The sequence below is a fragment of the Triturus cristatus genome, chromosome 2_2 (genome assembly GCF_964204655.1).
Source record: "Triturus cristatus chromosome 2_2, aTriCri1.1, whole genome shotgun sequence".
Lineage (NCBI taxonomy): Eukaryota > Metazoa > Chordata > Amphibia > Caudata > Salamandridae > Triturus > Triturus cristatus.
Window position 1 is genome coordinate 265,543,824 of NC_140582.1, and position 72,089 is coordinate 265,615,912.

A 72,089-nucleotide genomic window follows, 5' to 3' on the forward strand; every position below is an offset into this window, starting at 1 on the left:
AGGCAATATACCCCCTAACCCGTTTCCCCACCTTCAATAATACCATCTCAAAGGAATCTTAAAGTTTTTAGTCCAATGAGCCAGGTATTTTTTAATTCACTCTGTCATTCACTCCTGACCCTTCCACTCACACTCCTACATGACACAAAGTCTTGTTTTTTCAAAAACAGTACTCCCACGTAGTCGTAGGTCGTAGCACGCCCCGTCCCGCAGCGGGGCAGGAAGACCCTATGATGAAGCATGACACCAAGGGCCTTTTTGGTGTGTGAGGGGTATTTTAACAAAACTGTGTGTTTTCCCACCACTGTAGGAAACACGCGTAGTCTGGGAGGGCACGACTTTACATCTATTTAGAGAGTGGAACTCTTTGTTTTGTGCCTTACTAGACCACTCTGGAGAAATCAGGCATTTTGATTTATGGAATATTGAGGACTTCACATATATGTGTGATAATGAGAAACTTATATATATATTACCTACTGGCGGTCGCCAGTAGGTAGTTATAGTTAGGACCTAGGTTCCATAGGAAAAGCGTTTTTTCTTTTCCCAATAACTTTGGTGCCGGATGAGGAATCTTTGCAAAATTTTCAAAACTCATGGGGCGCTCCAGTCAGCTCCTGTCTTGAAAATCTGGGGGTGATTCGGCAAGCGGGAGCCGAGAAAAAGGGGGGTCCCAAAATGTGTTTTCTTCATGTTATTTTCCATAGGAAACTTTAGACACGGCTACAGCTCGAACTGTTGTACGGAATAGCACCAAATTTGGCAAAAAGGTTGCCCTTGGTTCAGAAAGAGACCTTTTTGTTAAATGGTGTAAATCCGTTCAGTAGTTCCTGGGAAGTTAAAAAAAAAGAGGTCGGAAAATCAATTTCCCATAGGGAACTTTAGATACGGCTACAATTCGTACTGCTGAACGGAATTACACCAAATTTTGCAAAAAGATAGCCATTGGTTCAGAAACAGACCTTTTTTAAATGTTGTAAATCCATTCAGTAGTTGCTGAGAAAATCAAAAAATAAAAGTTTAGATATCTAGAGGCGTGGTGGATCCGCGGACCCTCCCGACCACAAGCTTTATTCTAATTGGCTGTCAACACTCCAAACCAGGAAGTGTTGGCAGCCATCTTGTGACTCTGTAGAACCGAGTCACAAGAAAACAGAAAAACAAACGCGAAAAACAAGAAAAGGGGGCAGGGTAGAAACACCCTGACCCCCTTGGCCTGCTTAGGGGGTCCCACAAGGACCCCTAGGCCCAAAAAAAGCATTATTTTTAAAGAAGAAGTCAGCGAGATTCGCGCACCCAGCACGGGCTTTTATTAAATATTGGTGGGGGGGCACACAGCCCCCCCTGCAGCCCCAGGGACAGCCACCCTCTGGGGCTTGTTTTTTTTAATGTGTGGGGGGGGCCTCCAATGCCTCCCCAAGCCCCGGGGACCACCACACACCGGGGCTTTTTTAAATATTTGCGGGGGGCACATAGCCGCCCCACAGCCTCAGGGACCGCCACCCCGGGGCTTGTTTTTAGGTCTCGCCTGACCCAGCGCATGCGCTGGACTGGCGAGACTTATTGAGAGGGCTCCAAAAAGTGCTACCAGGCCAGCCTAGAGCTACAGTGCATGTGCGTGGGCGCGCGCGCCGCGCTTTACCGCGATTACTTTCACTTTCGCGGCCGCAAGGCCGCTTGGCATAGCCAATAGGTCTCGCTTTTGGGACCTTATAAGTATTTAGTTATGCAACTGCTGCATGGCTAAACACTTATAAGGTCCCAAAGGCGAGACCTATTGGCTATGCCAATGCTTGTTTTTAATGTAGTTGCGCAAACAGGGAAGCAGCATGGTGTGCCTCCAGGTGCGCAACAACCATTGGACTCACAGGGCTTCAGCCCCCCCCCCCCCCCCCACCCCTCGTGTGTGGCAGCCAGGGATGAGACAGCTTCCCAAGCAAACACAGCTGCACCCGAGCACTTCACAGGTCTTTAAAAGACCATTTGCATGTTAATGAGGCCTCGCTGGTGTTTCACCCCTTCTAAGAGCCCCTGCAGCTCCACTCTGCCTATGGCTTAAAAGATTCAGCCCCCCCCCGAAATTTTTTCTTAGCCCCCCCGAAATTTGGCTCTAGTTGCGCCTCTGTGGGCCTCCAAAACCCATACAAGGTGGTAGAACGGGTCCTGTATCTATCGTTCACCGCGATTAGGACCAGTTTTTAATTGCAGTAACCTATTTTCAGAAAAATAAAAGCACACAACAGCAATTGACATACTACGTGGCCTATCGCGTCAAAGGTTTCTATTTCGGGCGATGTAAGCTAAAAACATTGATAGGGAAAGATTTCAAGCATTTAAAATGCTTTCTGAAACAGTCCCTTGGACGCATGTGTTGTTCACATAGCAGAACGTTTACGGGGCAATGAATGAGGTTAAAAGAAACGGCTCGGCCAAACTGCACGGAATTACAAAAAAAATGTCTTGAAGCGAGCCATTAGCTGGGAAATTGTTTGCATACGAAGCAGTGCTTGCGGGTGTAGTAAATCGCGTTTTCAGCTTCCCGGTTGGTTAGTGGGAAGGAAGGACGGCCGTCATGTAGAGGGCCGCCTATGATTAAACAGGAAGTTGGATTACTGTATCTTCCCAGAAAAGCCCCGGGGGCTCGCAGCCCTGCAGGCAGGGTGGACTCGATGCGCAGCCGCGTCCCACGCCCTGCTGCAGGGGCTTCCCTTGATGTGCCTGCCGGTCTACACACACTGGGAGCGAGGAGACACGCCTGCCACGGGTCCGCAAGCAGCTGGCGCACCCCTGTCCCTCTATTTACCTGTCCTAGAAGCTCCTCAGGCACTCGGAATATCTACACCTGCACATGTGTGACACATGTCCGGCAAAGCTTGTGTGCTAAAGAACTTCTGAACACGTGTATACATTCAGAACGAAGGAACACACGCAAAGCATAACACACGTAACCTATGCGTTCTTAAACTCTACCATGAAGATTGTGCCTTTGAATATCTGAATACACATGTATGACAGATGACCGGCAAAGCATGTGTGCTGATGAGCTTCTCGACACATATGAGCATTCAGAAAGTCGGAACACGCTCAAAGCATAACACATGTTAGCTATGCGTCCTTAAACTCTACCATGAACATTGTGCCTTCGAATATTGAACAAACATGCATGGCACATGACGAGTAAAACGGATGCCCTGTGAATCTCCTGGACACGTGTGCCTTCGGAACGGCAGAACATTTAAGTGGAACATATCTCCTATAAATTGTGTGTCCTTAGGGTCTACCCAAAACATAGTGCGTCCGGATGTCTGAACAAACATGCTTGACACATGACTAGCGAGGCACGTGTCTTGAAGATATACCCAAAAACATACCTTCAGGAGGGCTGAGAATGCACGTGGATCCCACATGATCTGTAAAGGATGTGTTCATAGGATCTGTTCAAGACACTAGTATCTGAAGATGGCTGCACGTGTATGTATGTCACAGTCATCATGAAATCTTGTGACCAGAACAACTCCTGGAAATATATATACCTTGAAAATGGGCGCACGCACATACACAAACAGGATCTGTAAAGTATGGGTCCATAGACTCTGACAGACAAAAATATCTTCAAAACGATTGAGCACTCATGTATGACACATCAACTTTTAAATATGTGTTTTAGGTCCCTCTCAAAATGGTTGGGTACACATGCATGGCACAAGGCCGTTAGAGTATGTGCCCTAAAGATTTCCTAAAAACCCATCCACTTTCATGCATCACGTATGGTCTGTAAAATATTTGTTCATGGGTCGCCTTAAAGCAAAATTACCTTCAGTTGGGTTGAGCACACATGCTTGACACATGATGGCATGTAAATGACGTGATCATCAGATCTCGCAGAGACACAGATGCCCAGAGTGGCTGAACAGACGTGTGTGACACTTCCCCTGTATGGAATGTGTCTAGAATCACTTGAAAACCCTGGAAGCTTCCAGAATTGTTGAACACACTTGCATGACACATGACCGGTAAAATACAGATGCCCTGAAATCATTTAAAGCTGTGTAATATCACAATGCACATGCGCATGAACCATGGGCTCTAAAACGTGTGATAGGATCTGATAAAACACCACGGCCTTCAGAATGACTGAACATATGGATGAAGCCTGACTCGTAAATCAAGAGGCTAAGCCTTCAATACCCCTTTACCCCAGACTTGCAAAGCAGTGTCCTGGAACCTTAAAGGTTCATGCTTCTGGAAGGACTGGTCGCTAAGTATATCAAACCTGTGGTCCCAACAAAGCCCCAAGTGGCCTCAATATAAGGCCGAAGACGCGTGCAACGTCCCTGCATGGTAAGACATGAGCCCTTCCTTTGTGGCAGTGCAAAAAAAATACTCTGGTGTCTCAACAAGCCCCTTAACTCACCCAAGTATACATCTGAAGACGCACGCAACGTTCCTGCCTTTTAATAGGAGGCACGGCGTGTAATCCCTTCCTCCTTATGTTATCAGAATAGCTGAACTCTCCCGCTCTGGTCCCGCCTTGCAATGCACGTTCCCTGTGTCATGCATGCCCCAAGAAAAGCTGGGCAGGAAATGACTGAAAAGTAAGGTAGTTGAAGTGGGAAGGTGCGAGTACTCACATATAATTGCGATTCTCCTATTAACATGACTAGAGAATCTGGATTTCATTAAAGACACGGAGGCTATCATTATGCATTAATCCTTTAATGCAGTCACAGACAGCCACACTACATCACAAAGAAGAAACAGTTCTAGAATGTAGTGAACAGGATACAAATGGCATGAGGCACAAACAGACTGCCTCTTTTAAATGCAATGAAGTAAATAAAGTTCAGAAGTAAGGTCCAACTTGATCTTGAAACTGAAGTTTGTGAGAAGTCCGAAGAGAGGTAAGATGAAGGTTAGATGATCATGTAGAATTATCTGAAAGGAAAAGGCGAGTGATAATATGATAATATAAAAGGTAATATAATAGTAAAGTCATGACTTGATAAACAATGCAAATACACATCATAAAAGCGCATAGTTCAAGAATTAAACCAACCAAGGGTGTGGAGGAAAAAAAGGGGGGGATAATGATAGCCTCCGTGTCTTTAATGAAATCCAGATTCTCTAGTCATGTTAATAGGAGAATCGCAATTTCATTACAAGACCGGAGGCTACATTATGCATGTTGGTAGCCATGAAGTACTACATCCGACATGTGTTCAATAGGTTTACAGTAATGGTGAGCGAAGGTTGAAGCATTAGACCAATCGGCCGCTTTAAGAATATCATCTAACTTACCTCCAGACCAGAAGGATTTGCTTGCCATAGCACCTCTGAGAGAATGAGCTTGGAATTTAGAAAGATCAATTCCAGCTAGATTCATTACAGACTTGACCCATCTAGAGATGGAGGAGGAGGCAACTGGTTTAAAGGGTTTAACAAATGAGATAAGGAGTTGTTTGGCATCTAGAGGACGAAGGTCCTTCATTCTCAAGCCATATTCTCTCATACAGTCTATGACGCACAATTTCTTGCAAAGGTCAAAACGAGGATAAAAAATAGAATCCGACATGGTTTTAGTTCTTCTAAATATATCAAATTTAACTCCAAACATATCGTAGGATCTATAAGAAATATCCAGACATTTCACATCTGAAACTCTACGACAAGAGATTAGGCATAAAAGAGTAGCAAGTTTAAACGAAAGGTATTTTCTATTGAGGTAGGCGTTATCTGGCCAAGAACAGAAAAGGTCTAGGATAGCTTTAACATCCCACATGGATTGGTATTTGGGTCTAGGAGGTCTTTTTAGTCTGATACATTTCATCACTCTACAAATAATATTGTTCTTACCTACCGTCTTACCATTGATTAGTGAGTGTCCAGCGGAGATTGCTGATCTGTAGCAATTAATAGATCTATAAGATAAACCTCTGTCAAATTGTTCGACGAGGAAATTAACTATAGTGACGATAGGAGCTTCCAAGGGATCCAAGTTCCTCTCCATGCACCAACAAACCCATTTTTTCCAAATGTTATTGTATCTATAGTGTGTTCCGGGTGCCCATGATTCTCCGAGGAGGGAAAGAGCTGATGACGAAAGGCCAGACAGTTCGTTGGATTGCCTGACACTTTCCAAGCAAGAAGGTTCAAATTCCCTGAAGTGATTAGGTGGTGATCTTCTCCGTCTGCGTTGGTGACCAGACCCTTGGTCGCTGGAATGAGGAAGGGGATGTCGCAAGAAAGTTCGAGTGTGGTGGGGAACCATGCCTGAGAGGTGCCAGAATGGGGTTATCAGGACCAAGGAGCATTGGTCTATTCTGACCCTTTGTATCATAGCAAAGGGAGGGAAGGCGTACCCTTGAAGGTTTGACCAGGATTGAAGAAAGGCATTCACCGCTAGAGCTCCCGGGTCTGGCATCCAGCTGAAGTATTTTGGGAGTTGGAAAGACAATCTGCTTGCAAACAAATCCACTTCTAGTGGACCCCAAAAGAGAGAGTATTGAAAATGTTCACATTGAGTTTCCAATCCGTACGGTCTGAGAGGAATCTTGAGTTCCAATCTGCAGAGAGATTTGACTTTCCTGGAAGGTATTCCGCCTTCAGAGAAATCTTGTGTTCCAGACAGAACATCCAGAGTTTTTTTGCTAAAGCAGGTAAGTCTGCTGATTTGGTACCGCCAAGGCGGTTGATATACGATACTGCAGAGATGTTGTCCATCTTGAGAAGAACAGATCTGCCTTGAAGAGAGTGTCTGAAGCTCATTAGGGCATATAAACCGGCTGTAAGTTCTAAGAAGTTTATGTGGTGGGAAGATTCCGCAAGAGACCATGCGCCACCAGTGTTTTGATCGAGGAAGCGAGCGCCCCAACCGTGGAGGCTCGCGTCTGATTCCAGGACATATTCCGGGACAGGCCCGAAAATTGCTTTGCCATTCCAGGTATCCAGGTTCTCTAGCCATCAGGAAAGTTCCAGTTTCCCTTCTTGGTCGAGAGTCACAGAGTCCTCGTACCAGAGACCAGATTTGAGAGCTTTCCCCTTTAATCTCTGAAGGGCACGGTAGTTCAGTGGTCCGGGAAAGATAGCCTGGATGCTGGAGGAGAGAAGACCTATAAGACGGGCTAATTCTCGTAGGGTTATAGAGTCTTGTTTTAGAACATACCTGATTTCTTTCCGAATTTTTGCGATTTTCTTGGTAGGGAGAAGGAGGAGACAGCTCGAGGTGTCTACAGTGAATCCGAGAGATTCTATGGATTTGGAAGGTGTAAGGATAGATTTCTCTCTGTTTATAATGAAACCGAGACTTTCGATAAGGTGGATGGTGGTATTGAGGTCTTTCTGAATTTGGGAGTAGACTTGAGACATGATCAGAATGTCGTCTAGGTAAATAATGAGGCAGATACACCTCTCTCTCAGAATAGAGACAATAGTCCTCATGATCTTGGTAAAGCACCAGGGGGCGGAGGAAAGACCGAAGGGGAGAGCTTTGAATTGGTACAGACGTTCTTTCCAGGTGAACTGGAGAAAGCTCTGATGTTCTTGTGCCATCGGAATGGTAAAGTAGGCGTCCTTGAGGTCAAATTTTACCAACCAATCTCCTTTCAGAAGAAGGTCCCTCAGAAGGTGAATACCTTCCATTTTGAAGTGTCTGTAAACTAAGTATTTGTTCACCTCTCGAAGGTTTATCACTGGTCTCCATCCTTTGTCCTTTTTTTGTACTAAGAAAAGGGTGCTGATAAATGTTTTTAAGGACCAGGGAACCTGTATGATAGCTCCTTTTTTGAGCATTGAAGAGATTTCCTCTTCGACGATCTTCTGATGATCGACTGAAAGAGTTAAAGGATTTGGGGGATGAGATTGAAAGGGGATTTCTATAAAGTATATTTTGAAACACTGGACGGTCTCTAGAACCCAAGGGTCTTGAGTTAGGGACTCCCATATATGGTAGAATAGTTTTAGTCTGCCCCCTACTTGGGAAGAAGAGGAAGGAGGAGGAAGACTTACTTGCAGGGTTGGAGATGTTTGGATTTCCGTGGGATCTGTAGCCTCTATTACGAGGTCCTCTGGCTCGATGGGTGTAGAATTGTTGATTTGAGGGGTAGAAGCCTCTACCAGAACCTCTGAAGGATGAGAAGGGCTGCTGGGTATTGCGGCCGGAAGAACGGCCCCTTCTTCCAGCCTGTCCAAAAAGGTTTGTGTTGAAGACACGCTTCATATTTGATTGAGCCCTGTCAAGGGCGGTAAAGGTGGCGACATATTAGCCGATTGATTTGATCATGTCTTCTCCGAAGAGAAGACCCTTAGGGTTGTCAGATGGTTCTTTTTCTGCCAGGTCGCTGAGTTTGGGGTTGATCTTTGTCAGGATAGTTCTCATTCTTTCGATGTTTAGACTCAAATTCGCATTACCAAGGAGGACAATAGCTCTTTGGCTCCATCTGCGAATGAGGTTGGTATCGAGAGGCGTATTCGAAATGTGTGACTCCTCTGCTAGGTCTATGATCCTGGTGAGGGGGCCGAGGACATCAAGGAGGCGGTCCTGGCAGCCCTTGAGTGCTCTCTCCAGACCTCTTCTAGGGTCTTTACCTAATTTAAATAAGAATTTTATTAGGTCGGGGTCGAGGTTAGGAGTTTGAGAGACCTTGTCATGAATGGTGGGTCTCGGGCACTCTGATTTGAGAGTATTTCTAGTTTCTCTTTCCAGAGAGGTCCTTAGCCATCTCCTAATGAATTTAGAAACATGTTCTTGAGGGAACCACTTTGAGCTGTTAGGGTGGGAAATACTTAGGGGGGAGAACATTTCTTCTCCTAAAGGATTGAGTATAATGTTATCGGAAGAGGAGGGGGATTCTCCTTCGTCAGGATTAAGGTCTAGGTCTTAGTTTGGGTCGTCGAGGTCCAAGAAGAATTCATCATAAGGGTTGTGGAAATTTTCTTCCTCTGAATCAGAGTCTGCGTCATCCTTCCCGTCATAACCGGTTGTACCGTGAAGGGCACCAGTCAAGTTTGTGCCACTAGGGACACCCATCAAATTTATGCCGCGACGGGCACCGTTCTCGTTTGAGGCGCGAGGGCCTCCCAACATAGATGAGGTGCTAGGACCTCCTAGGTCAACTGAGGTACTACGACCTCTTGTAATGTAATCAGAAGGATGTTCGCAGTATTTCAATTTTTTATTCTTTTTGCCGTGGGTTGTGGTTTCGTAGGTAGGGTCATCCTGACCAGAGGGGAGAGATCTTTTGCAAGATATAACTTCTTTAAAAGTAGATAACATGCAGGATCGCATTTCTTTCTGTAAAAATTGTTTAAAGGATTCATTGTTGTGGAGGGGGGAACTAGCAGTAGCATCATCCGAGTCAAGGTCTGACATTTGGGTGAAGGTAAGATAAGTTTATTATTAACTAAGTTAAATACTAATAATTTTATATATATATATATTTTTTATATATAAATATTTTGTTTCTTTTAAATAATTAATTAGGTTAATATTAATTCTCCCCTCTTCCTCTTTTTTTTTTTTCATGAGATGGCAAGGAAAGAGAAATAATCAGGTAATAAATAGCTAGAATTTTGATTTTTTGCTTATTTCCTAGCTATTAAGATGTGTTTTCCTTTTAGATCTCTTGAGGAGCGGTTTCTGGCAGCTGCTGATCCGAGCGGAGTAACTGAACCTCTCGCTCGAGATCAGCTGCTGCCAGGGAGCCGCCGGTGTTAGAGGAAAGAGCCTTTGATGGAGGCTTGCGAGCGTGCACCGTTCTTAAGGTGCATTCCTCTAAGGTTGTGACGCGCTCGCTTGGTTGTACGCGAGCGCGTCGAGCTCCGAAAAATAATTACGAAGAAGCAATAAAATTGTGCCCCTCAGGTATACGCGACCGCGTCGTAAAGGGTAAAGAAAAGGAAAGGTTGATACGCGACCGCGTCTGTAAAGAGGTAACAGGTATGAAAGTCTATAGTTGTTTTTTAAAATATAATGAAATAGGTGTAGGAACGACAACCTTAATAGGATGTCGATGGGGGGGGATAGGGGAAGGGGGGGGGGGGTAGAGCCCCTAATCGATCACACATATAGCGGGGCTGTTGGGGTAAACACGATATATGTGAGAAATTGGCATAACATTAAATCAGCATCAAAATCAATAAGGTAATCAAGATAATAGATCCTTTTTTTAAGTTTAAACAAAATCTTAAGACAATTGTAATAAGAGATAGGAATGTTACTTATCTGCCTGTGAGCCGCATTTAAAAGAGGCAGTCTGTTTGTGCCTCATGTCATTTGTATCCTGTTCACTACATTCTAGAACTGTTTCTTCTTTGTGATGTAGTACGGCTGTCTGTGACTGCATTAAAGGATTAATGCATAATGTAGCCTCCGGTCTTGTAATGAAATACAGTATTTGCTGCCCATTGACATGGGTTGGCACTGTCCCTTTAAGAAGTATTGCAAATCAGCTGAAAAGCGAAAGTTCTCTACCTTTAAAGCTAGAAAGATGCCTTTGCTCTCTACTTCAAAAGAAGGAAGTGCAGCAGAGCTCCCGCGTACAGAATGGAAGGTAATCGGAGCCTGACGGCACATGCCCACGTGCAGCGCTTCTGCACCTGTCCCGCGAGCGCCTGCACACCCAAATGTCCACAGAATGGCTGCACACCCCACACCACATATTACAATTCTCAGGGGAGGGGGTGACATTCAACGTCCTGAGCACTGGACCCTCTGGCTTGCTGTGGTGCAAATAAGTAAAACATTGGAAACAACAGGGGCTGGGGTCTGGTACAAAGGGGCATATTATCAAGACAGGCGATAAAATGTGAAGGGCATCTAACCTGAGCTTCAATTGGAATTCCATAGAGCATACTATCAAGTCCATTATCATCATTTGAGATGTCATCAGTGATGTCATCAGTGATGTCACTGACCATATCATGAGTGATGTAATATGTGACATCATCAGCAGTGCATTGCGGGGGCGTGAGTTATAGTTAGCTGAACTAACTATAACGGGGGAATTTCACTGGTTTTGTATGAGTGAAATGTCCAACTAACTATAATGCCCCTGAAACCTATGTTTTTGTCAGTGAATATATATATATATATATATATATATATATATATATATATATATATATATATATTCACTGACAAAAACATAGGTTTCACACAGGTTATAGTTAGGAATTAGCATTTAAAAAACCTTGCAAATTCACTTAAAAAACCATAGGTTTCACACATGTTATAGTTAGCTGGACATTTCACTCGGGAAAAACCATTGAAATTCCCCCGTTATAGTTAGTGCAGGCAACTATAACTCACGCGACCGCAATCCTCTGCTGATGACGTCAGATATTACATCACTGTATTTAGACACTTATTTACCCATGTCTTCTTCCATTAATTTGTAGCTATACATATATTACAAATATTTTTTTTTCAATAGACACATATGTCATCAGTGATGTAATATCTGACGTCATCAGCAGAGGATTGCGGTCGCGTGAGTTATAGTTGCCTGCCAAGTTATTCCAAATAGAATGTTGCGGATTTCCTATGGAAACACGATCCTAACTATAACTATCTACTGGCGACCGCCAGTAGATAATATATATATATATATATATATATATATGGAAAACCACAGTCCTGCAACGATCGAAGTCCCAAGGTCAACAAAACAGGTACGGACCTCCAACGTGGTGAAAAAATCTTTTTCTTTTATTTGTGCAGCTTAAAAGGTGCTAGTGCAAAATAATTCAATAGCAAGAGCCCAGCCTGACGCGTTTCGACTGCCCAACGGCAGTCTTGATCACATGACGCGCTGGACCAATGGCCATGTATATATAGTTACAACTAATGAATCACATGATACATACATTCCAATCAATTGTAGACTCAAGCATAGACCGTGAAAACAGACCAATACATTCGTAAAGTATACTAGCTTGACCATAATACATCATGTTTGAAATAATAAATACATAAATAAATATATATGCAGGTTGTCAAAAATCATGGCATAGTGCTCCACATTTACATGACATTAACCTAGCCATATTATATTATTTTGATTCTTAGATTCCAATACAGCAAAAAACAATTAAAACAAGAAAGGTTTACTATTAAAAAACGCTTGTGCTAATTAGAACCATCAATGTCAGGAAAACAACTAATATCTTTTTTCCTTAAATAGTATTCACTTACAAATGCTAATTCAAATCAGTCTTTTCAATCATTGAAATGGAATGTAATAATGTGCAAAAAATATGCAAACAAGTGCTAATGTGCTTAGTGCAAAAAACATATATATACAAAGAGATAAAGCAGCATATATGCAGACGTTACTAGAGTCTACTTCTTATTATCATTTCCTTAAGTTTCTTCTTTCTGTCTTTCTTTCCTTTTTTCCGTTTTCTTTTTATCACTCCCTCTCCTGCGAATTTTTTCAACACAGTTTTGAGATCTTATTTTCCAAATGTATCAGCTTTCTTCAACCTATTAAGAACATACAAGAGTAATACACAAAATTTCAATGAATTGATTCCTAAAAGAATAAATATCAAGAAAAATACATTCACAATAAACCTGTGGTCTAAAAGAACAAAAGTTTAAACTGTCAGATGTTAAGACAGACATATTTGACCACAACCAATTAAATAATTCAGATAAAATTTCACAGAACTTAAAAATCGGCAACCTATCTCTCTATATATATTACCTACTGGCGGTCGCCAGTAGGTAGATATAGTTAGGACCTATTTTCCATAGGAAATCCGCACCATTCTATTTGGAATAACATTGGCGCCGATTGACGAATCTTCACGAAATTTTCCAAACTTCTGGCCAGCTCCGGTCCGCTCCTATCCTGATTCGTCAAGCGGGGGCCGAGATAAGAGGGGATCACAAAACGCATTTTCCCCATGCATTTTCCCATAGGACCTGTTGACGCAGCTACAGCTCGAACTGCTGAACGGAATTAAACCAAATTTGGCAAAGAGGTAGTCCTCAGTTCAGACTCGTGCCTTTTGCTTAAATGGTGTAACTCCGTTCAGTAGTTCCTGAGAAAATTAGAGTTAAAAAGATAGATATATCTATGGCCTCGGAGGATCTGCGCACCCTCCCCGCACCCAGCACGCACCCTGCCGTGCACAAGCTGTATTCTAATTGGCTGTCAACACTCCAGATCAGGAAGTGTTGGCAGCCATCTATACCTATAAAACAAACGCGAAAAACGCGACAAGGGGGCAGGGTAGAAACACCCTGACCCCCTAGGCCTGCTCAGGGGGTCCCACAAGGACGCCCAAGGCCAAAAAAAGGCGAAAATAAAAAAAAAGAAGCGCTGGCCTCCCCGGGGATCGCCACCCCCGTGGCAACTTGTCAGTGTGGGAGGGGGGCCATGCGGCCCCCCCTCCTGGAGCCTTGAATAGGCCCTGGGGACCGCCACCCCCCAGGGCTGGCTCCTGCAGTGTCCCGGGGTGCCCACACCCGGGACACTGTAGTTTGCAATGACAGGGCGGGAGCCTCGCGGCTCCCGCCCTATCATTGCAAATTGCTTTGCTTCATTGAAGCGAGAGGCGAGAGCAGGGAAACCTGCTCTCGCTTCAATGAAGCAAAGCTGATTGCTTTTCCACATGGGGATGGGGTCCCCAGGGCCCAACAAATGGAAAATGAAGGGGGGCTACACAGCCCCCCTTCTAAAAAAAAAGAAAAAAAAAAAGATCGGGATCGGGCCGGAGGCCACGCCCCCTCCTTACACCACTCTGCAAACGCTCCCCCTGGCACGTTTGCAAAGGGGGAACTAATCCCCCTTGAATACTGAGGGCCCCTGGGGGCCAACTAGCCCACCAGGAACGTCCAGTATGTGCCAGGGGGCTGCGTTGCAGAGAGGTGTAATGAGGCCACACCCCTTTTTACACATCTCTGCAACGCAGCTCCGTGGCGCTAACTGGAGGTACCTGGTGGCCTAGTTGGCCACTAGGGGACCTCAGGATTCAAGGGGACTTAATCCCCCAACTTTAAACGCGCCACGGGGCGCGTTTGCACAGTGGTGAAGGTAGGGGGTGGGGCCTGAGATGATACTGTGCAAACATGCCCTGTGGCGCGTTTTAAGTTGGGGAATTAATTCCTCTTCAATCCAGAGGTCCCCTAGGGGCCAACTAGCCCACCAGGTACCTCCAGTAAGCACCACAGAGCTGCGTTGCAGAGTGTTGTAAAAAGGGGCGTGGCCTCTGAACACCTCTTTGCAACGCAGCTCCCTGGCGCATACTGGAGGTAGCTGGTGGGCAAGTTGGCCGCCAGGGGACCTCAGGATTCAAGGGGACTTAATCCCCCAACTTAAAACATGCTACGGGGCGCATTTGCACAGTGGTGAAGGTAGGGGGCGGGGCCTGAGGTGATATGTGTGCAAACACGCCCTGTCACGCGTTTTAAGTTGGGGAATTAATTCCTCTTCAATCCAGAGGTCCCCTAGGGGCCAACTAGCCCACCAGGTACCTCCAGGAAGCGCCACGGAGCTGCGTTGCAGAGTGTTGTAAAAAGAGGCGTGGCCTCTGAACACCACTCTGTAACGCAGCTCCCTGACGCATACTGGAGGTACCTGGTGGGCTAGTTGGCCCCCAGGGGACCGCAGGATTGAAGAGGAATTAATTCCCCAACTTAAAACATGCTACAGGGCGTGTTTGCACACGTCACCTCAGGCCCCGCCCCCTCATTTACCATTGTCAAAATATTCCTCTAAAATCAGCCGAACTACGAATTCCGATTTACTCACCTGTTATCAGGAGAGAACCCAGGGCTGCAACTTTTAGCCCAGCACTGACCCTGAAAAATAATTCTAAGCGTACTTACCAGTAACTTGTATTTCCTTCCATAAAAATCCATTGTGTGGTTTTCAGCAGAAAAGTTTCTAAGTGTCCATTTTTGAAACGTACAAATATTCCTCTAAAATCAGCCGAACTACGAATTCCGATTTACTCATCTGTTCTCAATTGAGAACCCAGGGCTGCATCTTTTAGCCCAGCACTGACCCTGAAAAATAATTCTAAGCGTACTTACCAGTAACTTGTATTTCCTTCCATAGGAATCCATTGTGTGGTTTTCAGCAGAAAAGTTCCTGTGTCCATTTTTGAAATGTACAAATATTCCTCTAAGATCAGCCGACCTACGAATTCCAATTTACTCACCTGTTATCAGGAGAGAGCCCAGGGCTGCATCTTTTAGCCCAGCACTGACCCTGAAAAGTAATTCTAAGAGTACTTACCAGTAACTTGTATTTCCTTCCATAGGAATCCATTGTGTGGTTTTAAGTAGAAAAGTTTCTAAGTGTCTTATTTTCACAAACTAAAAATATTCCTAAAAAATCGTCTGTATGACTTAAACACATTCTTTCAACTGTTTACAGGAGATTCACCTGTGCTGGATCCAGGATCCACCACTGAGTAAGAAAAAGTAACGATAACAGTACTTACCTGCTAAGTGAATTTTCTGCCATAGGATAACATTGGTGATTCTATGTGAACATTTTTCGAAGTGTCAACTTTTAAAATACAATAATAATCCTTAAAAATCACTACTGTAACCAAAACGCTTTTACTCAACTGTTTACAGGAGATGTCCAAGGACTGAATCTAGCATCCAGTCCTGTGGTTAGAAAAGTAATCCATAAAGTAACTAATTGCATTTGACTAGAAATTCACAGTGAGCTCAATGTTGCTTTGTGTTTGAAATTGTGTTGCCCATTGCAACAACTGTAACTACTGTACTTAAAAGTCTATTGCCTATTTGCAAAGTATTTAAACTAAAGTAATTCATTCTGAGAAAGTACATTTTGTATTGTAATGTATAATGTAAATAAAAACAATAACATATCTAAAAATAAACAGTTTAAACAATGTAGTAAATCAGTATAAAAAAACATCAGTATGACAATTAATACATTAAAAATTGTCATTTACAAACCCTTTGAAATTCACTGAAAAAATCGTAGGTTTCAGGCCTGATACAGTTAGGAATTAGCATTTAAAAAACCTTTGAAATTCACTGAAAAAAACATAGGTTTCAGGCCTGATATAGTTAGGAATTAGCATTTAAAAAACCTTTGAAATTCACTGAAAAAACCATAGGTTTCAGGCCTGATATAGTTAGGAATTAGCATTTAAAAAACCTTAGAAATTCACTGAAAAAACGATAGGTTTTAGGGGTGTTATAGTTAGCTGGACATTTCACTCGAACGAAACCATTAAAATTCCTCCGATATAGTTAGTTGTACTAACTACATCTCGCGCGCCCGCAATCCACTGCTGATGATGTCACATATTACATCATTCATTACATGGTCAGTGACATCACATGGTCAGTTACAAAACCTTTCCACTTGTCGCCGGATAATCCAAAAGCTTGCAAAGGGGTGAGTGGGTCATGCCCCCCTCGTAAATCACTCCAAAACTCCACTGTCGTCGGGGGCCACCAACCCTGCAGGGCTGCGGTAGCTGCGGGAGACAGCACTTCCCGTTATTAAATTATCAAAGAAAGATGTGCCACAGCCAGGGTCCGGGAAACAGCATTTATTTGCAATGGCGCGCACAGGAGGAAACGTGATGCACCTGACGCGTTTCAGCAAACTGCCTTTTTCAAAGGTATAACATCACTTTGTGCAGTGTCCCAGGTGCTATTCATAACATTCAAGTCACGTGCCTACAAGCCAAACTACAAGTCCCATAACACACCTTCAGTAGCAGTGTACTAGCTGTAATGTCTCGATGATGTTACATAGCACTGCAACCTTGCACATGATGTTTAAGCGGTAAGTATGGCTTCTTGACAAAGACTGGTGCACAAAGAACTCTCCTTACTGTGTTTGCAATGTCCAATAACGCAGTACAGGGAACCTGCCAAGCGGAGGTATCGACCTCCCACTGCTCCCTTTCTCTCCTCCTTTCCACTTGTCGCCGGATAATCCAAAAGCTTGCAAAGGGGTGAGTGGGTTATGCCCCCCTCGTAAATCACTCCAAAACTCCACTGTCGTCGGGGGCCACCAACCCTGCAGGGCTGCGGTAGCTGCGGGAGACAGCACTTCCCGTTATTAAATTATCAAAGAAAGATGTGCCACAGCCAGGGTCCGGGAAACAGCATTTATTTGCAATGGCGCGCACAGGAGGAAACGTGATGCACCTGACGCATTTCAGCAAACTGCCTTTTTCAAAGGTATAACATCACTTTGTGCAGTGTCCCAGGTGCTATTCATAACATTCAAGTCACGTGCCTACAAGCCAAACTACAAGTCCCATAACACACCTTCAGTAGCAGTGTACTAGCTGTAATGTCTCGATGATGTTACATACCACTGCAACCTTGCACATGATGTTTAAGCGGTAAGTATGGCTTCTTGACAAAGACTGGTGCACAAAGAACTCTCCTTACTGTGTTTGCAATGTCCAATAACGCAGTACAGGGAACCTGCCAAGCGGAGGTATGGACCTCCCACGGCTCCCTTTCTCTCCTCCTTTCCACTTGTCGCCGGATAATCCAAAAGCTTGCAAAGGGGTGAGTGGGTCATGCCCCCCTCGTAAATCACTCCAAAACTCTACTGTCGTCGGGGGCCACCAACCCTGCAGGGCTGCGGTAGCTGCGGGAGACAGCACTTCCCATTATTAAATTATCAAAGAAAGATGTGCCACAGCCAGGGTCCGGGAAACAGCATTTATTTGCAATGGCGCGCACAGGAGGAAACGTGATGCACCTGACGCATTTCAGCAAACTGCCTTTTTCAAAGGTATAACATCACGTTGTGCAGTGTCCCAGGTGCTATTCATAACATTCAAGTCACGTGCCTACAAGCCAAACTACAAGTCCCATAACACACCTTCAGTAGCAGTGTACTAGCTGTAATGTCTCGATGATGTTACATACCACTGCAACCTTGCACATGATGTTTAAGCGGTAAGTATGGCTTCTTGACAAAGACTGGTGCACAAAGAACTCTCCTTACTGTGTTTGCAATGTCCAATAACGCAGTACCGGGAACCTGCCAAGCGGAGGTATCGACCTCCCTCGGCTCCCTTTCTCTCCTCCTTTCCACTTGTCCCCGGATAATCCAAAAGCTTGCAAAGGGGTGAGCGGGTCATGCCCCCCTTGTAAATCACTCCAAAACTCCACTGTTGTCGGGGGCCACCAACCCTGCAGGGCGGCCGTAGCTGCGGGAGACAGCACTTTCCGTTATTAAATTATCAAAGAAAGATGTGCCACAGCCAGGGTCCGGGAAACAGCATTTATTTGCAATGGCGCGCACAGGAGGAAATGTGATGCACCTGACGCGTTTCAGCAAACTGCCTTTTTCAAAGGTATAACATCACTTTGTGCAGTGTCCCAGGTGCTATTCATAACATTCAAGTCACGTGCCTACAAGCCAAACTACAAGTCCCATAACACACCTTCAGTAGCAGTGTACCAGCTGTAATGTCTCGATGATGTTACATACCACTGCAACCTTGCACATGATGTTTAAGCGGTAAGTATGGCTTCTTGACAAAGACTGGTGCACAAAGAACTCTCCTTACTGTGTTTGCAATGTCCAATAATGCAGTACCGGGAACCTGCCAAGCGGAGGTATCGACCTCCCTCGGCTCCCTTTCTCTCCTCCTTTCCACTTGTCGCCAGATAATCCAAAAGCTTGCAAAGGGGTGAGCGGGTCATGCCCCCCTCGTAAATCACTCCAAAACTCCACTGTCGTCGGGGGCCACCAACCCTGCAGGGCGGCCGTAGCTGTGGGAGACAGCACTTCCCGTTATTAAATTATCAAAGAAAGATGTGCCACAGCCAGGGTCCGGGAAACAGCATTTATTTGCAATGGCGCGCACAGGAGGAAACGTGATGCACCTGACACGTTTCAGCAAACTGCCTTTTTCAAAGGTATAACATCACTTTGTGCAGTGTCCCAGGTGCTATTCATAACATTCAAGTCACGTGCCTACAAGCCAAACTACAAGTCCCATAACACACCTTCAGTAGCAGTGTACTAGCTGTAATGTCTCGATGATGTTACATAGCACTGCAACCTTGCACATGATGTTTAAGCGGTAAGTATGGCTTCTTGACAAAGACTGGTGCACAAAGAACTCTCCTTACTGTGTTTGCAATGTCCAATAACGCAGTACAGGGAACCTGCCAAGCGGAGGTATCGACCTCCCACGGCTCCCTTTCTCTCCTCCTTTCCACTTGTCGCCGGATAATCCAAAAGCTTGCAAAGGGGTGAGTGGGTCATGCCCCCCTCGTAAATCACTCCAAAACTCCACTGTCGTCGGGGGCCACCAACCCTGCAGGGCTGCGGTAGCTGCGGGAGACAGCACTTCCCGTTATTAAATTATCAAAGAAAGATGTGCCACAGCCAGGGTCCGGGAAACAGCATTTATTTGCAATGGCGCGCACAGGAGGAAACGTGATGCACCTGACGCATTTCAGCAAACTGCCTTTTTCAAAGGTATAACATCACTTTGTGCAGTGTCCCAGGTGCTATTCATAACATTCAAGTCACGTGCCTACAAGCCAAACTACAAGTCCCATAACACACCTTCAGTAGCAGTGTACTAGCTGTAATGTCTCGATGATGTTACATACCACTGCAACCTTGCACATGATGTTTAAGCGGTAAGTATGGCTTCTTGACAATGACTGGTGCACAAAGAACTCTCCTTACTGTGTTTGCAATGTCCAATAATGCAGTACCGGGAACCTGCCAAGCGGAGGTATCGACCTCCCTCGGCTCCCTTTCTCTCCTCCTTTCCACTTGTCCCCGGATAATCCAAAAGCTTGCAAAGGGGTGAGCGGGTCATGCCCCTCTTGTAAATCACTCCAAAACTCCACTGTCGTCGGGGGCCACCAACCCTGCAGGGCGGCCGTAGCTGCGGGAGACAGCACTTTCCGTTATTAAATTATCAAAGAAAGATGTGCCACAGCCAGGGTCCGGGAAACAGCATTTATTTGCAATGGCGCGCACAGGAGGAAATGTGATGCACCTGACGCGTTTCAGCAAACTGCCTTTTTCAAAGGTATAACATCACTTTGTGCAGTGTCCCAGGTGCTATTCATAACATTCAAGTCACGTGCCTACAAGCCAAACTACAAGTCCCATAACACACCTTCAGTAGCAGTGTACCAGCTGTAATGTCTCGATGATGTTACATACCACTGCAACCTTGCACATGATGTTTAAGCGGTAAGTATGGCTTCTTGACAAAGACTGGTGCACAAAGAACTCTCCTTACTGTGTTTGCAATGTCCAATAATGCAGTACCGGGAACCTGCCAAGCGGAGGTATCGACCTCCCTCGGCTCCCTTTCTCTCCTCCTTTCCACTTGTCGCCAGATAATCCAAAAGCTTGCAAAGGGGTGAGCGGGTCATGCCCCCCTCATAAATCACTCCAAAACTCCACTGTCGTCGGGGGCCACCAACCCTGCAGGGCGGCCGTAGCTGCGGGAGACAGCACTTCCCGTTATTAAATTATCAAAGAAAGATGTGCCACAGCCAGGGTCCGGGAAACAGCATTTATTTGCAATGGCGCGCACAGGAGGAAACGTGATGCACCTGACGCATTTCAGCAAACTGTCTTTTTCAAAGGTATAACATCACTTTGTGCAGTGTCCCAGGTGCTATTCATAACATTCAAGTCACGTGCCTACAAGCCAAACTACAAGTCCCATAACACACCTTCAGTAGCAGTGTACTAGCTGTAATGTCTCGATGATGTTACATACCACTGCAACCTTGCACATGATGTTTAAGCGGTAAGTATGGCTTCTTGACAAAGACTGGTGCACAAAGAACTCTCCTTACTGTGTTTGCAATGTCCAATAACGCAGTACCGGGAACCTGCCAAGCGGAGGTATCGACCTCCCTCGGCTCCCTTTCTCTCCTCCTTTCCACTTGTCGCCGGATAATCCAAAAGCTTGCAAAGGGGTGAGCGGGTCATGCCCCCCTCGTAAATCACTCCAAAACTCCACTGTCGTCGGGGGCCACCAACCCTGCAGGGTGGCCGTAGCTGCGGGAGACAGCACTTCCCGTTATTAAATTATGAAAGAAAGATGTGCCACAGCCAGGGTCCGGGAAACAGCATTTATTTGCAATGGCGCGCACAGGAGGAAACGTGATGCACCTGACGCGTTTCAGCAAACTGCCTTTTTCAAAGGTATAACATCACTTTGTGCAGTGTCCCAGGTGCTATTCATAACATTCAAGTCATGTGCCTACAAGCCAAACTACAAGTCCCATAACACACCTTCAGTAGCAGTGTACTAGCTGTAATGTCTCGATGATGTTACATACCACTGCAACCTTGCACATGATGGTTAAGCGGTAAGTATGGCTTCTTGACAAAGACTGGTGCACAAAGAACTCTCCTTCCTGTGTTTTCAATGTCCAATAACGCAGTACCAGGTCCCTGCCAAGCGGAGATATCGACCTCCCTCGGCTCCCTTTCTCTCCTCCTTTCCACTTGTTGCCGGATAATCCAAAAGCTTGCAAAGGGGTGAGCGGGTCATGCCCCCCTCGTAAATCACTCCAAAACTCCACTGTCGTCAGGGGCCACCAACCCTGCAGGGCGGCCGTAGCTGCGGGAGACAGCACTTTCCGTTATTAAATTATCAAAGAAAGATGTGCCACAGCCAGGGTCCGGGAAACAGCATTTATTTGCAATGGCGCTCACAGGAGGAAACGTGATGCACCTGACGCGTTTCAGCAAACTGCCTCTTTCAAAGGTATAACATCACTTTGTGCAGTGTCCCAGGTGCTATTCATAACATTCAAGTCACGTGCCTACAAGCCAAACTACAAGTCCCATAACTCACCTTCAGTAGCAGTGTACTAGCTGTAATGTCTCGATGATGTTACATACCACTGCAACCTTGCACATGATGTTTAAGCGGTAAGTATGGCTTCTTGACAAAGACTGGTGCACAAAGAACTCTCCTTACTGTGTTTGCAATGTCCAATAACGCAGTACCGGGAACCTGCCAAATGGAGGTATCGACCTCCCTCGGCTCCCTTTCTCTCCTCCTTTCCACTTGTCGCCGGATAATCCAAAAGCTTGCAAAGGGGTGAGCGGGTCATGCCCCCCTCATAAATCACTCAAAAACTCCACTGTCGTCGGGGGCCACCAACCCTGCAGGGCGGCCAGAGCTGCGGGAGACAGCACTTCCCGTTATTAAATTATCAAAGAAAGATGTGCCACAGCCAGGGTCCGGGAAACAGCATTTATTTGCAGTGGCGCGCACAGGAGGAAACGTGATGCACCTGACGCGTTTCAGCAAACTGCCTTTTTCAAAGGTATAACATCACTTTGTGCAGTGTCCCAGGTGCTATTCATAACATTCAAGTCACGTGCCTACAAGCCAAACTACAAGTCCCATAACACACCTTCAGTAGCAGTGTACTAGCTGTAATGTCTCGATGATGTTACATACCACTGCAACCTTGCACATGATGTTTAAGCGGTAAGTATGGCTTCTTGACAAAGACTGGTGCACAAAGAACTCTCCTTACTGTGTTTGCAATGTCCAATAACGCAGTACCGGGAACCTGCCAAGCGGAGGTATCGACCTCCCTCGGCTCCCTTTCTCTCCTCCTTTCCACTTGTTGCCGGATAATCCAAAAGCTTGCAAAGGGGTGAGCGGCTCATGCGCCCCTCGTAAATCACTCCAAAACTCCACTGTCGTCGGGGGCCACCAACCCTGCAGGGTGGCCGTAGCTGCGGGAGACAGCACTTCCCGTTATTAAATTATCAAAGAAAGATGTGCCACAGCCAGGGTCCGGGAAACAGCATTTATTTGCAATGGCGCGCACAGGAGGAAACGTGATGCACCTGACGCGTTTCAGCAAACTGCCTTTTTCAAAGGTATAACATCACTTTGTGCAGTGTCCCAGGTGCTATTCATAACATTCAAGTCATGTGCCTACAAGCCAAACTACAAGTCCCATAACACACCTTCAGTAGCAGTGTACTAGCTGTAATGTCTTGATGATGTTACATACCACTGCAACCTTGCAGATGATGTTTAAGCGGTAAGTATGGCTTCTTGACAAAGACTGTTGCACAAAGAACTCTCCTTACTGTGTTTGCAATGTCCAATAACGCAGTACCGGGAACCTGCCAAATGGAGGTATCGACCTCCCTCGGCTCCCTTTCTCTCCTCCTTTCCACTTGTCGCCGGATAATCCAAAAGCTTGCAAAGGGGTGAGCGGGTAATGCCCCCCTCGTAAATCACTCCAAAACTCCACTGTCGTCGGGGGCCACCAACCCTGCAGGGCGGGCGTAGCTGTGGGAGACAGCACTTCCCGTTATTAAATTATCAAAGAAAGATGTGCCACAGCCAGGGTCCGGGAAACAGCATTTATTTGCAATGGCGCGCACAGGAGGAAACGTGATGCACCTGACGCGTTTCAGCAAACTGCCTTTTTCAAAGGTATAACATCACTTTGTGCAGTGTCCCAGGTGCTATTCATAACATTCAAGTCACGTGCCTACAAGCCAAACTACAAGTCCCATAACACACCTTCAGTAGCAGTGTACTAGCTGTAATGTCTCGATGATGTTACATAGCACTGCAACCTTGCACATGATGTTTAAGCGGTAAGTATGGCTTCTTGACAAAGACTGGTGCACAAAGAACTCTCCTTACTGTGTTTGCAATGTCCAATAACGCAGTACAGGGAACCTGCCAAGCGGAGGTATCGACCTCCCACGGCTCCCTTTCTCTCCTCCTTTCCACTTGTCGCCGGATAATCCAAAAGCTTGCAAAGGGGTGAGTGGGTTATGCCCCCCTCGTAAATCACTCCAAAACTCCACTGTCGTCGGGGGCCACCAACCCTGCAGGGCTGCGGTAGCTGCGGGAGACAGCACTTCCCGTTATTAAATTATCAAAGAAAGATGTGCCACAGCCAGGGTCCGGGAAACAGCATTTATTTGCAATGGCGCGCACAGGAGGAAACGTGATGCACCTGACGCATTTCAGCAAACTGCCTTTTTCAAAGGTATAACATCACTTTGTGCAGTGTCTCAGGTGCTATTCATAACATTCAAGTCACGTGCCTACAAGCCAAACTACAAGTCCCATAACACACCTTCAGTAGCAGTGTACTAGCTGTAATGTCTCGATGATGTTACATACCACTGCAACCTTGCACATGATGTTTAAGCGGTAAGTATGGCTTCTTGACAAAGACTGGTGCACAAAGAACTCTCCTTACTGTGTTTGCAATGTCCAATAACGCAGTACAGGGAACCTGCCAAGCGGAGGTATCGACCTCCCACGGCTCCCTTTCTCTCCTCCTTTCCACTTGTCGCCGGATAATCCAAAAGCTTGCAAAGGGGTGAGTGGGTCATGCCCCCCTCGTAAATCACTCCAAAACTCCACTGTCGTCGGGGGCCACCAACCCTGTAGGGCTGCGGTAGCTGCGGGAGACAGCACTTCCCATTATTAAATTATCAAAGAAAGATGTGCCACAGCCAGGGTCCGGGAAACAGCATTTATTTGCAATGGCGCGCACAGGAGGAAACGTGATGCACCTGACGCATTTCAGCAAACTGCCTTTTTCAAAGGTATAACATCACTTTGTGCAGTGTCCCAGGTGCTATTCATAACATTCAAGTCACGTGCCTACAAGCCAAACTACAAGTCCCATAACACACCTTCAGTAGCAGTGTACTAGCTGTAATGTCTCGATGATGTTACATACCACTGCAACCTTGCACATGATGTTTAAGCGGTAAGTATGGCTTCTTGACAAAGACTGGTGCACAAAGAACTCTCCTTACTGTGTTTGCAATGTCCAATAACGCAGTACCGGGAACCTGCCAAGCGGAGGTATCGACCTCCCTCGGCTCCCTTTCTCTCCTCCTTTCCACTTGTCCCCGGATAATCCAAAAGCTTGCAAAGGGGTGAGCGGGTCATGCCCCCCTTGTAAATCACTCCAAAACTCCACTGTCGTCGGGGGCCACCAACCCTGCAGGGCGGCCGTAGCTGCGGGAGACAGCACTTTCCGTTATTAAATTATCAAAGAAAGATGTGCCACAGCCAGGGTCCGGGAAACAGCATTTATTTGCAATGGCGCGCACAGGAGGAAATGTGATGCACCTGACGCGTTTCAGCAAACTGCCTTTTTCAAAGGTATAACATCACTTTGTGCAGTGTCCCAGGTGCTATTCATAACATTCAAGTCACGTGCCTACAAGCCAAACTACAAGTCCCATAACACACCTTCAGTAGCAGTGTACCAGCTGTAATGTCTCGATGATGTTACATACCACTGCAACCTTGCACATGATGTTTAAGCGGTAAGTATGGCTTCTTGACAAAGACTGGTGCACAAAGAACTCTCCTTACTGTGTTTGCAATGTCCAATAATGCAGTACCGGGAACCTGCCAAGCGGAGGTATCGACCTCCCTCGGCTCCCTTTCTCTCCTCCTTTCCACTTGTCGCCAGATAATCCAAAAGCTTGCAAAGGGGTGAGCGGGTCATGCCCCCCTCGTAAATTACTCCAAAACTCCACTGTCGTCGGGGGCCACCAACCCTGCAGGGCGGCCGTAGCTGTGGGAGACAGCACTTCCCGTTATTAAATTATCAAAGAAAGATGTGCCACAGCCAGGGTCCGGGAAACAGCATTTATTTGCAATGGCGCGCACAGGAGGAAACGTGATGCACCTGACGCGTTTCAGCAAACTGCCTTTTTCAAAGGTATAACATCACTTTGTGCAGTGTCCCAGGTGCTATTCATAACATTCAAGTCACGTGCCTACAAGCCAAACTACAAGTCCCATAACACACCTTCAGTAGCAGTGTACCAGCTGTAATGTCTCGATGATGTTACATAGCACAGCAACCTTGCACATGATGTTTAAGCGGTAAGTATGGCTTCTTGACAAAGACTGGTGCACAAAGAACTCTCCTTACTGTGTTTGCAATGTCCAATAACGCAGTACAGGGAACCTGCCAAGCGGAGGAATCGACCTCCGAAGGCTCCCTTTCTCTCCTCCTTTCCACTTGTCGCCGGATAATCCAAAAGCTTGCAAAGGGGTGAGCGGGTCATGCCCCCCTCGTAAATCACTCCAAAACTCCACTGTCGTCGGGGGCCACCAACCCTGCAGGGTGGCCGTAGCTGCGGGAGACAGCACTTCCCGTTATTAAATTATCAAAGAAAGATGTGCCACAGCCAGGGTCCGGGAAACAGCATTTATTTGCAATGGCGCGCACAGGAGGAAACGTGATGCACCTGACGCGTTTCAGCAAACTGCCTTTTTCAAAGGTATAACATCACTTTGTGCAGTGTCCCAGGTGCTATTCATAACATTCAAGTCATGTGCCTACAAGCCAAACTACAAGTCCAATAACACACCTTCAGTAGCAGTGTACTAGCTGTAATGTCTCGATGATGTTACATACCACTGCAACCTTGCACATGATGGTTAAGCGGTAAGTATGGCTTCTTGACAAAGACTGGTGCACAAAGAACTCTCCTTACTGTGTTTGCAATGTCCAATAACGCAGTATCAGGTCCCTGCCAAGCGGAGATATCGACCTCCCTCGGCTCCCTTTCTCTCCTCCTTTCCACTTGTCGCCGGATAATCCAAAAGCTTGCAAAGGGGTGAGCGGGTCATGCCCCCCTCGTAAATCACTCCAAAACTCCACTGTCGTCGGGGGCCACCAACCCTGCAGGGTGGCCGTAGCTGCGGGAGACAGCACTTCCCATTATTAAATTATCAAAGAAAGATGTGCCACAGCCAGGGTCCGGGAAACAGCATTTATTTGCAATGGCGCACACAGGAGGAAACGTGATGCACCTGACGCATTTCAGCAAACTGCCTTTTTCAAAGGTATAACATCACTTTGTGCAGTGTCCCAGGTGCTATTCATAACATTCAAGTCACGTGCCTACAAGCCAAACTACAAGTCCCATTACACACCTTCAGTAGCAGTGTACTAGCTGTAATGTCTCGATGATGTTACATACCACTGCAACCTTGCACATGATGTTTAAGCGGTAAGTATGGCTTCTTGACAAAGACTGGTGCACAAAGAACTCTCCTTACTGTGTTTGCAATGTCCAATAACGCAGTACCGGGAACCTGCCAAGCGGAGGTATCGACCTCCCTCGGCTCCCTTTCTCTCCTCCTTTCCACTTGTCCCCGGATAATCCAAAAGCTTGCAAAGGGGTGAGCGGGTCATGCCCCCCTTGTAAATCACTCCAAAACTCCACTGTCGTCGGGGGCCACCAACCCTGCAGGGCGGCCGTAGCTGCGGGAGACAGCACTTTCCGTTATTAAATTATCAAAGAAAGATGTGCCACAGCCAGGGTCCGGGAAACAGCATTTATTTGCAATGGCGCGCACAGGAGGAAATGTGATGCACCTGACGCGTTTCAGCAAACTGCCTTTTTCAAAGGTATAACATCACTTTGTGCAGTGTCCCAGGTGCTATTCATAACATTCAAGTCACGTGCCTCCAAGCCAAACTACAAGTCCCATAACACACCTTCAGTAGCAGTGTACCAGCTGTAATGTCTCGATGATGTTACATACCACTGCAACCTTGCACATGATGTTTAAGCAGTAAGTATGGCTTCTTGACAAAGACTGGTGCACAAAGAACTCTCCTTACTGTGTTTGCAATGTCCAATAATGCAGTACCGGGAACCTGCCAAGCGGAGGTATCGACCTCCCTCGGCTCCCTTTCTCTCCTCCTTTCCACTTGTCGCCAGATAATCCAAAAGCTTGCAAAGGGGTGAGCGGGTCATGCCCCCCTCGTAAATCACTCCAAAACTCCACTGTCGTCGGGGGCCACCAACCCTGCAGGGCGGCCGTAGCTGCGGGAGACAGCACTTTCCGTTATTAAATTATCAAAGAAAGATGTGCCACAGCCAGGGTCCGGGAAACAGCATTTATTTGCAATGGCGCGCACAGGAGGAAATGTGATGCACCTGACGCGTTTCAGCAAACTGCCTTTTTCAAAGGTATAACATCACTTTGTGCAGTGTCCCAGGTGCTATTCATAACATTCAAGTCACATGCCTACAAGCCAAACTACAAGTCCCATAACACACCTTCAGTAGCAGTGTACTAGCTGTAATGTCTCGATGATGTTACATACCACTGCAACCTTGCACATGATGTTTAAGCGGTAAGAATGGCTTCTTGACAAAGACTGGTAGACAAAGAACTCTCCTTACTGTGTTTGCAATGTCCAATAACGCAGTACCGGGAACCTGCCAAGCGGAGGTATCGACCTCCCTCGGCTCCCTTTCTCTCCTCCTTTCCACTTGTCGCCGGATAATCCAAAAGCTTGCAAAGGGGTGAGCGGGTCATGCCCCCCTCGTAAATCACTCCAAAACTCCACTGTCGTCGGGGGCCACCAACCCTGCAGGGTGGCCGTAGCTGTGGGAGACAGCACTTCCCGTTATTAAATTATCAAAGAAAGATGTGCCACAGCCAGGGTCCGGGAAACAGCATTTATTTGCAATGGCGCGCACAGGAGGAAACGTGATGCACCTGACGCGTTTCAGCAAACTGCCTTTTTCAAAGGTATAACATCACTTTGTGCAGTGTCCCAGGTGCTATTTATAACATTCAAGTCATGTGCCTACAAGCCAAACTACAAGTCCAATAACACACCTTCAGTAGCAGTGTACTAGCTGTAATGTCTCGATGATGTTACATACCACTGCAACCTTGCACATGATGGTTAAGCGGTAAGTATGGCTTCTTGACAAAGACTCGTGCACAAAGAACTCTCCTTACTGTGTTTGCAATGTCCAATAACGCAGTACCAGGTCCCTGCCAAGCGGAGATATCGACCTCCCTCGGCTCCCTTTCTCTCCTCCTTTCCACTTGTCGCCGGATAATCCAAAAGCTTGCAAAGGGGTGAGCGGGTCATGCCCCCCTCGTAAATCACTCCAAAACTCCACTGTCGTCGGGGGCCACCAACCCTGCAGGGCGGCCGTAGCTGCGGGAGACAGCACTTTCCGTTATTAAATTATCAAAGAAAGATGTGCCACAGCCAGGGTCCGGGAAACAGCATTTATTTGCAATGGCGCTCACAGGAGGAAACGTGATGCACCTGACGCGTTTCAGCAAACTGCCTCTTTCAAAGGTATAACATCACTTTGTGCAGTGTCCCAGGTGCTATTCATAACATTCAAGTCACGTGCCTACAAGCCAAACTACAAGTCCCATAACTCACCTTCAGTAGCAGTGTACTAGCTGTAATGTCTCGATGATGTTACATACCACTGCAACCTTGCACATGATGTTTAAGCGGTAAGTATGGCTTCTTGACAAAGACTGGTGCACAAAGAACTCTCCTTACTGTGTTTGCAATGTCCAATAACGCAGTACAGGGAACCTGCCAAGCGGAGGTATCGACCTCCCTCGGCTCCCTTTCTCTCCTCCTTTCCACTTGTTGCCGGATAATCCAAAAGCTTGCAAAGGGGTGAGCGGGTCATGCGCCCCTCGTAAATCACTCCAAAACTCCACTGTCGTCGGGGGCCACCAACCCTGCAGGGTGGCCGTAGCTGCGGGAGACAGCACTTCCCGTTATTAAATTATCAAAGAAAGATGTGCCACAGCCAGGGTCCGGGAAACAGCATTTATTTGCAATGGCGCGCACAGGAGGAAACGTGATGCACCTGACGCGTTTCAGCAAACTGCCTTTTTCAAAGGTATAACATCACTTTGTGCAGTGTCCCAGGTGCTATTCATAACATTCAAGTCATGTGCCTACAAGCCAAACTACAAGTCCCATAACACACCTTCAGTAGCAGTGTACTAGCTGTAATGTATTGATGATGTTACATACCACTGCAACCTTGCAGATGATGTTTAAGCGGTAAGTATGGCTTCTTGACAAAGACTGTTGCACAAAGAACTCTCCTTACTGTGTTTGCAATGTCCAATAACGCAGTACCGGGAACCTGCCAAATGGAGGTATCGACCTCCCTCGGCTCCCTTTCTCTCCTCCTTTCCACTTGTCGCCGGATAATCCAAAAGCTTGCAAAGGGGTGAGCGGGTAATGCCCCCCTCGTAAATCACTCCAAAACTCCACTGTCGTCGGGGGCCACCAACCCTGCAGGGCGGCCGTAGCTGCGGGAGACAGCACTTCCTGTTATTAAATTATCAAAGAAAGATGTGCCACAGCCAGGGTCCGGGAAACAGCATTTATTTGCAATGGCGTGCACAGGAGGAAACGTGATGCACCTGACGCGTTTCAGCAAACTGCCTTTTTCAAAGGTATAACATCACTTTGTGCAGTGTCCTAGGTGCTATTCATAACATTCAAATCACGTGCCTACAAGCCAAACTACAAGTCCCATTACACACCTTCAGTAGCAGTGTACTAGCTGTAATGTCTTGATGATGTTACATACCACTGCAACCTTGCACATGATGTTTAAGCGGTAAGTATGGCTTCTTGACAAAGACTGGTGCACAAAGAACTCTCCTTACTGTGTTTGCAATGTCCAATAACGCAGTACCGGGAACCTGCCAAGCGGAGGTATCGACCTCCCTCGGCTCCCTTTCTCTCTTCCTTTCCACTTGTCGCCGGATAATCCAAAAGCTTGCAAAGGGGTGAGCGGGTCATGCCCCCCTCGTAAATTACTCCAAAACTCCACTGTCGTCGGGGGCCACCAAACCTGCAGGGCGGCCGTAGCTGCGGGAGACAACACTTCCCGTTATTAAATTATCAAAGAAAGATATGCCACAGCCAGGGTCCGGGAAACAGCATTTATTTGCAATGGCGCGCACAGGAGGAAACGTGATGCACCTGACGCGTTTCAGCAAACTGCCTTTTTCAAAGGTATAACATCACTTTGTGCAGTGTCCCAGGTGCTATGCATAACATTCAAGTCACGTGCCTACAAGCCAAACTACAAGTCCCATAACACACCTTCATTAGCAGTGTACTAGCTGTAATGTCTCGATGATGTTACATACCACTGCAACCTTGCACATGATGTTTAAGCGGTAAGGATGGCTTCTTGACAAAGACTGGTGCACAAAGAACTCTCCTTACTGTGTTTGCAATGTCCAATAACGCAGTACCGGGAACCTGCCAAGCGGAGATATCGACCTCCCTCGGCTCCCTTTCTCTCCTCCTTTCACTTGTCGCCGGATAATCCAAAAGCTTGCAAAGGGGTGAGCGGGTCATGCGCCCCTCGTAAATCACTCCAAAACTCCACTGTCGTCGGGGGCCACCAACCCTGCAGGGTGGCCGTAGCTGTGGGAGACAGCACTTCCCGTTATTAAATTATCAAAGAAAGATGTGCCACAGCCAGGGTCCGGGAAACAGCATTTATTTGCAATGGCGCGCACAGGAGGAAACGTGATGCACCTGACGCGTTTCAGCAAACTGCCTTTTTCAAAGGTATAACATCACTTTGTGCAGTGTCCCAGGTGCTATTTATAACATTCAAGTCATGTGCCTACAAGCCAAACTACAAGTCCAATAACACACCTTCAGTAGCAGTGTACTAGCTGTAATGTCTCGATGATGTTACATACCACTGCAACCTTGCACATGATGGTTAAGCGGTAAGTATGGCTTCTTGACAAAGACTCGTGCACAAAGAACTCTCCTTACTGTGTTTGCAATGTCCAATAACGCAGTACCAGGTCCCTGCCAAGCGGAGATATCGACCTCCCTCGGCTCCCTTTCTCTCCTCCTTTCCACTTGTCGCCGGATAATCCAAAAGCTTGCAAAGGGGTGAGCGGGTCATGCCCCCCTCGTAAATCACTCCAAAACTCCACTGTCGTCGGGGGCCACCAACCCTGCAGGGCGGCCGTAGCTGCGGGAGACAGCACTTTCCGTTATTAAATTATCAAAGAAAGATGTGCCACAGCCAGGGTCCGGGAAACAGCATTTATTTGCAATGGCGCTCACAGGAGGAAACGTGATGCACCTGACGCGTTTCAGCAAACTGCCTCTTTCAAAGGTATAACATCACTTTGTGCAGTGTCCCAGGTGCTATTCATAACATTCAAGTCACGTGCCTACAAGCCAAACTACAAGTCCCATAACTCACCTTCAGTAGCAGTGTACTAGCTGTAATGTCTCGATGATGTTACATACCACTGCAACCTTGCACATGATGTTTAAGCGGTAAGTATGGCTTCTTGACAAAGACTGGTGCACAAAGAACTCTCCTTACTGTGTTTGCAATGTCCAATAACGCAGTACAGGGAACCTGCCAAGCGGAGGTATCGACCTCCCTCGGCTCCCTTTCTCTCCTCCTTTCCACTTGTTGCCGGATAATCCAAAAGCTTGCAAAGGGGTGAGCGGGTCATGCGCCCCTCGTAAATCACTCCAAAACTCCACTGTCGTCGGGGGCCACCAACCCTGCAGGGTGGCCGTAGCTGCGGGAGACAGCACTTCCCGTTATTAAATTATCAAAGAAAGATGTGCCACAGCCAGGGTCCGGGAAACAGCATTTATTTGCAATGGCGCGCACAGGAGGAAACGTGATGCACCTGACGCGTTTCAGCAAACTGCCTTTTTCAAAGGTATAACATCACTTTGTGCAGTGTCCCAGGTGCTATTCATAACATTCAAGTCATGTGCCTACAAGCCAAACTACAAGTCCCATAACACACCTTCAGTAGCAGTGTACTAGCTGTAATGTATTGATGATGTTACATACCACTGCAACCTTGCAGATGATGTTTAAGCGGTAAGTATGGCTTCTTGACAAAGACTGTTGCACAAAGAACTCTCCTTACTGTGTTTGCAATGTCCAATAACGCAGTACCGGGAACCTGCCAAATGGAGGTATCGACCTCCCTCGGCTCCCTTTCTCTCCTCCTTTCCACTTGTCGCCGGATAATCCAAAAGCTTGCAAAGGGGTGAGCGGGTAATGCCCCCCTCGTAAATCACTCCAAAACTCCACTGTCGTCGGGGGCCACCAACCCTGCAGGGCGGCCGTAGCTGCGGGAGACAGCACTTCCTGTTATTAAATTATCAAAGAAAGATGTGCCACAGCCAGGGTCCGGGAAACAGCATTTATTTGCAATGGCGTGCACAGGAGGAAACGTGATGCACCTGACGCGTTTCAGCAAACTGCCTTTTTCAAAGGTATAACATCACTTTGTGCAGTGTCCTAGGTGCTATTCATAACATTCAAATCACGTGCCTACAAGCCAAACTACAAGTCCCATTACACACCTTCAGTAGCAGTGTACTAGCTGTAATGTCTTGATGATGTTACATACCACTGCAACCTTGCACATGATGTTTAAGCGGTAAGTATGGCTTCTTGACAAAGACTGGTGCACAAAGAACTCTCCTTACTGTGTTTGCAATGTCCAATAACGCAGTACCGGGAACCTGCCAAGCGGAGGTATCGACCTCCCTCGGCTCCCTTTCTCTCTTCCTTTCCACTTGTCGCCGGATAATCCAAAAGCTTGCAAAGGGGTGAGCGGGTCATGCCCCCCTCGTAAATTACTCCAAAACTCCACTGTCGTCGGGGGCCACCAAACCTGCAGGGCGGCCGTAGCTGCGGGAGACAACACTTCCCGTTATTAAATTATCAAAGAAAGATATGCTACAGCCAGGGTCCGGGAAACAGCATTTATTTGCAATGGCGCGCACAGGAGGAAACGTGATGCACCTGACGCGTTTCAGCAAACTGCCTTTTTCAAAGGTATAACATCACTTTGTGCAGTGTCCCAGGTGCTATGCATAACATTCAAGTCACGTGCCTACAAGCCAAACTACAAGTCCCATAACACACCTTCATTAGCAGTGTACTAGCTGTAATGTCTCGATGATGTTACATACCACTGCAACCTTGCACATGATGTTTAAGCGGTAAGGATGGCTTCTTGACAAAGACTGGTGCACAAAGAACTCTCCTTACTGTGTTTGCAATGTCCAATAACGCAGTACCGGGAACCTGCCAAGCGGAGATATCGACCTCCCTCGGCTCCCTTTCTCTCCTCCTTTCACTTGTCGCCGGATAATCCAAAAGCTTGCAAAGGGGTGAGCGGGTCATGCGCCCCTCGTAAATCACTCCAAAACTCCACTGTCATCGGGGGCCACCAACCCTGCAGGGCGGCCGTAGCTGCGGGAGACAGCACTTCCCGTTATGAAATTATCAAAGAAAGATGTGCCACAGCCAGGGTCCGGGAAACAGCATTTATTTGCAATGGCGCGCACAGGAGGAAACGTGATGCACCTGACGCGTTTGAGCAAACTGCCTTTTTCAAAGGTATAACATCACTTTGTGCAGTGTCCCAGGTGCTATTCATAACATTCAAGTCACGTGCCTACAAGCCAAACTGCAAGTCCCATAACACATCTTCAGTAGCAGTGTACTAGCTGTAATGTCTCGATGATGTTACATACCACTGCAACCTTGCACATGATGTTTAAGCGGTAAGTATGGCTTCTTGACAAAGACTGATGCACAAAGAACTCTCCTTACTGTGTTTGCAATGTCCAATAACGCAGTACCGGGAACCTGCCAAGCGGAGGTATCGACCTCCCTCGGCTCCCTTTCTCTCCTCCTTTCCACTTGTCGCCGGATAATCCAAAAGCTTGCAAAGGGGTGAGCGGGTCATGCCCCCCTCGTAAATCACTCCAAAACTCCACTGTCGTCGGGGGGCCACCAACCCTGCAGGGCGGCCGTAGCTGCGGGAGACAGCACTTCCCGTTATTAAATTATCAAAGAAAGATGTGCCACAGCCAGGGTCCGGGAAACAGCATTTATTTGCAATGGAGCTCACAGGAGGAAACGTGATGCACCTGACGCGTTTCAGCAAACTGCCTCTTTCAAAGGTATAACATCACTTTGTGCAGTGTCCCAGGTGCTATTCATAACATTCAAGTCACGTGCCTACAAGCCAAACTACAAGTCCCATAACTCACCTTCAGTAGCAGTGTACTAGCTGTAATGTCTCGATGATGTTACATACCACTGCAACCTTGCACATGATGTTTAAGCGGTAAGTATGGCTTCTTGACAAAGACTGGTGCACAAAGAACTCTCCTTACTGTGTTTGCAATGTCCAATAACGCAGTACAGGGAACCTGCCAAGCGGAGGTATCGACCTCCCTCGGCTCCCTTTCTCTCCTCCTTTCCACTTGTTGCCGGATAATCCAAAAGCTTGCAAAGGGGTGAGCGGGTCATGCGCCCCTCGTAAATCACTCCAAAACTCCACTGTCGTCGGGGGCCACCAACCCTGCAGGGTGGCCGTAGCTGCGGGAGACAGCACTTCCCGTTATTAAATTATCAAAGAAAGATGTGCCACAGCCAGGGTCCGGGAAACAGCATTTATTTGCAATGGCGCGCACAGGAGGAAACGTGATGCACCTGACGCGTTTCAGCAAACTGCCTTTTTCAAAGGTATAACATCACTTTGTGCAGTGTCCCAGGTGCTATTCATAACATTCAAGTCATGTGCCTACAAGCCAAACTACAAGTCCCATAACACACCTTCAGTAGCAGTGTACTAGCTGTAATGTATTGATGATGTTACATACCACTGCAACCTTGCAGATGATGTTTAAGCGGTAAGTATGGCTTCTTGACAAAGACTGTTGCACAAAGAACTCTCCTTACTGTGTTTGCAATGTCCAATAACGCAGTACCGGGAACCTGCCAAATGGAGGTATCGACCTCCCTCGGCTCCCTTTCTCTCCTCCTTTCCACTTGTCGCCGGATAATCCAAAAGCTTGCAAAGGGGTGAGCGGGTAATGCCCCCCTCGTAAATCACTCCAAAACTCCACTGTCGTCGGGGGCCACCAACCCTGCAGGGCGGCCGTAGCTGCGGGAGACAGCACTTCCTGTTATTAAATTATCAAAGAAAGATGTGCCACAGCCAGGGTCCGGGAAACAGCATTTATTTGCAATGGCGTGCACAGGAGGAAACGTGATGCACCTGACGCGTTTCAGCAAACTGCCTTTTTCAAAGGTATAACATCACTTTGTGCAGTGTCCTAGGTGCTATTCATAACATTCAAATCACGTGCCTACAAGCCAAACTACAAGTCCCATTACACACCTTCAGTAGCAGTGTACTAGCTGTAATGTCTTGATGATGTTACATACCACTGCAACCTTGCACATGATGTTTAAGCGGTAAGTATGGCTTCTTGACAAAGACTGGTGCACAAAGAACTCTCCTTACTGTGTTTGCAATGTCCAATAACGCAGTACCGGGAACCTGCCAAGCGGAGGTATCGACCTCCCTCGGCTCCCTTTCTCTCTTCCTTTCCACTTGTCGCCGGATAATCCAAAAGCTTGCAAAGGGGTGAGCGGGTCATGCCCCCCTCGTAAATTACTCCAAAACTCCACTGTCGTCGGGGGCCACCAAACCTGCAGGGCGGCCGTAGCTGCGGGAGACAACACTTCCCGTTATTAAATTATCAAAGAAAGATATGCCACAGCCAGGGTCCGGGAAACAGCATTTATTTGCAATGGCGCGCACAGGAGGAAACGTGATGCACCTGACGCGTTTCAGCAAACTGCCTTTTTCAAAGGTATAACATCACTTTGTGCAGTGTCCCAGGTGCTATGCATAACATTCAAGTCACGTGCCTACAAGCCAAACTACAAGTCCCATAACACACCTTCATTAGCAGTGTACTAGCTGTAATGTCTCGATGATGTTACATACCACTGCAACCTTGCACATGATGTTTAAGCGGTAAGGATGGCTTCTTGACAAAGACTGGTGCACAAAGAACTCTCCTTACTGTGTTTGCAATGTCCAATACCGCAGTACCGGGAACCTGCCAAGCGGAGATATCGACCTCCCTCGGCTCCCTTTCTCTCCTCCTTTCACTTGTCGCCGGATAATCCAAAAGCTTGCAAAGGGGTGAGCGGGTCATGCGCCCCTCGTAAATCACTCCAAAACTCCACTGTCATCGGGGGCCACCAACCCTGCAGGGCGGCCGTAGCTGCGGGAGACAGCACTTCCCGTTATGAAATTATCAAAGAAAGATGTGCCACAGCCAGGGTCCGGGAAACAGCATTTATTTGCAATGGCGCGCACAGGAGGAAACGTGATGCACCTGACGCGTTTGAGCAAACTGCCTTTTTCAAAGGTATAACATCACTTTGTGCAGTGTCCCAGGTGCTATTCATAACATTCAAGTCACGTGCCTACAAGCCAAACTGCAAGTCCCATAACACATCTTCAGTAGCAGTGTACTAGCTGTAATGTCTCGATGATGTTACATACCACTGCAACCTTGCACATGATGTTTAAGCGGTAAGTATGGCTTCTTGACAAAGACTGATGCACAAAGAACTCTCCTTACTGTGTTTGCAATGTCCAATAACGCAGTACCGGGAACCTGCCAAGCGGAGGTATCGACCTCCCTCGGCTCCCTTTCTCTCCTCCTTTCCACTTGTCGCCGGATAATCCAAAAGCTTGCAAAGGGGTGAGCGGGTCATGCCCCCCTCGTAAATCACTCCAAAACTCCACTGTCGTCGGGGGCCACCAACCCTGCAGGGCGGCCGTAGCTGCGGGAGACAGCACTTCCCGTTATTAAATTATCAAAGAAAGATGTGCCACAGCCAGGGTCCGGGAAACAGCATTTATTTGCAATGGCGCACACAGGAGGAAACGTGATGCACCTGACGCGTTTCAGCAAACTGCCTTTTTCAAAGGTATAACATCACTTTGTGCAGTGTCCCAGGTGCTATTCATAACATTCAAGTCACGTGCCTACAAGCCAAACTACAAGTCCCATAACACACCTTCAGTAGCAGTGTACTAGCTGTAATGTCTCGATGATGTTACATACTACTGCAACCTTGCACATGATGTTTAAGCGGTAAGTATGGCTTCTTGACAAAGACTGGTGCACAAAGAACTCTCCTGACCCTGGCTGTGGCACATCTTTCTTTATATATATATATTCACTTAAAAAACCATAGGTTTCACACATGTTATAGTTAGCTGGACATTTCACTCGTAAAAAACCAATGAAATTCGCCCGTTATAGTTAGTTAGTGATGTCATCAGTGATGTCATATGAGATGTCATCAGTGATGTCATGAGTGATGTCACTGACCATGTCATGAGTGATGTAATATGTGACGTCATCAGCAGTGCATTGCGGGCGCGCGAGTTATAGTTAGCTGCACTAACTATAACGGGGGAATTTCATTGGTTTTTTACGAGTGAAATGTCGAGCTAACTATAACATGTGTGAAACCTATGGTTTTTTAAGTGAATTTGCAAGGTTTTTTAAATGCTAATTCGTAACTATAAAGTGTATGAAACCTATGGTTTTTTCAGTGAATTTGTACGGTTTTTTAAATGCTAAGTTATATATTTATAAAAAAACATTTTTTCAGGTTTTTCACCGTGCGTGCACCGTGAAATATATATATATTTTTTAAATCGCGAGGTGCGCGCTCAGTGGGCGCTCGGTGCGCTTCGCGCACTGAGCACCCACGGATCGCCGTGCGCGCAACGTGCGCGCACCTCGCGATTTTTAAAAAAACAAAAAAATGTTTTTTTTCGCCCTTGGGGGTCCTTCTGTGACCCCCTGACCAAGGCTAGGGGGTCAGGAACTTACCACTCTGCCCCCTTTTCACGTTCTCCACCTTTCTTTTCCACCCCCTCAGACTGCGAGAGACAAAATGGCGGCCGACACTTTCTGGTTTCGACCGATTCGAATGTTTTACCGACATCTAACAACCAATCAGAATTGCGCTCGCGCACGGCAGGGTGCGCACACCGTGCGCGCACGGTGCACGCGTACAGATATTGATAAGCTTTTAAATGCTATTTTCTCAGGAAATAATGAACAGATTTACACCAGACCTGCAAAAGGCACTTCCTTGACCTTATGGCTACCTCCCTGCCAAATTTCACGTAATTCTGTTCAGCGGTTCGGGCTGTAGCTGCGACTAAAGGTCCTATGGAAAAATGCATGGGGAAAACGCGTTTTGGGACACCCCCTTTTTCTCGGCCCCCGCTTTACGAATCAACCCGAGACTTTCAGGGTAGGAGCTGAACGGAGCGCCCCATTAGTTTTGAAAATTTCGCGAGGATTCGTCAACCGGTGCCAAAGTTATTCAAAATAGAATTTTGAGATTTCCTATGGAAACACGGTCCTAACTATAACTATCTACTGGCGACCGTCAGTAGATAATATATATATATATATATATATATATATATATATATATATATATATATATATATATATTCTCACTGAAAAAACCATAGGTTTCAGGGGTGTTATAGTTGGCTGGACTTTTCACTTGTACAAAACCATTGAAATTCCCCCGTTATAGTTAGTTCAGCTAACTATAACTCGCGCGCCCGCAATGCACTGCTGATGACGTCACATATTACATCACTCATGACATGGTCAGTGACATCACTGATGACATCACTGATGACATCTCAAATGACATCACTGATGACATCACTGATGACATCATCCAGTGAATGTGTGTTTTTCTGAAAATAAATATGTGTTATATATGTATATCTCAAGGTCGATGGAAGAATAAATGGGTATATAAGTGTCTAAATGGATGATTTGTTTTTGAAAAATTGATTGTGTAACTGACTGATTAAGTGTATCATAGTGAATACATAGCTTAGTGAGTAATGTTTAAATGTGTAAATATCTGTATCAGTCTCTCACTTTGTGTATAAGTGGCTGCATGGGTTGGTGAGTAGCTACATGAATGTCTATATAGGTTATTAGTTGTTTTTTTGAGTATCAGTCTGAGTGTCTGCATGGTTCGGTGGGGGTATTACGTAGTGCATAGGTGCATGAATGAGTGACTCACTGTTTGTATGTGTTGAAGACAGCATGTGTGCAGGACTGTATGGGTGGATGAGTGTGTGCATGGGTGTGTTAGTGAGTGAATGACTGTCTCAATAGTGTCTTTATGAGTAACTACATATGTTTTAAACTAGTATATGTGACTATTGGTGTATATAAGTGAGTATATGTGAGAGTGAGAGATTGAAAGAGTTCCTGTATGAATAAGTATGTGTTTCTATAAGTGATTGTTTAAAAGACTAAGTATGTGTAAGTTTCCGTAGAAGTAAGTGTGGTGGTGTGTGTATAACTGTATATGCAAGTAAATGTATGTTTGATTCTTTATTAGCATGAGTGACTATGTGTGTGATTAACTCTATGGATGAGTGGCATTGTGTAACAGGATGTATAGGTGTATGAGTACACATGATGAGTGAGTACACGTATGAGTGACTGTATAGGACTGTTGGTGAATGAGTGGATGTGTATGTGGATCTTAGAATTACTGAAGAGGTTGTTGTAACTGGTATTGGTATGTCCATTGTTTTGAAAATTTTAGTCTCTATTTTTGAATGTGTGTATCAAAGGTTATATTAGGGTGAGAGGAGGTCTGCCACTCTATCACAAGGATGATGTCATCAGTGATGTCATCAGTGATGTCATTTGAGATGTCATCAGTGATGTCATGAGTGATGTCATTGACCATGTCATGAGTGATGTAATATGTGACGTCATCAGCAGTGCATTGCGGGCGCGCGAGTTATAGTTAGCTGAACTAACTATAACGGGGGAATTTCAATGGTTTTGTACAAGTGAAAAGTCCAGCTAACTATAACACCCCTGAAACCTATGGTTTTTTCAGTGAATTTCTGAGGTTTTCTAAATGTTAATTCCTAACTATAACGTGCCTGAAACCTATGTTTTTTTCTGTGAATTTCAAAGGTTTTTTAAATGCTAATTTCTAACTATGCCTACAGGGATAGGACATGTGAAGAAAGAAGAAAAAATGCACAGAAAGAAAAAAAAGAAGTGCAGAAAGAAGCAACAGAAGTCCTCAAAGATGAAGAAAAGTGCAGGAAGAAGGATAACGCGCAGAAAGAACAAAAAGAAGAGCAGAAAGAAGGCTTGTTGCAAAATCACCCTGTACCCTCAACTTTTTCAGACGGATACTGGTGGTAACTGAGTCTGACTAACCAGTCCTAGAGCCAGTGCTATGTTAAAAGACACTTAGAATACAGTGAAAACACCTACATACACTAGGGAACATTATGCGTTGGGGTCCCCCTGTGATTAGCATGACCTCCTCTGTAAGCCCCTAGTATATAATAGGGCAGGGGATTAAAACTACCTCTTAAAACAGGCCACAGGGCGTTTTTGCACACGTTAACTCAGGCCCCGTCCCCTCCCTTCACCACTGTGTAAACACGCCCTGTGTCTGTTTTTAGTTGGGAGATTAAGTTCATTTGAATCCTGAGGGTCCCTATTTTATTTATTTATTTATTTTATGTAGCTTATAAAGCGCACAGCTACTCCCGGAGGGGTGTCCCGGCGCTAGAACCTGAGTCTTAGAGGGGAGAGAAGGAACAAACAGGGGAAGTGGCATGATAAATCAGAGTCTGGAAAAGAGCCAGGTTTTGAGTCTGGCCCGGAAGATAGATTCGGAAGGGCAGAATCTGAGATCGACTGGCAGGGAGTTCCATAGTTTTGCAGAAATGACACTGAATCCTCTGCCACCCATTCTAGATAGTCTAAAGCGGGGAGAGATCAGAAGGCGTAGGTCATTGGATCTCAGAGATCTGATGGACCGGGATATTGAAACTCGTTTTTTTAGGTAGTTTGGTCCGCGATCATTAATGGCTCGGTGAGTCAGAGTGAGGATCTTAAACTGAATACGGCTGGCCACAGGTAGCCAGTGCAGTTCCTTACGATATGCGGCAACTGACTGACGATAAGAAATATTGCCAATCAGCCTCGCCGCCGCATTCTGGACAATCTGCAGCCGGTCAATCAGGTATTGGGGAGCTCCGGCATAGAGGCTATTAGCATAGTCCAGGTGGGACGTGATGAGAGCGTGGGTAACTGTCCGGCGGGAATCCAAAGGGAGGTAGGGGAGGATTTTCCTGATCATGCGTAGCTTCAGGAAGCAGGCAGAGGTCACTTTATGAATCTGAGTCTTACATGATAGGGAGTCATTGAAATGGAAGCCCAGGTTACGGGCCGAATGGACGGGAGAGGGAGCGGGAACGAGTGCCGTGGGCCACCACCAGGAGGAGGGGATGGAGTTTTTCTGGTTAAAAAACAGCACCTCTGTTTTGTCTGCGTTGAGTCTTAGATGGTTTTCAGACATCCAATCACTGATGTTGTTAAGACACCGGCGGAAGTTAGAGAGCGCGGAGTCAGAGTGGCCTCTAAAGGAGAACACTAGCTGAGTATCATCAGCATAAGAGACCACCCTGACTCCGTAGGACTCCACTACGCCGGCCAGTGGGGCAAGATATATGTTGAAAAACAGAGGGCTGAGGGCCGAGCCCTGTGGCACACCGCAAGATAAAGGTTTTTCCTCCGATCTGAAAGGTCGCAACAGCACCCTTTGACTTCTTCCAGAGAGGAAGGACTCGATCCAACTGATGGCAGTGCCGCCAATGCCCATATGCCGTAGTCGGTCAAGGAGGAGTCCAACTAGCCCACTAGGTACCTCCAGTAAGTGCCACAGAGCTGCGTTGCAGAGAGGTGTAAAAAGTGGCACGGCCTGGACCACCTCTCTGCAATGCAGCTCAGTGGCGCTTACTGAAAGCACTTGGTGGGCTAGTTAGCCCCCAGGGGCCCTCAGTATTGAAGGAAAATGATATCCCCAATTTAAAACGTGCCATAGTGCGTGTTTGCACACGTCACCTCAGGCCCCGTCCCCTCCCTTCACCACTGTGTAAACGCGCCCTGTGGCTGTTCTAAGTTGAGAGATTAAGTCCCCTTGAATCCTAAGGGTCCCTAGGGTCAAACTAGACCACTAGGTACCTCCAGTAAGCGCCACAGAGCTGCGTTGCAGAGAGGTGTACAAAGGGGCTTGGCCTCAGAACACCTGTCTGCAGCGCAGCTCCCTGGCGCATACTGGAGATGCCTGTTGGGCTAGTTGGCCCTCAGGGACCCTCAGTATTGAAGAGGAATTAATTCCCCAACTTACAATTCGCCAGGGGGTGCGTTTGCAGAGTGCTGCAAGGAGGGGGCGTGGCCTCCGGCACGATGCCAGTCTTATATTTATTTTAATTTTTAGGTCTCGCATAGGCAGTGCATGCACTGCCTCTCCGAGGCATTAAGTAATTAGTATTAGTGGTGTAAACTCCGCCCATTGCGTTTCTGTTTGTTTTGTCACTTGCCATTGGTTAAATATGGCATTGCTGTTCTTATGTTGCTCATTGATTGGCTGGTGGTCCGATTCGTCATTTCCGTTTTGCTTCTGTTTTGCAGGAAGCAGCACCGACCAACTACAGTTTAGGTCCGCTGCTAGGCTGTTATCTTTGTATATAGGGACTACTTCCTAGTTTTGTACTGCTCGATGGTCGCACAGCTGCTCTCCCAGGCTTTTTATTTCAAGCGCATTTGATTTCAAGCGCATTGCGTATCTCATCTGTTACCGGATTGCGTGTGCACCTTTGTGTGGGTTATCTTGCTTATTTAGTTCGTTTTTACAATTAAAAATAGGCTCCTGACTGCCGAGCAGGTCAGTGTAACCCTCCAGTCTATCTGCATCGCCGAGGCGCTGCACGCCAGGTGCTACATACAAACATGTTCTGACAGATGCCAATTAAGATCGCAAAGCATGCGATGTCTTAAAGGGAACCACACTGTTGTGATGGATGGCCTCTGAGCAGCAGATGAAAGGCGCGCGAGGAACTCCCCAGCTGCTCCCTCCCAGTTGGAGAGGAGAGAGTCCACGAGCCCTGGAGAGGCGGGGCCCGGGGCTTTGAGAGGGGTCCCATGTTTGGGGTGTCAGCCTGCAGATCAGACAGTCTGGGCCCAGGTCTGCACTCTTTATCTGCTCTACAGGGCAATCCGTTTCAGTCGTGGCAGGTCAAGTGACACACTCCGCTGGGAAATCAAAGGCTGCTGGCATGTAAGATCGGTACTTAGTAATTTACGGACTGGCAGAGACAGTGAGTGATATGCCGCGCCGTTTGAGCTCAGTCGCAGGTCATGCGCTTCGGGCTGGGGCAGGGTCAGTCAAGTTACAGGGCAACCCTTCATGCCACTGACGAAAACATGGGTTACTGTTAACCGACTTTAAAATACTTGTTAAGTTGCCCTGCGAAAGAGAAAGGATAAGGCTGCCGCCCCAGAATCAGACCTATACTGGCTATTAACACCCCTATGTTACAGGCGTGTTCACACGCCGAGGTATCCAGGGTGTGATTTTCTGTATTCTGCTAATGCTTGGTTTTTTTTTACAAGGAGCTAGCAGATTACAGAAGTACTGAAGCTCAGCAAAGAAGGACGACACGTGGAAAGAGAACACCGTCGCAAGTTTGGAGGCATCACATTGTACTTGTGTAAACTGCACCCTGTAGGTCATTATGGAGAGAGTTTTCATTCCTCGACTTCTGTGTGACACCCTAAAGTATTCTGGGTGCAGTAATCTTGTTTTGCTTCCAGTAACACCTGGATTGGAGACCGTGAGGTGCTCACCCTTTGCCGTACTAGGCAGCTCATTGGAATCGCACACCGGCAAATGAAAATTTTACTTTCCAAAAAGTTGTGTTCATTTTATTTATATTTTTTTGTTTCTTTTAGTTTCTTTCCTTGAAATACAGGTAAAGGAAACAATTGCAATGTAACTACCTTGCTCGAGTATTTTAACTCAGCACTGGGAGGGTTAAACAAGCGAAAGGGAAAGAATAGAAAACACTCAGAGGTAATAAAAGAAGGGCGTGAGAGGATTGAGTGTGGAAAAGCTGTGTGCCTGGTACAATGAAAAGCTCCTAATGCAATAGATTCAATTTAACCACCACGGTGGTGGCCTGGAGGATTGCCAAGCAAAGGGGAATTGTCACCAGATGTCCACGGTGTGGCAAAAAAGATTTATTTTCCCCCTAAATGTGGGTTTCTGCACTTGGAACATGCATCTCGAAAAATAAAGGCCTGTGGTTAGTTAGTTACATTACACAAACTGGACAGGGCGTATGTAGTGCACTGCGCCCTTCCCTTTATCCCCAAAGGCCAGCGTTGCTCCTGAGAGATTCAGATGCTGGCATTCTGTGCAGAGCAGAGATATAAACGAGTAATACATACATTTTATCTAAATTACTTTTTAGAATATTTGAATGACTGTACCAATGCAGAAAATGCAAGTTAATTATACACGATATGAAAAAAAATCATCTAAAATTAATATTAGAATAACAAACATGCATTTCTAGAGCGTAGCAAAATAATTGAAAATTAAATGAAATTCCACAAAATGCACAATATAGATTTTTCAAACCACATAAGAATACATATGCAATTTTCAAGACCACGTGTTCATTCTTTTTCAACTATGTTTAATATAATCCCAATATTATTATCAATACTTTAAATTCGTAAAGCTTTTGTTTAGTGAGCATGGAGAGAACAGTGAATAAAAATCCCTGCCATAGAGTCTCCCTGGGACCACGATTTCGCATCTTCAGAGTATTTTGCACAGTTATGGATTCATCACATTTGCCACATTTTCCATCAGATGCTGCACAATTTGCAGATTTAAACAATCGTTTCTAGCTGAAATGGATCATGAATTATTAGTCAAAGTGTCACATACTCTGCAACACTGTATAAGATTAAGATTAACTGGACAACTTTCAGTTTCCTTTTCCAGGTATTGAATACTAACGAGGTTAAAGTTTTAACCCAGCAGTATTAATATGTGTTAAAATGATAAAATGGCAAAAGAAATGTGGCACCGAATTATAAGCCTTATGCGAGTAGCATGGGTTTGCTTGCTGCATAGATTAGTCAAAACTATTGCACAATTTGAGTGCAAATGCCACATAGTTCCAGTGGTCCTTGTGATAATCAATCCCTGCATGCCGAAAACAGACGAATGCACTAGTGCGCTAAACGGCAGGCATAAAGGTAAGCATCTCTATTACTCATGGAGGGACCCTACCATTAAAGCAAAGAGTATAGGCATACGATGTGTGTTGGGGAGACGAGGTCCACTGGCGGAGCTTGAGTAAGTCTGGTGAGGGAGGGAGTGTGTAGGCGCCCTAGTGGCTGAGTGCCTGCAGGGTAGAGTCTGTGTGGAGTTCAGCTCTGTTGAGTTCAGTTCAGTTGGTGTTGGGTCAGACTAGAGCCTTATAGGAATACTGATAGCACTGCCAATCAGGCTGCTCACTAAAGCTGGGTGCATGCTAACTCGCCACAGACAGGCTAGAGGGGCACTGAAAAGTTCTGATGGAAGGTCCCAGTACTGGAAAGGTCAGCACTAGGCTGTCCTGAGGCAGGTTCCGCTGGTATCAAGCTGTTCTCGAAATTCTTGCAGAGAGCTAGCCCTGGAGGCAGCCAGATGGTGAAAGGAATCATGACCCACCAGCAGCCGGGTTCACCACCAGGGCTCCCAGCTCATGGTTAAAAGGCGGAGAGAATAACTCCAAGCTATCACCCACTGGAATGAACGTATCCCCACCTAGCACACAGCCAGGCATACAAGGATGCCTTACCTTCAGGGAGTCTGAGCCTGCATATCCAATCCAGGATCCCACGGAGAGCACTGGGGAGGCCCTCTCTCACTGCCTACTGGCTTTGCATCTGTAGACAGTGGTGAGCTGAGACCTCCCGCCAGGAGTCCACGTGGGGGAGGAGCTGGCCCGAATACATAAGCGGGAAACATTTGGCTCATTTAATACCTCAGATCAGGGACATCTGGGTGCTGCTAGGGCGTATAGTGAATGCAAGGCAGCATGCGCCACCTCCTAGGCTTCTGTTAATCGGACTTCCGGTTTGAGACCAGCAGAGCAGAGCGCGGGTGCTGGCAGGCTTTAGCGACAAGCCGCTATTAACAGAAACGTTCAGAGGGTGGGGTTTGGAGGACGGCACAGCGGGGGGTCTTCGCTTCAATGTGCCCCTGCACCTGTGTTCCTGCCGGCACAATATGTGGCTGCTTGGTTTGGTGCAGCAACGGTTGGCGCATGCTATGTTGCAGGAGGGCGCAGGGGGATTGTGGCTGAGTAAGGCTGGTTCAGTCTGACATCCCACGCCGCCTCGCTGCAATTTGGTACACCGCTTAGCCACATTGCTCCCTGCCATAGCAGCAGCCCAGCAGTAGCAACAGCATTTGGGGATATAAGGAAAGCATCCAGCATCTGGGAGGGACATGAATACGAGATGGCGCAGAATTTGGAATCGGCCACCCCAGGCTATAATAAGAAAAAAGCAAGTGCGCGCGCCTCGCGCTGGCAGCAGGGGAAGGGGAGCGCCTGTTTCCCTTGCGGAAGCGAGCAGGAACCATAAGTTAATTACAAACTTATGGTTTGAAATCTCGCTCCCGCAAGGGAATTGCCAAACGTGCACGCGTTGCCATTCAAAGCAATGCAACGCGTGCACTTTTTTGGGACACAAACTCAATCGATTTCAAAAGGTCTTTGTTCCTAAGCAGCGCATGTGCGCTGTGTAAGCGGGACCTAAAAATGAAACAGTAATAAACTTACTTTATTATAGTTTTAGTTTTCAAGTTTTGCAGCTGCCACAGCTGCTGGCGGGCTGAGGGCAACGCTCATCCGCCATAGCGGAGAAGCCACTGCTGGTTATTTTGGTGATTTAGCCTTGGTAGGCGTACACTACCCTCACGCCTCCGTAGACATACACTACTGCATTAGTAATCCATCAGTTACATGAAAGGGAGCAGGCACTATACATTTGTATTTACATTCAAGAGTGCAGGCGCAGCAGTGTCTATGGGTACAAATAGGGCATTGGGTTACTCCTTGGTACGGTACCTTACCTTAAAGACTACGATAATGGGCGTTAACATTAAAGGAAACTGATATCATCTTCCAAACCTGTTAAAGCCTCAACAAGATTTTAAATCCTTTTGTATGTAGTAATAATTGATATTATATATACTTAGAATATATGGGATTCTGTCTTCCCTGTGTAAACGTCAGTCATAAATTTCTTTGTAATCGATGACTTGTGATACACCCAGTGGAGTAACAATAGCCCTCACAGCCCCCTTGGTGCAAGAGGCTAGGTGCTCCAGGGGGCTCCCTCCAGCACTGCACACTGGTGGTGGGACCCATGGCCTTAAAGCTCCTGATTGGGTCCAGAGAATTGGGGCCCCTCCATGAACTTTGCAAGGGGGCTCCTTCAAGTTTAATTAAGTCATTGGATTCACCCAGTGGCTGATTATAAAAAAAAGATGACAGAACTCAACTATTATGAGTTATTACAGTGGAGTTCCCACGTAACAATTGTTGCTGCCAGCAGCTGAGGTGAAAAGCATGTCAGGCCACCAAGCATAATTAAAGCAGCTGTTTAAAGCAGCAAACGTTTAACTTTGCTTTTCTTTCTTATGCTCGATTTTAATAGCTTACAATGACAAGCAGAGAAAATATGATTCTTTTTTGCACTCCTTAGATAGAGAAAAGCTAGATTCTTTCTGTTGTTTCTACACGTTCTGAACTACTGCAACTTTAAACAAGCATTTGCAATGCAATAGGTCTCGCATTTACGCGAGTTTGAGCTATTGACATTGCAAATGACAATGCCTTTTATTTTTGTTTTTGTTTTTAAAATGTAAATAAAAGGCATTGTCATTTGCAATGTCAATTGCTCAAACTCGCATAATTGCGAGACCTATTGCATTGCAAATGCTTGTTTAAGAAGGGGGGCTGTGTGGTTCCCCTTCTTATTCTAATTTATTGGCCCTGATGACCCCATCCTCCAGGGCCTGTCTCCTAATTATATTTTTTTGACCCCAATCCCCAGGGCCGGCCACTGTTTTTTATTATTTTAAAAAAATATATATTTATAGACACACCTAGGACATGCTGGACAAACCGTACGTACCTATCACCATGACGATTTGCGTGATATTCATTAAAAGGCGACTATGCATACAATGAATCCACGTGGAATGTATTTACACCACTAGGGAAGCTTTGACATGTCTGATGCCCTACCGTACCTAATCCCGGTAGACACACTTGTCGTTTATTTATACAAACATGGGTAGCTATTGACGGGCACATTTAATACACATGCACACCAAGCCATTCAAAGGGGATTCGACAAAAATTCGACCAAAACTATGCAAGAAACCCCCCTCACGGTTAATAAAACACACATCCACTGCCGGATGTGTAATACTTTTTATTTTACTCTCTGGAAAGGGGACGAACATCACTTGAGAGTCACAGCGCGCTCCTGGCAGAGCCCAATGCTGTGTTACACCCACCATTGCCTGCTGAGTGCCACACACCTCTGTGTTGTATTCCACTAGCTAGTGCATATGCTATGACACTCTCTAGCCCATGTGCACTGTAACACCACCCCGTGAATATGTCATGCCACACTGGTCTTCACACGGGTTATATCGCCCCATCTAACGTGCCTTCCTCGATGCCTATGTTATAACGCACAGTGCTATGCCATACATATTACAATCTGGGATCCATATCTTTGTCACAGTGCATATGCAACGTTACACTCCCCAGCACATATTTTATATTACAACTTTAGAGACTATTTAGGTTACACAACACTGCCGTGTGCATATTACACTCCAAGGCGCATATCGCATAGCACGCGCTCGTGCCTGTGCTATCTCACCCTCTCCAATGAATCTGTAATTGCGCACAATGTATTGCATATTATATTTCACGCCCGGTTCATCTAATATCACACTTTTTGGTGCATAGTTTATACCATACACTATATCTAGTTTTCATTTTCAATCGTGCTCTCAGGACTATGTTCTATATAACACTGTGTTCACCTACCCTTTTCACGGGCATTACATTTTGCGATAGGGGGTGGAGGGTCAGGGGGTGTTTCTGCCAAGGGAGCCCGGAGTCACAGTCACAAACGTCCTCTTCTTCCTGAATAAAAGTGAGATTATGCTGCATACTTGTTCATATTTTAACTAGTTCGCACAGACACACGTTTTAAAAACCATAAAGTTCCTAATACCCGCCTTCTCTGAACAGTTAGCTTGCTGCCCCATCCTCCTCCTCCCTATCCTCTGTTGTGTGAATCAATGGTCTGGCCTCCTCCCTCCTGCCATGCATGGTCTGATGTGCTGCCACTGCCCTCAATTTACTATGATTTACCAGTCCACTCCTCCTGCCCTCCATTGCCCAATTCTATGCCCCATCACTGACCTCCTGCTTAAACTCTGTGCTTAGCTTGCTGCCCCTATTCTCCTTCCCCCTGCCCTCCGATGTCTTTGTGCATGCCCCTGCTCCATCCTTTTTGCCCACCATGTTCCATGGACCTGCCACTCCTATCTACTCTGAGTTTTCTGTTGAGCTGCCACTCCCCTCCCACCTGCCTAGCATTGTCAGATGACTGTAACCTGTCCCTGCCACCTCCACCCTGCCTGTCCACATGCCATGCCCCTATCCTCTTCCTCCTGTCCTACATGGTCCATTGTACTGCCACACCCTTCTGCCCTCCCTGGTCTGTTGTGCTGCAACTGCTCCTCCTGCCTGCCCCATGCGGTCTGTTGTGAGGCCCCTTCCCCTGAACTTTCTTGTCTGTGCACAGGTCCTGACCCTCCCTTCTATCCTCCATCATCCTTTGTGCATGCCCCTGCACCCTCCTTCTTGCCCATCATAGCCATTGTGCTGCCACTAACCCTCCCACTTGCCATGCATGGTCTTCTGTGCTGCCATGGCCCCTCCCACCTTCCCTGTGTGGTCAGTTAGCTGCCCCTGACCCCCTCCCACCTTCCCTCCATGGTCTGTGTGTATGCCATCACAGTCTCAGTGTTGCTCTTCATGGTGTGTCTTACTTCTAGTGCCCGCCCTGCCTGCCCTCCATGGCTATCTTGCTGCTCCTGCCCTGCCCCCTTGCCCCCAGCCCTCTGTTTACATGTGCAGACCCCTACTCCCTCCCTCCTGGCTTGTCTGTTCCATTGTAATGCCCCTGATCCGTCCTTCCTGCCCTTTATGGTCTGTTATGCTGCAGCTTTCTCTCCTGTCTGTCCATTATGGTCAGCTAGCTACCATTGCCTCTTGCCCCTCTGTTCTCTGTTGTCCATGTGCATGGTCCTGTCCCCTCCCTCTTGCTTTCTATGGATTGTTGTGCTGCACTCCCGTCCCGCATGCCCTGTGTGGTGTATTGTGCTGCTGCAAACCCTGATGCCTGCCCTGCAGGGTCAGTTTGGTGCACCTCTCCATGTCCCTCCTGTCCTCTGTTATCCAAGTCCATGTCCCTACCCCATTTCCTTCCATGATCCAATGTACCATACTTGCGAACATTTTGAACTTGGTAAGAGGGAGATTTTGAAAAAAAACTGGGGTATTGATTTTCCCCTTTGAGTTACATTGAAAAAAAGGAGATTGTAGACAGGACACAGATCAAATAAAGCCCATTTGAGCTTAAAAACATTGGACGTTTCCTGGCTGAATTGGGTCTGTTGGCATGTATGGTTGTACTACCATTGCCTCTTCCTTCTGCCCACAATGGTCTATTACATTGCTACAGCCTCTCTTGCAAGTCCTGTATTGTTGGTTTGTGTCCCCTGCCCCCCTTTCCACTGCCCTCCATAGTCTGTTGTGCTGCCACGGCACTTCCTGCCTGCTCAGTGTGGTTAAATTGTTGCCTTTGCACCCTCCTACCTGCCTTCAATTTTCAGGGTCCGTGCCCCTGGCCTCTGCCTCTCAACAGTATCCTAATGAACAACTAGATTGCTAACATTCTATATTTATTACAAAAGTTTGGAACGCCTGACGTCATCTTGATGTAATCAAAACTGTAATACCTAGAGCATTTCCTTTAGAAATTACATATATGAGAGGGTCTTATTGGCATCAAAATTATGGTTAGTGCTCTAAAAGACTAAAATAAGGACATATTTTCTGAGTTTTCAAATAGCGACAAAGCACTTTTAAATTATTTGTTATCTTTATGTTTTTTTATGCAGTTGACCACTTGATTAAATGTTGCACTTAGGGGAGAGGATGTGGTGTTACTTCCAGAACTGCAGACTTTGCAACTGGGGAACCAGGTTGGAGTTTCTGCTTCAGCTCGACATTCTGTGATTCTGGTCAAATCACTTAGTCTCCCCATGTCTACATCCAAAATGAATTTGTTCTTGTGTGATGTAACCAATGCTCATGTAAAGCACTCCAATACCTGACAAGTCTGCACTATATAACACTGCAAAAACACAAAATAATAAGTGTTTTGCACACTTCTGTCATTGGGCTATATTTGGGCTACATCTGGGTGATTTTGGGCTACATTTGGGCTCTTTTGTCTCCGGTGGCCATCTTGGGAGATTTATTCGTTATGAAGTTTCCTAATTTCCTCATGTACTGCAGTCTCCTCAGTAGGAAATGCTTTCAGTTTTTTACTTTGATTCCATCATGAAGGTATTCAGATATGTCACACATTTGCCATAAATTCTGAATGTTAGCACTCTAGTTGCTCATTAGATCACTGTAGTAAAACTACTGTTCACCATGGAAGTCTGCTCCTGGTATTAAAAGTACATGTTTCAGTCTGCATGTCAGAATTTGTTGTTGAAATAGAAGAGGATTTGAGAAGTCACTCAAAATGTGCCCTCATTTTCTTTCTTCAGCATTAATCATAATTTCTATGGCAAAATGAACCCCCTCATTGTGCTCCTTTTTAAATTAAATGTTTTAAGTGTTACCAGTTTATTCCAATCAAGATGGCTTCAGGTGTGCCATACTTTTGTCATAATGAAGACAGTAAGCGCTCTAGTTGTTTTTAAGAACACTCTGGGACATTCTGTCATTGGGCTATACTTGGGCTACATCTGGGTGATATTTGGGCTACATTTGGGCTCTTTTGTCTCTGGTGGCCATCTTGGGAGACTGATTTGCTATGAAGTTTCCTAATTTCCTGATTTACTGCAGTCTCCTCAGTAGGAAATACTTTCAGTTTTTTACTTTGATTCCATCAAGAAGGCATTCAGATGTGTCACACATTTGCCATAAATTCAGAATGTTAGCACTCTTTTTGCTCATTAGATCACTGTAGTAAAGCTACTGCTCACCAGGGAAAACTGCTGCTGGTATTGAAAGTGCATGTTTCAGTCTGCATGTCAGAATTTTTTAATGAAATAGAAGAGGATTTGAGAAGTCACTCAAAATGTGCCCTAATTTTTGTTTCTACAGCACTAATCATACTTTTTATGGAAAAATGAACCCCCTCATTTTGTTCCTTTTTAAATTAAATGTTTTAAGAGTTACCACTTTAATCCAAGCAAGATGGCTTCAGGTGTGCCATATGTTTATCATAAGTAGGACTGTTAGCGCTCTAGTTGTTCTTTGGAACACTCTGGGAAGCTGCAGTAGAACACAAAGGAATCAACTGACAGTCTCTGCCCTTGTTGGATGTACATGTTTTACTGAGAATGTCAGACTTCATTCTCACATGACTGAGAAAGATAATGTGAATTTACAGAAAATAAGCTCTCAGTTTAGCTTATAGATCACCTTCCAAACCTCTGTGGGAAAAGCATGAGAAAATATTTTTCTCTCAATCATGATATCCCAGCAGAAGGCTTTTTCACATGGTGAAATCACCTTAGAACATACCACAATTCCTAAAATGAGTATGGTACCATCAACAAATGATTTATAATGTAACTAAAGTCTTAAAACCTTCTATTAACTGCAATGCTTTTTAATGAGGTGCTATCATGTATATTGGTCCCAAGATGGCTGCCAACACTTCTTGGATGAAGTGCTGACAGCCAATCAGATCTTAGGATGAGATGTGTGGTTAGGCTCCGCCCACATATATATATGGGAGACCGCTAGAGAGCACCTAGCACCTTGCACTTTACCCTGAGCCCTGGCCCTGCTGCTGATGCACTGAGCACTTTGCCGCCGGTCCCTGGAGGGACGTTAAAACTACGGACGCGGTCCCGCATCGGTGGGAGACCGCTAGAGAGCACCTGGCACCTTGCACTTTACCCTGAGCCCTGGCCCTGCTGCTGATGCACTGAGCACTTTGCCGCCAGTCCCTGGAGGGACGTTAAAACTACGGACGCGGTCCCGCATCGGTGGGAGACCGCTAGAGAGCACCTGGCACCTTGCACTTTACCCTGAGCCCTGGCCCTGCTGCTGACGCACTGAGCACTTTGCCGCCGGTCCCTTGAGGGACGTTAAAACTACGGACGCGGTCCCGCATCGGTGGGAGACCGCTAGAGAGCACCTGGCACCTTGCACTTTACCCTGAGCCCTGGCCCTGCTGCTGACGCACTGAGCACTTTGCCGCCGTTCCCTGGAGGGATGTTAAAACTACGGACGCGGACCCGCATCGCGGTACGCGCGCGGGCGTGCCCGGGCCAAGACCGGGCCAAGACGGGCCCGTCTTCGCCCGTCATAGACTGTAGTAGACTGGACTGGGCCACGACCCCAGAGCCTGTAAGGTATTGTGTGAGTGGGCTTCGTTACTGTTACACCCTCGTGTTTGCGCTCCTAGCCAATACGTACTGAATGTGATTGTGATCCGTTCCCTAACTGTTATAACTATTCAAGGAGGGAGGGTAAAGCGCACTGCAGCGTGAGGCTGGAGTGTCTTAGATGTGGGAAAACATAAGGCACAAACCGCTCCCCATAATGCTAATAGACAATTGAACCCACAGACGCGCTCATGTCAGACATTACTTACTTATCTAACTGGGGCAGTGGGAGTAATTGAGCAACAGATTTTAACTGTTGAGGACTCGATAAGTACGGCTAATCTAGAACCCATCACAAACCCAATAGCTGATAATATTATTCAGGGGTGTTCTGACACTCCAGCTGTACCCGTACCAGCTAATACCATTAATAATGGGTGCAGTGTGAACATATCAGACCATATTATAGAAAGCGATCATGAGCAGGAAGGTCAACCACCCCCGAAGCGAGCCAGAAATCCTGCCCCCACCCCAAAATTTGTGGGGAATTTAAGTGTACCGCTGGTATTACCGCAACCGATGTTGCGAAAAAAGACTTATAAAAAGGCACCCCCGCCAGCCCAGCATAAATTAGGGGATAGGGGCAAGCAACTAGGTTCCTTGAATGCTCACATTGAAAAGGAGGTAATTAAGATGAATGATAAACTGGACTCTCTGGATGCTTTCATTAGAATAACATTAGACAATTTAACTAATAGGATTGGGAAGCTAGAAGAATTAGTACATACCAGTCTTAGTAACACTCAACAACTCTCCGTGGGCTTATTAGATATGCACAAATCTAAGATGGCAGGTAGCGAAATGAGAGAAAACTGCCAATTGGTTGGCACTATGTTTGTCAGTAATGAGGAACAGACTAGAGACTCCCAACGTAGGCTAGCGCACAACCCCTCTCCTAATCTAGAGACTAATCCAATTATCCATCACCTAACCACGCCCACAAAAGTCCGGGGCCCAAAACACTCCCCTATTATCACTGGGCAGGGTCATGTAGATGATCAATGCAAAAATAACCCGGATCTGCCACCAGCAGCCACCCCATATGTAGCCGTGCTAACAAATGTACCGAGCCTCCCAAAGGGGACCACGGAATCGTGGGAGCGCTTAAGAAACAAGTCACTACATTGGTTAGGTTCTAGAACTGGCCTCACAGAAAGGTTGTATGATGATTTTAAGCTGGCCAGAAGGGCACCGTGGATTGGTAAAGGCCAGAAGCTTACGAGGGGGGACTGTGTGATTTTATCATTTAAAACCCCAAACTTGGTCCGCGAAATATTGTACAGAGCGGGCCCCTCTTCGACCATCACCCAGGGCATTAATCTGGTGCCGCTAGGCTTTTTTTACCACCCTGCCAGTTTTAGCAAATCTGCCCACACTAGGGAAACCTTCACACTGGGTCCGCCAAGTCGATTTAATGTCCCTGTTCAAAATAGATTTGAAACTTTTTCAAATCTTAATTTAGTTGATTGACAACAAATGGAAGAACCTCCCCGCATAGACATACCCAATACCAAGGATCGGGTGGCCAGAAAGAGCCTCCCTGACTCACTAACCATCACCACCTTAGATGAGCCACTCGCACATAATGATCTAGAAAGCATCGGTCTAGAGCGAGATCTGATGGCTACCAGTACCATGGAGGGAGTTCTCAAGCCAGCACGACACATCGGTCTGCCGCAACTTCAAGACAATAAAGCAGGGACAAATGATCATGGAAGAGGTCTAGAGGTCCAGAGCAAAATATTATTTTGGAACATTGCAGGGCTAAAATCAAAGGTGGATAATCCCCTATGGACTGAGTTTATTGATATTTTTAATATAATTAACCTACAAGAAACTTGGATGCAAGACCCCCTACATATCAATGGTTATAAAACATTTTATACGCCTGCCACTGCAACAACATCTGGCAGAGCCAAGGGGGGCCTGTCCACATATGTTTCCAATTATCTTATTGTTGTAAAAATTGAATTCATTTCTACCGATCCCTATTATCATATTGTGACCCTCCATCTAGATAGTACTTTTTGTCTAGTAATCGTAAATTTTTATAATAATATGTCACCGGCTTTGGTTTTAGATATCATGAGGTCATTGAGTTGCTCTCTCCACACACTAATTACCCGATTAAAGAAGGTGTTTGTGATTTGGGGTGGGGATTTTAATTCTCCCTTTTGTAAACATATCGATGACGATGTTTGTGGGTTAACGTATGGTAATGGGGATAGTTTTGCCCATTTCCCACATACATTATATGGGGATGCTTTAAATGACATAATGTTTACCCTTGACTTAGGATTTGTCAATAGATTGTGCTCCCCTTTGATTCCTTTTACCCCTACTTTTCATGCTCGAGGCCTATCATCTACAATTGATTTTATTTTGTCTTCATGCAGATACTCCTCTTTTATCAATAATTTTATGACATACGAAATAGCCTTAAGTGATCATTTCCCCCTCAGTGTTGATGTAACTATGCTTAATCAGAGCACTAACGCTAGATCAACTGTTGCTGACAATGTAGACCACATTGTCGGCATTAGACAAAATGGGTAACCATTGAAATGGTCCAATGTAAATACTAACGAACTTATTTCAAATATTGTTAGCAACTGTAAAAGTATGTTTTTTAAATGTCTAGATGAGACCACACCTAGCAATGAGATTAGGGAAAACTTTTTGACAATCTCCAAATATATAAAAGACTCACTAACTGCTAAAAACAACAGGACCCCGAGAAGCAAACAAGGTTGGTTTAATGCTGAATGCTCAAAAGCATATACTTATCTTAAAAATTGTATTCATGCAACAGTCAAAAACACTGAACACATAAGGGAGGCAAGACGCAATTATAAAAATGCTCTTAAAAATGCTAAGTCTACCCTAAAACAAAACACCTGGCGGGCATTACGTGATGCTGCAGATAGTCGTGATTTTTCTGCCTTTTGGAAAGTGGTGAATTCACCTTTTATGGCAGATAAGGAATCGGCGGTAATGGAGGTTGCCATTTCGGAATCTGAATGGGTCAAACATTACTCTAACCTGTATAATAACCCAACTTTAGAGGAATAAGCCCCCACATCCAATACCCTGGACATAGTACATGATTTTAAAATGAATTTTACTCTAAATGAAATTATTGTAGCTATCGATTCTAGCCCCTCTGGTAAAGCTCCAGGCCCAGATGGCATTCCTGCGGACCTTTTTTAATCTAATACAGCTTTATGGGGTCCTCTTTTAACCCAGGTTTCTAACGCCTGTAATTGTGCCTTTTTACCAACTTGGTACGAATCCCTGATTGTACCAATTTTTAAAAAGGGCGACAGATCGAACCCAGCTTGCTATCGTCCGATATCGCTGTTGGACTCTACTACCAAGATTATAGGCCGGGTTTTACTTAACAGATTGCAGACCTGGGCCGATGAACAAGACATTATTAGTGACCTCCAATATGGGTTTCGCGAGGGTTTGGGCACAGTTGAACAGGGGCTGAACCTCCACATTTTGATGGAAAAATATACTAAGGCAAAAAAGAGTAGATTTTTTATGACCTTTGTCGACCTAACGGCAGCTTTCGACTGCGTCATGCATGATAAGCTGTGGTTGATTTTAGAAGGCCTCGGCGTAGATTTTTTAATTATTGCTTTTTTAAGGGAACTCTACTCCGGAGCCAGGGCTAAGGTAAGATATGGAAGAAATGGAGAATGCACGAGGCACTTTGGAATTGAGAAAGGGGTGAGGCAGGGCTGCGTCCTTGCCCCATATCTTTTCACATTATATATAAATGGTTTAGAATCTGTTTTAATTAAAGAGTGTAGGGACCTACTCAAGGCAGCTAAGCGTTACATCCCGGCACTTATGTACGCAGATGATGCTGTTTTAATGGCCTGTACCCCACTTGCACTTCAAAAGGTAGTTAATTCTTTTACTGGCTTCATGTCAAACTTGGGACTGTCTATAAATTGCACAAAGACTTATACCATGAACTGTGGGGCAGGGACAAATAGGAGGGCTAAGACCATATTTATTAACACTAGTCCAATCGAGCAAACAAAAACATTCTCCTATCTAGGGATCTTATTTGAGAGGACAGGAAGCTGGACTGAGGCGATCAAGAGTAGACGTCTGTTGTTCGTCAGGGCATTAGCGGCCCTGTCTAACTTCAGCCGAAAATTAGGTAAGCGTCCATCGGTTGAACTGATACACATTTATAAAGCTAAATGTGTCTCCATTGCCACCTATGGAGCAGGTGTTTGGGGTTACGCTGACACAAAGATCATGCAGATTGAGGAAAACATGTTTTTTAAGTTTCTTTTAGCAGTACCCCAAAGCACCTCAACTTATATTGTACACATGGAACTGGGTATTCCATACTTGGAAGATATTATTAATATCCAACCCATTCTTTTATGGCACAGAATCTGGATGTCAGAGGAAACAGGATTTAATCGTTACCTACTGACCGATGCACTGAAATCTGACGGTGCCAAATTCATTAGGTGGCTGGAATATGTGAAAAAATTCATGTCAGATATAGGACATACTGAATACTATATAGATCCCAGTGCTATGCGCACCATCTTCAGGAAAGAGCTTAAGACCTGCTGCATAGACTATCTGGGCGAAAAAAGAACAGCTGTTGAGATGAAAAAACCCACTGCTCAAGCCCATTATTTGACCCTGTCCTCACCTACTATTCAATTATATCTATCATTAACTGATTATGATTTTGATCGTCTTTTGTTGACCCGTTTCAGATTTAATTTGATATTTAGACTCCTAAGTTTTCCTATGATGAATGACTGGTCTAGACATTTGTGTAAATGCCCCTGTGATGGTACCTCTATGCAATCCACCATCCATATTATTTTATTTTGTAAATATTATGAAGTACCAAGAAAGAGATGGATTGCACCAGTTTTAAAGTCCTTTGGTCTAAGACGTTGTCGCCCCGCCCTTTTAGCTTTGCAATTTTTAGAGAATGAATTCGTCATCGCTTCTGTTACTGTATTTCTTAAAAATATTTTTAGATGCAGGAAAACAATGATCATGTGATCTCCAAAACATTCATGTTTGATAAGGATTTTATTGTTGTAAATTATTCTTTTTTAACACTGTACTTTGATGGTTATTGTATTTTATAACCGAATAAAGTGATGATGATGATGATGAACTGAAAGCATTTCCTACTGAGGAGACTGCAGTACATGAGGAAATTAGGAAACTTCATAACAAATAAATCTCCCAAGATGGCCACCGGAGACAAAAGAGCCCAAATGTAGCCCAAAATCACCCAGATGTAGCCCAAATATAGCCCAATGACAGAAGTGTGCAAAACACTTATTATTTTGTGTTTTTGCAGTGTTATATAGTGCAGACTTGTCAGTTATTGGAGTGCTTTACATGAGCATTGGTTACATCACACAAGAACAAATTCATTTTGGTTGTAGACATGGGGAGACTAAGTGATTTGACCAGAATCACAGAATGTCGAGCTGAAGCAGAAACTCCAACCTGGTTCCCCAGTTGCAAAGTCTGCAGTTCTGGAAGTAACACCACATCCTCTCCCCTAAGTGCAACATTTAATCAAGTGGTCAACTGCATAAAAAAACAGAAAGGTAACAAATAATTTAAAAGTGCTTTCTCGCTATTTGAAAACTCAGAAAATATGTCCTTATTTTAGTCTTTTAGAGCACTAACCATAATTTTGATGCTAATAAGACCCTCTCATATATGTAATTTCTAAAGGAAATGCTCTAGGTATTACAGTTTTGATTACATCAAGATGACATCAGGCGTTCCACACTTTTGTAATAAATATAGAATGTTAGCAATCTAGTTGTTCATTAGGATACTGTTGAGAGGCAGAGGCCAGGGGCACGGACTCTGAAAATTGAAGGCAGGTAGGAAGGTGCAAAGGCAACAATTTAACCACACTGAGCAGGCAGGAAGGGCCGTGGCAGCACAACAGACTATGGAGGGCAGTGGAAAGGGGGGCAGGGGCAACAAACCAACAATACAGTACTTGCCAGAGAGGCTGTGGCAATGTAATAGACCATTGTGGGCAGAAGGAAGAGGCAATGGTAGTACAACCATACATGCCAACAGACCCGATTCAGCCAGGAAACGTCCAATGTTTTTAAGCTCAAATGGGCTTTATTTTATCTGTCTCCTGTCTACAATCTCCTCTTTTTCAATGTAACTCAAAGGGGAAAATCAATACCCCAGTTTTTTTCAAAATCTCCCTCTTACCAAGTTCAAAATGTTCGCAAGTATGGTACATTGGATCATGGAAAGAAATGGGGTGGGACATGGACTTGGATAACAGAGGACAGGAGGGACATGGAGAGGTGCACCAAACTGACCCTGCAGGGCAGGCATCAGGGTTTGCAGCAGCACAATACACCACACAGGGCATGCGGGACGGGAGTGCAGCACAACAATCCATAGAAAGCAAGAGGGAGGGGACAGGACCATGCACATGGACAACAGAGAACAGAGGGGCAAGAGGCAGGACCATAATGGACAGACAGGAGAGAAAGCTGCAGCATAACAGACCATAAAGGGCAGGAGGGATGGATCAGGGGCATTACAATGGAACAGACAAGCCAGGAGGGAGGGAGTAGGGGTCTGCACTTGTAAACAGAGGGCTGGGGGCAAGGGGGCAGGGCAGGAGCAGCAAGATAGCCATGGAGGTCAGGCAGGATGGGCACTAGAAGCAAGACACACCACGAAGAGCAACAGTGAGACTGTGATGGCATACACACAGACCATGGAGGGAAGGTTGGAGGGGTTCAGGGGCAGCTAACTGACCACACAGGGAAGGTGGGAGGGGCCATGGCAGCACAGAAGACCATGCATGGCAAGTGGGAGGGTTAGTGGTAGCACAATGGCTATGATGGGCAAGAAGGAGGGTGCAGGGGCATGCACAAAGGACGATGGAGGATAGAAGGGAGGGTCAGGACCTGTGCACAGACAAGGAAGTTCAGGGGAAGGGGCCTCACAACAGACCGCACGGGGCAGGCAGGAGGAGCAGTTGCAGCACAACAGACCAGGGAGGGCAGAAGGGTGTGGCAGTACAATGGACCATGTAGGACAGGAGGAAGAGGATAGGGGCATGGCATGTGGACAGGCAGGGTGGAGGTGGCAGGGACAGGTTACAGTCATCTGACAATGCTAGGCAGGTGGGAGGGGAGTGGCAGCTCAACAGAAAACTCAGAGTAGATAGGAGTGGCAGGTCCATGGAACATGGTGGGCAAAAAGGATGGAGCAGGGGCATGCACAAAGACATCGGAGGGCAGGGGGAAGGAGAATAGGGGCAGCAAGCTAAGCACAGAGTTTAAGCAGGAGGTCAATGATGGGGCATAGAATTGGGCAATGGAGGGCAGGAGGAGTGGACTGGTACATCATACTAAATTGAGGGCAGTGGCAGCACATCAGACCATGCATGGCAGGAGGGAGGAGGCTAGTCCATGGATTCACACAACAGAGGATAGGGAGGAGGGGGATGGGGCAGCAAGCTAACTGTTCAGAGAAGGCGGGTATTAGGAACTTTATTGTTTTTAAAACGTGTATCTGTGCGAACTACTTAAAATATGAACAAGTATGCAGCATAATCTCACTTTTATTCAGGAAGAAGAGGACGTTTGTGACTGTGACTCAGGGCTCACTTGGCAGAAACACCCCCTGACCCTCAACCCCCTATCGCAAAATGTAATGCCCGTGAAAAGGGTAGGTGAACACAGTTTTATAGAGAACATAGTCCTGAGAGCACGATTGAAAATGAAAACTAGATATAGTGTATGGTATAAACTATGCACCAAAAAGTGTGATATAAGATGAACCGGGCGTGAAATATAATATGCAATACATTGTGCGCAATGACAGATTCATTGGAGAGCGCGAGATAGCACAGGCACTAGCGCGTGCTATGCGATATGCGCCTTGGAGTGTAATATGCACAGGGCAGTGTTGTGTAACCTAACTAGTCTCTAAAGTTGTAATATAAAATATGTGCTGGGGAGTGTAACGTTGCATATGCACTGTGACAAAGATATGGATCCCAGATTGTAATATGTATGGCATAGCACTGTGCATTATAACATAGGCATCGAGGAAGGCACGTTAGATGGGGCAATATAACCCGTGCGAAGACAAGTGTGGCATGACATATTCACGGGGTGGTGTTACAGTGCACATGGGCTAGAGAGTGTCATAGCATATGCACTAGCTAGTGGAATACAACACAGAGGTGTGTGGCACTCAGCAGGCAATGGTGGGTGTAACACAGCATTGGGCTCTGCCAGGAGCGCGCTGTGACTCTCAAGTGATGTTCGTCCCCTTTCCAGAGAGTAAAATAAAAAGTATTACACATCCGGCAGTGGATGTGTGTTTTATTAACCGTGAGGGGGGTTTCTTGCATAGTTTTGGTCGAATTTTTGTCGAATCCCCTTTGAATGGCTTGGTGTGCATGTGTATTAAATGTGCCCGTCAATAGCTACCCATGTTTGTATAAATAAACGACAAGGGTGTCTACCGGGATTAGGCACGGTAGGGCATCAGACATGTCAGAGCTTCACTAGTGGTGTAAATACATTCCAAGTGGATTCATTGTATGCATAGTCGCCTTTTAATGAATATCACGCCAATCGTCATGGTGATAGGTACGTACGGTTTGTCCAGCATGTCCTAGGTGTGTCTATAAATATAATTAGGAGACAGGCCCTGGGGGATGGGGTCATCAGGGCCAATAAATTAGAATAAGAAGGGGAACCACACAGCCCGCCTTCTTAAAAAATTAAAATAAATAAAAGACTGGCATCGTGCTGGAGGCCACGCCCCCTCCTTGCAGCACTCTGCAAACGCGCCCCCTGGCGAGTTGTAAATTGGGGAATTAATTCCTCTTCAATACTGAGGGTCCCTGAGGGCCAACTAGCCCAACAGGCATCTCCAGTATGCACCAGGGAGCTGCGCTGCAGACAGGTGCTCTGAGGCCAAGCCCCTTTTTACACCTCTCTGCAACGCAGCTCTGTGGCGCTTACTGGAGGTACCTAGTGGTCTAGTTTGACCCTAGGGACCCTTAGGATTCAAGGGGACTTAATCTCTCAACTTAGAACAGCCACAGGGCGCGTTTACACAGTGGTGAAGAGAGGGGACGGGGCCTGAGGTGACGTGTGCAAACACGCACTATGGCACGTTTTAAATTGGGGATATAATTTTCCTTCAATACTGAGGGCCCCTGGGGGCTAACTAGCCCACCAAGTGCTTCCAGTAAGCGCCACTGAGCTGCATTGCAGAGAGGTGGTCCAGGCCGTGCCCCTTTTTACATCTCTCTGCAACGCAGCTCTGTGGCGCTTACTGGAGGTACCTAGTGGTCTAGTTGGACCCTAGGGACCCTCAGGATTCAAGGGAACTTAATCTCCCAACTTAAAATGGCCACAGGGCGTGTTTACACAGTGGAGAAGGGAGGGGACGGGGCCTGAGGTGACGTGAGCAAACACGCCCTGTGGCGCCTTTTAAGAGGTAGTTTTAATCCCCTGCCCTATTATATACTAGGGGCTTACAGAGGAGGTCATGCTAATCACAGGGGGACCCCAACGCATAGTGCAGAATTTCCAAGGTCCTGGGGTCCCAGTTCCAGATAAAATTGCCCAATGTATATATAGGTTATTTTTAGAGGAAATTGACTCTAGGCACTGGACCACTATGGCCTCAAGAGAAAGTACATATGTAGGGTTATGAGTCAAAAACTCCTCCTCAATTCGTTTGGTGTAAAGAATAGCCAGAGTACTTTGATAAGTACAAGAGTTTGTTTTATTTGTTATAGAATAAAGAGTTCTTTTTCCAAATAATCCAACATAGGAGTTACATCCCAGGTTGTTTTTTTATCTTTATTTCTTTCTTCACACTGAAACAGAGCTAACAGCCGACACAGAGCAGAGGTGACGCGAACAGACAGGACTTGTTCCCAGTGTGCATCCCTCCTAGGTAAGAAATTGTTTTGTTTTATTGTGAAGAACTACTGAATACAAATCTTCAATGTTAATATGACGTGCTACTACCTCAAAACATAAGCCTTGAAAAAGCCCTGGCCCAATTTTAGCCATCGAGCGAAATTCTGACTATTCTTTACACCAAACGAATTGAGGAGGAGTTTTTGACTCATAACCCTACACCCCAACGCATAGTGTTCCCTAGTGTATGTAGGTGTTTTCACACTTCTGAGTGTCTTTTAACATAGCACTGGCTCTAGGACTGGTTAGTCAGACACAGTTACCACCAGTAGCCGTCTGAAAAATTTGAGGGTACAGGATGATTTTGCAACAAGGCTTATTTCTGCTCTTCTGTTTGTTCTTTCTGCACGTTATCCTTCTTCCTGCACTTTTCTTCGTCTTTGAGGACTTCTGTTGCTTCTTTCTGCATTTCCTTTTTTTCTTTCTGTGCGTTTTTTCTTCTTTCTTCACATGTCCTATCTCTGTAGGCATAGTTAGAAATTAGAATTTAAAAAACCTTTGAAATTCACTGAAAAAACCATAGGCTTCACGCACGTTATAGTTAGGAATTAGCATTTAAAAATATCTTAGAAATTCACTGAAGAAACCATAGGTTTCAGGGGCGTTATAGTTAGCTGGACTTTTCACTCGTACAAAACCATTGAAATCCCCCCGTTATAGTTAGTTCAGCTAACTATAACTCGCGCGCCCGCAATGCACTGCTGATGACGTCACATATTACATCACTCATGACGTGGTCAGTGACATCACTCATGACATCACTGATGACATCTCAAATGACATCACTGATGACATCACTGATGACATCATCCAGTGAATGTGTGTTTTTCTGAAAATTACATATGTTTTATATATGTATATCTCAAGGTCGATGGAAGAATAAATGGGTATATAAGTGTCTAAATTGATGATTTGTTTTTGAAATTTTGTATTTTCAACCCCTTATTTGCATGAAGCACCTCAGGATCCTGTGGTCAGTCTGAATGAGGAAGTGAGCACTAAACAAGTATGGTCTCAGTTTCTTCAGTGCCCAAACCACAGCAAAACCTTCACTCTCTATTGCACTCCACCTCTGTTCCCTGCTCTCTCACAAACATTGGCTGCCAAGTAAGTCTATTCAGGTGAGGATAATCTTTGATAGGGTACTCTTGCTCACTTTGATCTCCTCACTGCAGGCCCTTCTTCATCACTGTCACTCAGGAGAGATCCATCAGCACCCTCTGGATTGTACGTGGTACATGCACTTCAGCCAGGCAGTGTCTTTCCATCCACTGTCGACAGTAGACCACCATTCCCAAGAACATTCGGACTTCTTTCTGGGAAGTAGGCGGATTCATTTCAAGAATCGCTAAAATTCTTTCTTTGGAACACCCTCCTTGATTCTTTCTCAATGTGATGTCTTAGATACAGGACTTCCTTTTTGCAAAATTGTAACTTAGATAGGGACACTTTATTTCCATTCTCAGATAAGTAGTTCAGCAAGGCAATAGTGTCACATTTGCAAGCCTGCTGGTTATTCGACACCACCAATAGGTCGCTGATATACTGAACTAAAACTGAATGATGTGGCATCACTAAAGACTCTAAATTCTTCTTGACAATCTTATTGAAAATCGAGAGGCTCTCCGTATACCCTTTTGGGACTCTGCCCCATGCCAAGACAGGGCTGCTGAGATGGAAAGCAAAAAGAAACTGGATATCCTCATGCAATGGCACAGAAAAAGGGCTTGGCAAAGAATCACTTGGCCTCACGTGGAATCTGAAACAAAATCGCAGCTGGATTTGGTTCCGAAGGACAGCAAGGAACCACTACTGAGTTGACCTTTCACAGGTCTTGGATGATGTGATACTTTCCTTTGGGCTTCTGTAAACCCATGATGGGTGAGTTACATGGACTACCCAAGGTCTCCTTCAGAATGTCTTGCTCAATCATTGAGTCAATCACAGGAGTTATCCCAGCATATGTTTCAGGGGTCAAATTGTATTGCGGGATTCTTGCAAACTCAGCATGGGGCTTTATGGTGATACAGACTGGCTCAACACCTTTAATAAGTCCGATTTTTTAACCCGAGAAGTCCCAGACTTCAGGCAACACTGTGTCTCTCAATTCTAAGGGCAAGTCACCTTTAGTCCTTAAGGGGTACATTCCGATGTCAGATCTTTGTTTGGCAAGTTTGAAGATAATGTCTTCCTCATGAGTAGGAAACTCAATACCATTTGGTGTGCAGCAAATGGAACAATTTATTTACATAAAAGGTCTCATCCAAGAAGATTGGCAGGACTAGAATCACACACCAAAAATCAGTGATGATCAACAAAAGACCCTATTTTGACAGGCACAGCTCATGAAACAGGGCTACTCATTTGTTTATTGGCAACTTCTACAACTTGGATTCTTTTTCCCGAGAGGGGTAGGTTAGGAACCTCCTCTGTTCTTAAAGTAGAGCGGGTAGCACCAGTGGTGACAAGGAATGGGACATTCATCTTGCCATCCAAGTATGGACCACTCTGGTCTACCTCTAATATTGCTTCAAGTACACAATTCTCCTCCTCTCTCAGGTCACGTCATTGCAACATGTCTGAGCTGAAATCATCTGTTTGGGTGATGGAATATTGTTGAGACATATTCTGATTTACAAAAGGGTTTGTATTTACATTGGGGACCAGATTTGCATTGTATCCTCTGACACTTGTGACATTTGCATTTTGCTGTGGCATCAGGTCTTGTAGAATTTGCATCAGTTGAGCTTGGAGGGATAGTAATGCTTATTCAAGCACAAGTTTTAACGTGTGCTGCATCCTTGTTATAACAATCTTCTGGTGGTTCGAATCTTCTAATGTAAGGGCTATCCTTCTCCTTCTAAAAATCGCTTTTCTGGTTTTATTCAGCATGCACACTTGCGTAATGTTACCCAGCACACGAGGGCATGTTTCGCCTTTTTTGTTGTCTTTTTCTCTTTTTATTTATTATGAACATTTGATCAATGTTGCCCAGTACATGGGGATATGTTCCACTTTATATGATGTTGTTTTCCACATGGTGGTACGTCCCACCCTTTTAAGATTTTAACAAATCAAATAAAAGTATTTCTAATTTGCAGTTGAGCTTGGGGTACATTAGCATTCTGGACTCATTGTCTCTGTCCAAGTTGTGTCTGAACCATATTATTCTCTTGGGACTGTACAAATCCACCATTCTGAATCTGATTTCCAATAACCATATTACCAGCATAAATCGACAATTACGTTTCCAATGACCCAACCTGCCTCATAAATGGCAGGTGTTGGTTTTCTTTAAAGTTGGCACATCAACACCTGTTCTTGAATCAATCAAGACATCTTGTCCTGTACCTTGCTTTTGAATCCCATTAACACCGTGCATTACGGGGTCACTGCTGATAACCTCCTTGCATGGGAACAGTATTGTAAATAAATGGCTGATTCTGACCTCTCTCTGCCACTTTAATTATTTGTCTTTCAAACATATTTTTATTGACATTTAGTATTAGTGACAGTTTGGCAGATACTTATACAACAAGTACAGGAATCATTTTTTCAAATAAGACCTGCTATGCAAATAATAGATGATATCCAACTTTTGGTATATATCCATTCCAGCCAATTACGTGTTAGCAGCCAAATAGAACAGGTATAATACACAATATAGTCATACATCATGTCATCTTTGGGAGTACCATAAGGGTGTGCGCTGCGGTCATACATCAGTTAGCTAATTACACATTCACGATGAAGGTGACCTGGCCTCAGTCAAACAGGGTGTCTGTGGGGAAGCCTACAGTATATGTCTCATTTCAGTGAATTTGTAAGAAAAAAAACAACTTACTAGTGCAGGGTGGCCACTACAAACAGCTTTTCCACAAATAGTCAAGGTTGGGCCAGGGTAAGGGGCATGCAGGGTCTGGGGGTTCATCCAGAAGTAAAAGTGTCTCATGGTGTCACAATGCCAATCATACACGTGTATGAACTCAGGGGGTCAGGCATCTCGTAAGATAGCAGGAGGTCATCAGCAAATAGGGAGATAATATGTTCATATCCTCCCACAGTCAATCCCATACCCACTCCCCAGTGTCTGTACAATTCCACCAAGGGCTCGGTGGCCAGGGAAAACATTTCCGGGGATAAAGGGCATCCCTGCCTGGTGCCACAGAAGATCTCATATAGTGATGATACCGCTTTGCCTGTCCTGACGCAAGCTGTGGAACCTTCGTATAACAATTTCACCCACCGTATCCAGCCGTTGCCAAGGCCCATTCTCCCCATAACTTCAAACAAATAGTCCCACTGTTGCGTGTTGAAGGCTTTTTCTAGCTCAATGGACAAGAAGGCAGCCTGAGGAAAAGACTGAAGCCCTGGATGATACAGTATAGAGTATGGTCTCCGCAGATTAAGGGAGGTATTCTGTGATGGGATAAACCCGTTTTGGTCTTCATAGATGAGGGTAGACATATGCGGGAGTAAAGGGAGTGCCAAGATTTTGCTAAGCATCTTAAAGTTCATGTTAAGCATAGAGAGTGGGCAGAAGTCCGTGGTACGGGCCCCCTGAGCATTCGACTTGGGGAGCAGGATAACAACTGCGTTGCGCGTGGACTCGGGCAATCTCCCCTGTCTGACATATTCTGCATATAAGGCCTCCAATCGGGGAGCTAACTTTAAAGCATATGCTGAATAGAGTTCTGCAGGGAGGCACCAGGTCAAGGGTCTTACCTGTGGCCATGCTTTTATAGCTGCCTGAATCGCATGTGTCATCACGGACCACCCAATGGCTCTCTCGCCTGCCTATCTAATACCCAGAGCTGTAGCCTACTCAAATAGGTTGCCTGGGTGTCTGGCGAAATGGGCGGCGGTGCGCTGTATAAATGTGTGTAAAGAACAATTGTTATGTTATGTTAAAAGTACTTTTATAGCGCACAGCTGCCCCAGCCAAGGGGCGTCCCGGCGCTTAAAGAAAGGTCCCAACACAACAAAGCTATACAGAGGCAAAAGCGCGCAGATCAACATACTAGAGTGAGGAAGGAAACAAATGCGTTTTGATGGCCCTCCTAAACTTCAGAAGCTCGTCCATTTCACGCATATGGGGTGAAAGAGAATTCCACAACTTTGCAGCCAAAACCCGGAAGGACCGGCCTCCGGCCCTGCATAGCCTAAACCGCGGGGTCACCACCAGGTTTTGACCCAGAGATCTAAGAGAGCGCGAGGGCACGTAGGGTACCAAAAGATTGGCAAGAATCTGAGGAGAGGCCCGCTTGAGGATCTTGAAAGAAAGACACAGGGTCTTAAAATGGATCCTCTGTGCCATAGGCAGCCAGTGCAAAGCACGGATGGTACTTTCCGCAGAACAGAACCTCGGTAAGCCTACCAGGGCTCTTGCTGCGGCATTCTGAACACGTTGCATCCGGGCAATTTCAGCCTGGTTGGCCCCCAGCAGGAGCGAGCTGGCGAAATCAAGCCGCGATAGTATGGATGCCTGTATGACCAGCTGTCTGGTAGAAGCATCAAAGAACCTCAAGATGGGTCGCAGCCCTCGCAAAATGCCAAAACATGTAGCCGCCACTTTTTTTGTGTGGACACTGAAACTCAAGACAGAATCTAACCACACCCCCAGGTTCTTTACCTCTGAAACTGGAACAGGAGTTACACCCAGTTCCGGAGGCCACCACCTGTCACCCCAAAGATCCGTCCGCTTACCCACAATCATGACCTCGTTTTTTTTTGCATTTAGTTGAAGGCAATTGGCATTCATCCAGCTAGCCACCGCCAAGAGACCATCCCGGAATCTGGGGGCGTCAAGGTCGGAGTCCCCACTCAGGGCAACCGCCAGCTGCGTGTCGTCAGCATAGGAGACGATTGTCAAGCCCCAATGCTTGACGACATCCGCCAGCGGTCTCACATAGAGGTTGAATAACGTGGGACTCAACGACGAGCCCTGAGGCACACCCATCTCCAGCGAATAGAATTTGGACTCAAAAGGCGGAGTAGCAACCTTAAAGGTCCGATCAGTAAGAAAAGAGCGGAACCAGTCGAGAGCAATGCCTATAACACCCGCCTCCCTGAGACGTTGGAGTAGAATCCTATGCGAGACCGTATCAAACGCGGCACTGAGATCAAGTAATACACCTCGTTCACGTGAGACTCAACAACTTTGGCGGCCCAAGGGAGGAGAGAAATCAGGCGATAGCTCTAGAGTTTTAGGGGGTCCATTGTGGGCTTTTTCAAGATGGGTGTTACAACAGCCTGTTTCCATTTAATTGGAACAGCCGCTGCGGCAAGAGAAAGATTTATAAGATGACGCAACGGAGGGAGGCAGATAGTGGCAGAGTCTCTAAACAGAGCTGGCCTCATGGGATCCGCTGGCGAGCCAGATTTTATCTTATGGGCAAGTTTTAAAAATAACACCATCGATAAACTAGGGAATGATGCTAATGCCTCACCTATAGTCGGTGTGGGGCTTGTGGGCTCAACTACCGGCTCAGTGGAGGAAAAGGCACGGTAGATAACTTGAACCTTTTCAAGGAAAAAAGAGGCCAGATCTTCACAGCGGGCCACAGAACAAATTTCCGCCGCCGGAGCTCTTTTAACCATCAGATCCTTTAGGACCTTAAAAATTAGCTTGGACGGATTGAGACTTGTTCTGCATTCCTGTGAATAATAGGCAGCACCGGCTCTACACACAGCTCTATGATATTTTTTGACTTTAGAAAGATACAGAGATTTTTTCCCAGCCTCATAGGATTTCCGCCAGTCCCTTTCTGCCTGTTTGCAGGCTTTTTTTAACAGCACCAGGGAACTGTCATACTAAGGGCTCGGTTCTCGGGGATGACATTTCGTCCAGGCCGCAGGGATCAATACATCCAAGGCCCGAGAAACCCAATCACAGAAAAGGTCATACCCAGAATCAACATTGAGATAAGGACCTAACGGGTTCACTTCCAGCAGATGGTAAAAATCCTCCAGTTTAAGTTTATTCCAATGGCGTTTGTACACTACTCTATCCAAGGGCTTAAATGGATGTTCATTGATCGGAAGAGAGATTTTAACTAAAAAGTGGTCGGACCAGGCAATAGGGCTAGGCATAGCCACCTTGGCCCCTGTCAAATTTGTAAACAAAGGGTCAAGTATGTGGCCCCCCGCATGAGTGGGGGAGGTAACCAACTGAGTGAGCTGAAAAGCCTTCAAATCCGCCAAAGTGCTACTAATGGAAGAGATATGAGGGCAATCAAAATGAAGATTAAGGTCTCCAAGGATGCTGAAGTTAGCGCAGCCCAATGCCAGCGAGCTGACACATTCCGGGAGAGCCTTTCGAAAAGCAGTGTCACATCCAGGAGGACGATAAATAAGAAGGCCAGATAGAGCAAAATGATGACTAATAGAGATCTTGAAGAATGCACTCTCGCATCCTACCAGATTCACTACCCTCCAATCACAAGGGTAGCAGGACTTGACAACCATAGCAATGCCACCACCCCTAATGAACAGAATACAGAACAATGTCATACATTCACCCCAGTACATATATCTGGGCCTAAATCCATTGTTTTCTTGCTCCCCATGCCATTCCAGTTTGAACCCAGCAATATGCAAATCAGTCTTGACCCTGCTCTCTATGGGAACAGTCCAGTCTGAACTGCCAGGCCAGGTTCTCCCTTGACTGGAAACAAGCATCCTAGGA